At 36.1% G+C, this 72,089-nt stretch overlaps 2 protein-coding genes across 2 annotated transcripts; one reads left to right on the top strand and one right to left on the bottom strand.

The window, feature by feature from the left end:
• Positions 1–19,939: 19,939 nt before the first annotated feature.
• LOC137390615 (uncharacterized) lies at positions 19,940–47,493 on the top strand. The gene is made up of 14 exons (XM_068076941.1): positions 19,940–20,041; positions 21,451–21,528; positions 23,319–23,390; positions 25,493–25,573; positions 26,142–26,254; positions 26,811–26,912; positions 32,233–32,455; positions 35,847–36,038; positions 40,353–40,484; positions 40,616–40,837; positions 41,558–41,650; positions 44,028–44,113; positions 45,442–45,511; positions 47,230–47,493. Exons 1-14 carry the CDS (start codon positions 19,940–19,942, stop codon positions 47,476–47,478), a joined length of 1,815 nt encoding a protein of 604 aa, XP_067933042.1. The 3' UTR covers positions 47,479–47,493.
• Positions 47,494–47,591: 98 nt separating this feature from the next.
• On the bottom strand, positions 47,592–69,423 carry LOC137391564 (ATP-binding cassette sub-family D member 3-like). The gene is made up of 16 exons (XM_068078076.1): positions 69,239–69,423; positions 68,226–68,280; positions 65,607–65,702; positions 64,657–64,815; positions 62,600–62,697; positions 60,170–60,293; positions 59,104–59,303; positions 58,689–58,828; positions 58,479–58,576; positions 56,205–56,296; positions 54,516–54,677; positions 54,250–54,391; positions 53,199–53,264; positions 51,921–52,130; positions 48,333–48,494; positions 47,592–48,052 (listed from the first exon to the last, which is right to left on the bottom strand). The coding sequence occupies exons 1-16, from the start codon at positions 69,385–69,387 to the stop codon at positions 47,975–47,977; spliced, it is 2,031 nt and encodes a 676-aa protein (XP_067934177.1). The 5' UTR covers positions 69,388–69,423; the 3' UTR covers positions 47,592–47,974.
• Positions 69,424–72,089: the final 2,666 nt, after the last annotated feature.

Genomic DNA, 72,089 nt, shown 5'->3' with positions numbered 1-72,089 from the left:
AATATCAGTTGTTTGTATTATACTAAGTTATTTAGTTATAAAAACAATATTTTTGATTCCTCGATTGTAGTACTGAAATGAATGGCTTTTATTTCAGGTGTACCTGCCAATAGTCAACAGGGCCAATGTGCATCAAAAGTGCCTTCACACTTCTGATATTCGAAACCCAAAACCAGTATTTCCTCACTGGTGCTTTGGCTGCAGACTTGAGCATGGTCTCCCTAACCATGGCCAGAATCCTCTCAATGAGTAAGTAAAAACACATTACAAAAATAATGTTATTATTTTTTTTGTCCAGCTTAATAGATATTTTCTCAAATATTTTTAGGCCTAAAACAACTTTTAGTAGCATTTTTCGTTTCTGATTTTAAAGATTTTAAAGCAAGAGCTTTGGTACTAAAGCTAAAATCAAGCCAGAAAAGGTTAGTACTGTTCCAAACCACATTAACACTTTAAATTCCGGGCCCAAAGTAATTCAAGCTGTTGTTCTCATCAGGTGATGCACCTGAGAGAACTCAGCCGCATAGCTTTACATCGTTTGCTGCCACTCTCGGTTTATATACGGATACAAAATATTGTACGATTTGTACCTGATAGGTTTTCTATTTAATTTCGCAGTTCAAGTCAAATCAACTAGACAACTAATTCTCAAGATATAATTCTGAGGGCTGATTTAAAACTGATCGTGATGAAGAAAATGGCTGCTGATAGGATGTTAGTCTCTAATGAAATACTGATTAACATTTTTGGTAATTAAAGCTCATAAATAAAAAAAACTAAAAAGACTTATCATTATCAAAAAGAAATAGAGATGAAAACTAGTTGTTCATAAAGACATATACGTGTCAGATTAGGTCTACCGCAATAATTATGTTTCTACCCTTAGCTCTAAAACATGAACTTTTGGGACAGTGTGAAATAAGAACTACCGGTATTCATTTGATGTGGCTTTCACATCTTTTATTGTTTTCTACAAGCCTATAGCTTCAAAGTGGCAATCAGTTAACAAAAAATTGCTGTGTTCTAAGTACTCTCGCAGTCAATTAAAAGTTATTAATCCATTCCATAGTCAGGGGACCCGTATGTATGTACTAGGACAGGCTGCAAAATGGTCATCCGATTTTGGACATTTTAGGAGTATGTCTAACTAACAACTAAAACCGATTTTTTCAAAATATGAAGCTTGTATGATGCTGCGGTCTGATGAATAAATAACATCGCATAGCCACTTTGTATGCAAGATTTATATTGAGCATCCTTTGTGTTGCATAGCCTGTACTTCTGTCAGAATGAGCACTGCCGGTTCGCTCGATGGCAGGGATTACCAGTGCTCTTTGGGTAAGGTACTCGTTGTTGCTGCAGACGAGGTGGTGACCCAATATCTAGAAATATCGAGCGTGACATTGAAAGAAAATCTTATTGATGCTAAATAAAGCTACTATCTAAACATCTGTCTGTATTGACAGGAAGCTGTAGTTTCGTTAAATCGAAACAGAACAAACGAGAATCGAGATGCTTGATCTAGATAAGGGTTACCATCTAACAACCTTGTTTAACCATATTATGTAACTTGTGTTCCTATTGATTTGACACACGACTCAGAGCCTCATCTGTCTTGATTACTGCTCAGTTTGGAGCATACTCTATTTGTTGCAATGCCATAACAACTTCTTCTATTCACCCGCTTGCCCGTGAACAAGTTTGCATAAAGTATTATTTTCAAAGCGAATATTTGTAAACTATTTTTTCGTGTCAAGTAATTAATTATTTGAGTTTGAGCTGAGTATATTTGTTTTTGCCTTTTCTCCGTGTCATCCACATCAATTGACACATTCCGTGAAAGCGGATACGTATTAACTTCCAAAAACAAACTTCTCCGATGTGCCTTAAAAACTAATTGCATTTAGACATAAAACCAGTCAGAGCTGTTTTCCTAGAATTCTATATCTAAAAAAAGAAGTCCTAATTAACAATGAACCAGGAATGACAATAATATCATTCATTCATTTAAACAGTTACTAAATAAAACCTAAGATTCTGAGAAAAGATTATACTAGTGAGTTAATCTCAAAAGTTTTTTTGCATAGAAAATTGCAAAGGTTTTTTTATTTATAACTTTTATTTTTTATTGTATGAGCCGACCTGTTAAAACACTAAAATGGTAAAAGAGCTTTACTTACATTGACTCCCTATGCAGCAATGGTTGTCTAATAAAAATGAAAATATTCACGTTGGCCGTTAACACTAAACATGATAGATTCATAAAATATCAACTAGTAGATCTTGCCCAGTTGATTTCCATAATTTTTAATATGGGTCAGGTCAATATTATATTAATTAAATTAATATAGGTCAGGTCAATATTATATTAATTAAATTAATATAGGTCAGGTCAATGTTATATTAATTAAATTAATATAAGTCAGGTCAGTGTTATACTAATTAAATTAATATAGGTCAGGTCAATGCTATATTAATTAAATTAATATAGGTCAGGTCAATGCTAGATGTATAAGCATAACATATTATGCTTATGAGTGATAGAATAACGGAAGAACTTGTCTTTTATTTGTTTAATCGTATAAATATCTTTTGATCTTGAAGGAAACAAGATTTAGATTGTTATTCAATTTTTTGAATTCATTAAAGGTGGTATTAATTTAACTGAACAGACTTGTATAAAGTATGTTAAACAAGCTAAAGGAACAAACATGACGTCAAGTAATACTAAACCTCTGCCTACCCAGTTGAATACTAAACCTCTGCCTACCCAGTTGAATACTAAACAACAGCATACGAATACGAGCAACAGCATACGAATACGTACTATCTAACCATAACCAGACATATATAAGCAGCTCACATAACAGGTCTCAGCGTTGCTGCCTTTGTACCGCAATTATATATATTCATGTACCATATTGTTGACCCATGACTTTTGGTAACCGACTACAACTCTTTTCTACTACTAGTTAATTGCTGCTATAGTGTTGACATTTGCTGGCAGTGAGTAAATCAATTATAAGGCGCAGCTTGAGCAAGATAAACTGGGTATTCATGTTTGCTTGAAGAGGCTGGAGGCAGGCAGCATATTGATCCTGAAAGCTGTATTTAAATCATGTCATTTGGTTAACTCTGTTAACCCGGTGATAAAAGTATTAATTTCATATTTGATGGCTGTCTGTCAGCAGTGTGCATATATATAGTTAACTTCTCTTCATATCCTTGTAATCAATCACAGTTGGTGTGCCAATGAAGTGATATTCTGCTCCGCTGCTGTGCCTAGCTATTAATAAACTCTGGTATTCTGATTGATGTTTACTTTTTCATGTACGTGATAAGAAATGAACAAAATTATTAAATATCTCATCTGTTGTCAACATTCTCGTGGGCTCTGACACTGGAGATATTGAAACGCATTGTTTATCCCAGTAATTAGAATGATAAAATTTATATATATATATATAAATTTTATCATATATATAAAATTATATATATATATGTATGTATATCTTTTTATGTCAAGCACAAATCCATCATTAGATTTTATGAACTGTATCGAGCATAGCCCCAGATGAGGGGTACACATATAGAACATCAAAAACAATGAGTTAATATATTTATGAAAATGAAGCGATCTTCGTCTAGATGCAAAAACAATTTTATTTGAGCATCGATTTTCTTCATGGCACCTATTACCTGCTCAGTCGACCGTTTTGTTTTATATCTCACCACCTAATCTCAATATCTTTTCCTGCATGCTATCTTCTTCACCATGATTTTCTGTTCCAGCATACTTGTACAAATATATCCAGCTTGCATGCGCTTTGTTTGGACACTGTCTTGTTGTGTGTTTGGTTCATGATCGCTTGCTGTTTGCTGCATATTTGACTCAAGTACACAGAGTGAGAGTGGTTAAAATATTGATTACGATATTACTTGTCTATACATTGAATGTTCTTGTACGCATTTTTAACTGTTTTAAACGTTACTTGTAGCTACACAAAGCCTAAATTATCTATGAGTATTACTAAGTATTGCTCTGTCACAACCAGATTTCAATTTTATTCATAAATCAAATGACAGTAATCCAAGGATCTCACACTATTTATAGACCTTTCAAAGATAAATCAGCTAGAGTTGGAGTGAGGGGAGGATTTGCTCATGTCAACTGGCAGCATTTGGAGACTGACTTGATGAGATCCAGAGCTGCACAGAATGGTGAAGAGTCAAACCATCTGTACGGGGTACAAGACATCCATCAATCTGGTGAGATTAACTATTGTGAGCAATTTTTTTTATTGCTCACAGCAAGTGTACACATGGACTGTATATGAAATGTCGCTGTCACTCTAAAATACACTGTCACCTATTTGGTCAAGCAGAAATCTTTTGCTGCCAGCAGACACTCCATGTTATGTTCTGTGGTCTGATTGTGAAAGGTTTTCATTATACATATTAGTGAAAGTAAAAAGCCTACTTTCTCAATAACAAACAAGTTTTCAAGTTGCTTTTATGTATGGACTTTTTTATCTCTTTTCTACTACTATCTTCGCTTCTGTACAATTTAAGACTGTTTGAAAAGATTTTAAAATAAGTCAGTGTAAAAACCATGAGTATGAAATTTGACAAAAGTTGAACCCTTTTTACGAATTGCTAACTTATTTGTCCAAAGCTGTGACGTGTCAAGTGTCTTGTACAGACTCCAGTATTAGATGCTAAAACAGCTGCAACTAAATTCTATTCTTGCTTGGCAAGTCACACAAAAGAAGAAGAGATTATCGATGACCATTTTTTCTATTTTGCAAGAGCTTTTGTCGATAAGCTCAGTTCTGTTACAGGCTTTAGAGTTTAGACAGATACACAACTAAAACGATTTTCAACCTAATATCCTTACATTGAAATCTGCATAGCCCTAAACCATCGTTAAGTAGTCACATGTGTCAAACTCACGCCCGCGGGCCACATCTGGCCTACCTTGTAATCAGATCTAGCCCCCAAGATCATTTTACATTGTTATTCGAGGCCCATCGATATGAATCACTGATGACATAATACTGCACAGAACTACAGATCCCATAATGCAATGCTTCAGCTGCCTTGCTGCGCACTTCTCGGGTCAATTTAATCTGAAGTTTGGTTCATAATGCTATTCCTGTCTGTTTTTATCCATATTTATGTTCCAAAAACATTTAGCTTTGGTGTGTTTAATAAATGTTTATCTTATTCAGCCCGACACCTAGATTGTGTTTTGAATTTTTGCACCTTGTACAATTGAGTTTGACATCTCTGTAATCCTCAAACTAGCTATTCTAGCAGACGGTATTCTACCGTTACTTCAGCTAGTTTGAGGAATAATATTTAACAGAATTGTTAGGTTCTAGAGAATTATGTTCCCGAAATGGAGGCACCCTCACTTATGTTGAATCGGGTTGCTGAGAGAATTACAACTAAATAGATAAAGCTGGCTTTTGCAGGAAACTTGCCTCGGATGTACAGATCAGGTTTCTCACCATTAAAGCCAAAGGTTCAAGATAAAGAAAATCTAAACTCGAGAATGTTGCCAAAGATTGCTGAAGTTGAGAGCCCTGTAGACAAGATGGACTTTGGTAAGGAGAGTCACAATAATAGCATCTCGCTAAAAAGGTCAAGACATTGACCTAAACTACCATATTGGCTAACTTATACCCAAGGCACCAAATAATTATGGCAATATTATGTTATTGCTCAGATCCAAGGGTGCTGCTAGAAAGAAGAGAACAGCCAAGGCTAGCCGAGCTCCACCAAATAAATGTGGATGTTCAGCGCAATAGATTACAGAGAGAGCAACTCCGAATACTACATGACTCACATTTTTCCAGGATGCAGGTAAGTTGTATGACAAAATAAATGCTTCGGTAAAGGTGTCTCTAAAAATGTAAGCTTTTCATGACAAGAAATGTACAGTTCTATTGAATAACTCATATTAGAACTCCGACTGTTTGTACTTTGTGTCATTTATTTTGCTCTTTATAAATCTACAAAATCTTTAGACAGGATTCTTAAAAATGCAGCAACTAATTTTGATGATGAAACTTTCTCAAACTTCTTACTGTACAACTGTACAACTGTACGACTGTACAACTGTGCGACTGTAAGACTCACAACTGTAAGACCCACAACTGTACAACTGTGCGACTGTAAGACTCACAACTGTACAACTGTGCGACTGTAAGACTCACAACTGTACAACTCACAACTGCACAACTCACAACTGTACAACTCACAACTGTACAACTCACAACTGTACAACTCACAACTGTACAACTCACAACTGTACAACTCACAACTGTACAACTCACAACTTGACAAATGTGCGACTGTAAGACTCACAACTGTACAACTCACAACTGTACAACTCACAACTGTACAACTCACAAATGTACAACTCACAAATGTACAACTCACAACTGTACAACTCACAAATGTACAACTCACAACTGTACAACTCACAACTGTACAACTCACAACTGTACAACTCACAACTGTACAGCTCACAACTGTACAACTCACAACTTACAGCTGTACAACTCACAACTCACAACTGTACAACTCACAACAACTGTACAACTGTACAACTATACAGCCCTGCCATCATTCAACCATATAGTTGCACAAATCTATAACTGTACAAGTCAACAATTTTACGATGTATGAGAAATATTCTTTGAACATGCAACTAATATACACATAATATCAAATATTTGATAAAAATCAACATCTAGTTAAGTTGAGGAATGGAGCTCAAGTTGAGGAGAAATAACTCCAAAAAAGTGTTGTATTTCATCTGGAATCATCTAAACCATGAACTAGTTTGAAGGTTTGAGTAAAGGTTTTGCGTTTAACACACGCTAGCTTGCTTATAGCACTACTGCAAAACTTTAGAATAAATGTTTAGCATTCAAAGAATTTTATAAACAAGCTTGCAAAGTGTCTGTAGCCTAAAGGTTTTTGATTACAGCAGGGTTAGATAATTCTCGACACCGGTAGTCCTATCATAAGTGATTCCTTCTCTAAATAATCCATCTCATTAGTAAGCCAAAAAGCGATGTAATAGAAGTTTAGTGCGTTGTCAGTTTTTTAGAATAGATTGGGTTGGCATAAATTAAAATTTTGCTCATTTTGCGCCTCTCACAGAGTCTGACTGAAAAGGTTTTAATTGCATTCGACTTGTTTTCTAAAAGTCATTGCGCTGGCAGTATGCCAAATGAAACCAGTATGTGCTGATTGATCTCAATCATGCTTCACAAATTCTTCCAAGTTGTTGTGTGCAGCCCACCTGCCTTTGTTTTGTGATAAGTCTGCTAGTATTGTAATATTCGGTAACATAAAAATGTACTTGAGTGAGTTAAAATATGACCACCCTAGTAGATAGACATCAAGATCTGGTCAATTGTTGTATGCATTTGTAAAGCATAGCTCTGAAAAAACTTTCCTAAGCTCGGTTCAAAAGGGTCAAAGTTCATGTAGACTACATACAGAAACTTGATCAAACATTTCTATTTTCATTAAAGGTATCTTACACATAATTTCTAACTAATCTAATTTAATTTAAAAAAAACATGATTTTAATAAATTTTATTTGGTTTACTGTTTTATTATTAATTCATTAAAATTTAAAAAAATTACTTATACTCATAAAACTTTTTTCCTTTTGTTGTTATCATGGGCTCTCGTTGGTCAACCGGTGTCAACCAGACGTAACGTCTGCTTGACATTCCACCGATAGGAACGCCAGTGATCCGAAGTTTGTAATCATAAGTCATAATGTTCCGCTTTAATTTAGCAATCGATTGAATCGTCAAGAGAGGATGAGCTAGAAACCAGTAGTGAGAGCTGTCTGTCAACTTCAACGGTCTCACCAAATGTCAGCCTCGCTTCTAGCTCTGAGCTGTCGCTTTCGGAAACTTATCAAAATGAGCAGAGCTGTGTCAAGTCCGAAAAGGAAGAAAAACAAGTAGACATAAAAATGAACAAGGCGTCTGCAGGACCTAGTTGGCTCCCTACTGCCAATGATCCACTCACCAGCTCTCTACAGCAATCGGTTCATTTAACATCCTATGCTAAGGTATGTAGCTGTAACAGTGGTTAGCAGTTTCAAGTCTATCGTGAATACTATAGGAACAGGTAACTCATTCATGCCTACTGAAGTAATAGGTAATATTAATTGATTCTACTGCAATATAGCAGTCATTTTTTTGTAAAGCTGTCTAATCCCTTAACCTTTCGAAAATAGACTGATGCACACAAATTACACATTTTTTGTTTTTCAAAGCTTCGATCAAAGATTGCAGACCTAATTTCTTCCTTTGTCAGGAACTACCTTCCTCGTCTACTATGGACATCAAAATAGGAGCAATTCATGTTTCGAGAGCTACCCAAGTCTCTCGGTCCAACTCTTTCCATAGTTTATCTTTACACTCGCCTATATCTTTATCTTCTGATTCCCAAACCTCTACTCCAACACCTCAATTTTTTAATTTAACACCAACAACTACTACCAATGCCAGCCATACCAACCAGGCAACTCAAATAAAATTACGGCTCCAGTTCGAACCTTTCTCGGAGGGCCAATCTTTGTCTGAGGTACTGAGTGCTGTTGTTGCTGTTTGCACCCAACGACCTTAACACTGAGCTTATTTTTGCACTAAACAGCAGCTTTCTTTACATCATTCTGCGGAAACTTGCTCATGTTTTGTCACACTGTTGTGTTCATCCACAAAGTCTCTCTATTGTATAATCGTTTCACGCATAAGTTATGTATAATTTGTTTCATTACATTTTGTTTCTTCTACACTTATCAGAAATACCATATAATACCATATACTTACCACTCCATATTACCATATAATACCATATACTTACCACTCCATATTACCATATACCATATTACCGATCTCAGATCTCAATCCCGGTTAATTTGTGACTACTAACTAATCATAGGTTTGGCTGAAAGACAATCTAGTCAGCAATTTAACCTACAGCAATACCTCACACTAATTTCAGAATTGTCAGAAAACATTGCACCTTCAAACCCCTTGTTATAGCATTCAAAAAACTTGTAATAAAGAGTTCAAACTTTGATCTTCTTTGTTTTTACTGAGGATGGCAAATAATTTAGTTGAGTTTGTAGTCTTGTGGCTTATACACAATAGGTTTTGTTTAAGCACTTTCTCACTACTGATTCTATGATTCTATGCGAAATAGCCAAGGAAAAGTCAGTTGTTTAAAGTAATGGAGTTTTACTTTGAATGACAGGTGACTGCAGAAAAGGAAGAATTACAATATAACCCGAGTGCGACTGAAGATTCAGGAGCAAACGACTCAACTTTGGCAATTGATGTAAGGGTCTTAAGTGTGCTGGTATGCAATAAGTTTTCGAAATAACTTCTGCAGATAAAAGCAGTATTTAGTGGCAAGCGAATTACCAAATTTTCTGTCGAGTTACTGTTAGTACGCAAAGTACAACGTGAAACATATTGTATATCACTGAACTCCTGGTGTTTTACGAGTAATACAAAAGGTTTTTGCACAGAAAATCAACATTTATTTGCCATCTAACATTTAAACGAAAATGTTTATTCATTTCTCCGTACGCTAAAAGTTTAATTAAGTTTATGCTATGTACACATAAATTTTTAGCATTTTGGAGAAAGTCTGGGCAAATATTTTTCTTTTAATAAATTTGTTCATGTGCGAAGCTTAGGTATTGTCACTAATCACCATTAACGTTTGGCAGGTGTAATAACTATGAGCACAAATACTTCATTGTGTTGCAAGTAGGCCGTATGGCATCATTGGTAGAATGTCTGCCTGAGTTTAAATCAACTGCAAGCCAACTTTTTTGTAAGTGTATAACTATCGCTATAACTAAAAAGTATTTTATATAGACTGATGAAATTAGCAATGTCATTTCAAACTCATTAGCTTTTTATGTGCAATAGAAATGGAGTTATGAGCATCGATTCATTGTAAGCCGTGCTGAAATAGCCGCAAAATGCTATTAGCTAACATGCTATAAATCTACATATTTATAAGTTATACAACAATAATCTATCAAATGATACAAATATCTATTCTTGAACAAGTGCCATGAACGAACCACGCTTATATTACATGCAGAAACAAAATTAACGTTTTTACAACAACAAAAAATTTCCATCGTTTGCTCGAATAGCTGCGTTCCGATTGAAATAAAAAAAATGAAAAAAAAAACAAAAAAAATGAAAAGCTTTGGAATTGGACAACTGAAAATTAACTATTATTGATATAAATGATTGTTTATTTTATTAATATGATTGTGCGGACAATTTTCTACTGATCAGTTGATAATATGGGCTCGAAAAGATCAAATAATGTTAAAGTGATGGTCAAATGGAGGTGGCGTTCAGTTGGAGCGACAGTCTATTTTTCAACCTTTTTCTTAGGATGGCGGTCAATTGAAGGTGGCATTCAAATAGAGGTGGTGTTCAATTAGAGGTTTTACGGTATATTTAGAATGAACTAACTACTGAACAGAAGATGTCCAATCTCACCACTGAACATGAGTTGTCCAATCTCACCACTGAACAGGAGTTGTCCAATCTCACCACTGAACAGGAGTTGTCCAATCTCACCACTGAACAGGAGTTGTTTAGATTAGAGAAAGACTGTGAGCCGTACTCGGTGTTATTTCCTAAAGCAGTGTCCCCTTCAACATGGTTAGTTAGATATTACTATACACTGTTTAATTGTTCAAAACATGAACTCTTTGAAACAAAGCCTTATGTGGAGGTTTTATATCTGATTCTGTTTGCGATTCGGTCAAACAATTGCGGCTATTAGTATTTCTGGCAACGACAAAACTTTCTTGCAATTGAAACATGATTTTATTTTGCATAATTTATTCAGAACATCTATAACCAAAAACCACTTTTGCTTTAAAGTAATCTCTAATCTTTGTAATATATTAATTGCTTGATACTTTGAAAGTTTGTAAACTTAATTTCTTTATAAACAGGAAATAATTATTAAAAATTAGATCGGTTCTTCCAGCTTTGAGCCTCATTGAGAATTTATTCATTGATATTTTAAACTGCAGAATTAATAACAAAACCGATTGGGTGCAGGAAACTAAGCTCTCTGCATTTTTCTTGTGTTTCTATTTACAGTGAAGCAGTTGATGGACTTGAAGTTGTCAGCACCACCCCTGGTCCAGATGAAGTTGCTGGTAAACATATTGATTTGCTTCCAGCTGAACTAAATGCCTGCCCGACAAAAATACAGATTTTTTATACCAAATTCTTGGAGAAATCTCATGTAGGGAAGAAATATTGGTCGCTGAGCAAGCAGATCAGTAAAATAAAAAATATTAAAAAAGTTAATTGTTAATACAAATAACTTGAAAATATTAATGTATGTTAATAACTTGAGAATGCCACAGCAACTGTACTATTAGTATTAGCTGGTAGTCACAATATTACAGCTGTATTAGTATTAGCTGCTAGTCACAATATTACAGCTGTACTAGTAGTATTAGCTGGTAGTCACAATATTACAGCTGTACTAGTATTATTAGCTGCTAGTCACAATATTACAGCTGTACTAGTAGTATTAGCTGATAGTCACAATATTACAGCTGTACTAGTAGTATTAGCTGATAGTCACAATATTACAGCTGTACTAGTAGTATTAGCTGGTAGTCACAATATTACAACTGTACTAGTAGTATTAGCTGGTAGTCACAATATTACAGCTGTACTAGTATTATTAGCTGGTAGTCACAATATTACAGCTGTACTAGTAGTATTAGCTGATAGTCACAATATTACAGCTGTACTAGTAGTATTAGCTGGTAGTCACAATATTACAACTGTACTAGTAGTATTAGCTGGTAGTCACAATATTACAGCTGTACTAGTATTATTAGCTGGTAGTCACAATATTACAGCTGTACTAGTATTATTAGCTGGTAGTCACAATATTACAGCTGTACTAGTATTATTAGCTGCTAGTCACAATATTACAGCTGTACTAGTATTATTAGCTGGTAGTCACAATATTACAGCTGTACTAGTATTATTAGCTGGTAGTCACAATATTACAGCTGTACTAGTATTATTAGCTGGTAGTCACAATATTACAGCTGTGCTAGTATTATTAGCTGCTAGTCACGATATTACAGCTGTACTAGTACTATTAGCTGGTAGTCACAATATTACAGCTGTATTAGTAGTATTAGCTGGTAGTCACCATATTACAACTGTACTAGTATTATTAGCTGGTAGTCACAATATTACAGCTGTACTAGTATTATTAGCTGGTAGTCACAATATTACAGCTGTACTAGTATTATTAGCTGGTAGTGACAATATTACAGCTGTACTAGTATTATTAGCTGCTAGTCACAATATTACAGCTGTACTAGTATTATTAGCTGGTAGTCACAATATTACAGCTGTACTAGTAGTATTAGCTGGTAGTCGCAATATTACAGCTGTATTAATAGTATTAGCTGGTAGTCACAATACTACAACTGTACTAGTATTATTAGCTGGTAGTCACAATATTACAGCTGTACTAGTAGTATTAGCTGGTAGTCACAATATTACAGCTGTACTAGTATTATTAGCTGGTAGTGACAATATTACAGCTGTACTAGTAGTATTAGCTGGTAGTCACAATATTACAGCTGTACATTACTAATATTATTAGCTGGTAGTCACAATATTACAGCTGTACTAGTATTATTAGCTGGTAGTCACAATATTACAGCTGTACGAGTATTTGCTTCAAAATTTATATAGTATTTATTAAAGGCTGTTTACCATCCATCCATTCGTTTTTTTTGTTGAAAGAAAACTTAGCTCTCCTATTGGCGCAGCTTTGCTGAGGTTTCGAAGGTTGCCCGATTTGCTCAGTTGGTTAGTTGGTTAGTTAATTTGTTAATTGATATAATTAAATAGTTAATTCTGTCTGTCTAATTTTGATTAATTTTGTAACAATTTTAAAAGGTTGACAGGTTTTTAGGGTTCATTTTCAAACTCATCTCGTTAACCAAAACTGTTTTAAAAAAGTTAACTGTAAGTGTATATGCAGTTGCGTACATAAAATAGGCTAAGCACAAAACTTATAAAATACAAATAATTAACATAGTAGGCTAGAGAAAGCACGTTTGAAGTCTACCTATTCTTCAAAGAATATTAAACTGGAAAAGCTAGCCTTAAATATTCTAAACTAAACCTTTAAACCTTTAAAACTTAATTTAATGAAATTATCATGCGTAAAGTTAACCTAGCTGTGGTTATCAATTTTGTTAACTCGCTTTTCAATTCTATAGTTGCTATGATGGTTGTCTGTGATTCTTCTCATTTGCAAGGCTTGTCTTTTAGCAAAGATAATCAATGTTAGTAGTAGCTAGTGAATTAACCTTAGCAGTGCTTCTTCTTTGTACATGTGCGCACAATTCCTACTCATGTGGGTGTGTGTTTGATGCATGCCGTCTTCCCCTCAATGCTAGAAGTAATGTATGTTCAGTGCGTCTTATATTTTCGTAGTTGTGCACTCCCCGCTGTTAGGTGCTAGACCAGAGTTGCGCTGGGTGGTAGAGCCGCTTGCAGTGCTGACACACGAGGACACTTTTGTCTCGGCAGACTTCCTGTTGCCACCAGCTGAACATATTGCACTGCCCTCTGTTTATTCAGATGAAGTCCTAGCTGGTTTGTATTATTACCCCATACCTCTGGCCCCCATAAGAACATTCATCTTTGTTATACATGCAGCTCCATTATTTTTTGACGTTACTAAAATATAACCCTTTGCTATTCCTCAACCCTCCTAATCATAATCATTCTATGCTTGACCCTATCGAAATATGCTTCCTTGCAATGCCTCCAACTCTACACTTCATGAGCCTATAGAGATATGCCTTCTTTATACACTTCCAAATTGCAGTTTATTACATTTTTTCTAAAACCAGCAATCTTGATTTGCTTGCATTTACTCAATTCTAATTGTTGTGATGGCTAAGTTATTTCTAACTTATTAAAGGATCAGTGGTTGGTAGTTTAGCCTACATTGTTGGTTTTATATTTATTTTTCAAATTATAAAGTTTTTCATATTAGTCTAACCTATGCATCTGCGTATTGTGAGATTTTTTCAATTTTAAGTTCAGGAAAATGATAAAGACATTGCCTTAACTTATTTTATAAAGTTAATTTCAAATATTTAAAATGTTTGCTTTTGTCTTGATTTCTTGCTTTAATGTGCATATTTAATGACTTTTCCATAGCGTTGAAAGACAATCAAGTTATAAGCTCCGTAGTGCCATCTAAGGAATATGTGCCCATCTGGACCATTACCAAAGGAATTCTGCATGAGGTCATAGAAAATGTACTCAAACAAATAGCCAAAAAGAAAGCTCCACCAAAGAAGACCAAAAGAGATTTTGTGCGGAAGCCGGCTAAAAAAACAAAACCAGGTGAAATAGCATAATTTTTTAATTATATTAAAATGATTTCTACTATCACAGCTTTCTTAGGCAAAAAAAACCTGTACAAACGGTACATTTTCTAAAATGGCAAAGTATTGAAACTTGTTAGGATGTGAATTTTAAAACTCTGTTTGACTTTAAAAGGCTTGGATGAACCGCATTTGCTGCGCAAAACTACACTTTTAAATAAATGTAAAGACTACTTAATTGTAAACATTCTATAATGACATCACACATTACAAGTGTTCAAAACAAGCAACTTGTGACTTTCAGATAGAGGGAAAAGTAATTTGTGATTTTAGTCTTACAGTGGAGTTACAAAAGATTCACAAAAGATTACAAGTTGAGAACTTAGGCATTTAGTTTAAATTGTTAAGGTGATTTAGTTTACAGAGTAGAATATGAGTTTGCTAAAAGATTATCAAATTTATTCTGCTATGAAATAAGTAAATTTAAATTAGGAACACAATAATTAGTTTGTCAGTAAAACAGACAAAGACAGTGAAGTGTATTCTTTTGTTTTTCTTTGCTTGCATGCTTAATCTAACAGCGTTTACGAAGCTCAGTATTAAATAGAATAGATTGGTTTACAAGGTTTACAAGTTAATTCTAACATGTATCTAATAAGCTATCTACAGTGTATGTCGATATAGTGATATTAATGAATGATTAAACTGATGCAAAGTGAATGAACCTGTTGCATCTGCCAAGTTGTCGATACTTTTATAACTGACTAGCTGCATTACCCGCCTACAGGAATAGATTCACGTGTAGCATAAGGTCTATTGAGAGTTGTCTTTCATACTGTATAACAACTCCAAATGTGCAGTCTACTGAAATTGTTGCCCTGATGTATTATTATGTCAATTGTCTACTGAAATTGTTGCCCTGCATATGCATACACATATACATATCAATAATGTTGGGGAAAACAATAGAAATCTGCAATGTTTTTTACAGCTAGATGCGTGTAAAATCTAGTAAATATTTTTGGTTCATGTGTCTAGATTCATGCATCCGCTCATACCCGTCTATATTTGCAATTGACGATCGCGCACTTCTGCCGCCGAGCTCCTGCCTTGGCTGACCAGTCTTTGACCGTCGAGCAGTTGACCATTGCGCTCTTGCACTCACCTCGCAATCAATCGCCTCGCAATCAATCGGCCCGCCTCACAATCAATCGCCTCGCACTTGCTTCGCACTCGCAATCAATCGCCTCACACTCGCAATCAATCGCCTCGAACTCGCAATCAATCGCCTCGTACTCGCAATCAATCGCCTCGCACTCGCAATCAATCGCACTCGCAATCAATCGCACTCGCAATCAATCGCACTCGCAATCAATCGCCTCGCACTCGCAATCAATCGCCTCGCACTCGCAATCAATCGCCTCGCACTCACAATCAATCACCTCGCAATCAATCGCCTAACACTCAATCGCCTAACACTCAACACTTCGCAATCAATCGCCTCGCACTCGTCAACTCATTCATCCGGAAAGCCGCGCCTGGATACTCTCGCTACACTCGGGGCGAAAAGGTCTTTTCCACGCATCCCCGAGTGATGCCACGGTCCCAAACCACTAGCTGCATTACTCGTCCACGGGAACAGATTTATGTACAGCAAGAGGTTTATCGAGAGTTGTCTTTCATACCGTAAAACAACTCCAAATATGCAGTCTACTAAAATCTTTTGCTTGCCCTGATCACACTATGCATACACATATGTAGTCATATATGTCAATAATGTTGGGAGAACAATGAAAATCTGCAATACATTTTACGGCTAGTCTACAATGCATGTCTCAAACCACTCAAATCGGCATTGCCCTATTTGTGTACAGAGAACTGATAATGAAATTGACATTGCTAAGCAAACTGAAGTTCTTCAAACTGGCAGTATTGAAAAGTTTTGCATCTTTTAAAAATTATACAAAATATTTTGCTACCGCCAGCATTTATTGAATGGAGACTTCTACATTCATAAAACACTAATCATAGCTCACCAGTTTTTCGTCTATAGCCTGTGTTTTGACATGGTATATACAAACAGTAATGAGGTTGTGTCGATAAAATTTATATGTATAACAGCCCAGACAGGATGATGTCAAGGCAGATACAGCATTAGCACCTTACAATAATAAAACATAGCGCCAACATGATAGCCTTTGTATGAGATACAATAAGGAAAACAAATGCATGAAAATATATATATACTGAAAAATATGTTAGAAAATGCTGCATGTGGTATAGCAGAACATAAAGAACATAACATTAACACAATGTTAGTTCAACGCAACACTTGCAGATAGACAACATTTTTGGTTTTTCTGTCGGGTGTATGAACAAACAGTTTTCGGCTTGTGCCTACTTTTGAGCAGGCGACGTACAGCTGGTCATGGCTAAATCAGGGTGACAGTAAGTCGATAGCAGCTGCTCTCTTGCTTTTTACCGTCGCCTATCGCAACCCTCGGAGTACTCGTGCAAGTTCTGTAGTAGCTGTAGTTCTGGGTACTCGTAGCTGGAAAAAAAAAGTAAAAGTAACTCGGCTGCGGAAGGAAATGAACATGTTTACTATCACTAACAGTGGCAAATCCAACGTTTTCAACCCTTTCACTGAAGTAGACTCATTTATGCGTTCTCTATGGTCGACTGCAAAGACGCATTTTTTGCGATTTTAGCAGCAGTTGCTAGTAACTGAAGTTTCTTATTCGTTGACAACATAACCAACGGTCTTTAGGACTTTTATGGTAGTGACAGTGTTGTCCTAAGATTTCTTTATAAAATTAGCCTAAAGTTTAATACTTTAATCTTTGTTTGGGGATTTCCAACTTAAAAACAAACATTTTTCTGTAAGTTCATGAAAGGCATCCAAGTTAGAAAACAAATAACTACTTATGTTGATGACATTATAACCGATTCAGATTTTTGTGATTACAGTTAATTAAAATAGCAATAGCAGCACTGACTCTGATGATGGTGAAAGTAATGGTTTTGTAAGAATAAGGAACATTGTAGAGGATCGTTTTAGCTTTGTAGCTTCACATCGCTTTATCAATGCACAAAGCATAGATAAATGAATTTTTTGCATAGCAGTACTTGTTAACATGTTGGCAAAATGAAATATATAACCAAAGCAAACGTTCTAGAAGGAGTTTGAAATTGAAAAAAATATTGTATACATATTAAGCATTATCGGCAAAATGGCTGGCAGTAGGCCGATAGCTAAATTTGAACATGAACGCAAGTGAAAGGGTTATGTATTGAAAGTGTGGCGGTTCATAGACAACATTGTATAAGAAGTACTTACTTTTTTGATGTGTAAATTTAGTAGGTGAGAACTGCGTTTTTCCGACGTTTACGTGACTTTCGTGGTACATGTTGGCAGTAAATATTATTGGCACGTAAATCACTACTCGTTAATTTATTTTATTTAATGAGTAGTACATTTGTATAGCTGTATAGACACCTTTGTATAGGCCGCTGAACTCAGGACGGTGCTTTTTAACACGGCAGCAACTTGGATGTTTTAAAAGCGTGCTAACCGGAGATTTCGCTTAATGCGCTCTAGCGGTGAAAGTATAACAGCAGAATCACTGCACTTCTATATAAGCCGCTTGGCGCAAATCGTCAGACAAAAGTAACGGCTAATAGTCCGAAATTATGATATTTACTACTCATATTTATTAAGTTGGCTTCGTACGACCAAATGGAAAAAGAAAGACCGCTCTCATAAGTTATTTACTGTCAATACTCAATTACTCATACCTTATTAAATCAGTTCGCTTCGTACGACCGAAATTGGAACGACGAAAAAAGGAGAGACCGCTCTATAAGGCGGACAGACAGACAACGATTGCCGTTTATATAGTAGATAATGGTGTAGAAGGTGTAGAAGATGTAAAAAGTAGATCCAAGATAGATGGATTGTTGCGTGCCCCAGTTTCATCCACTTAGTGATCATTCTCTACCCACAATAAAACTTTCATAGCAGAAAATTAGGCAAAGTTTGTACAACTGGGTAGTACAACTAGGAGGTGTACCAGTGAGAATGAACTGTAATGCATGTTTTATGTTTAATCTGGCTGTAAGTGTATACTGATTATTGCTGTAAATTTTTGCAGAAAAACCTCAAATACTCGCAGTATCACCTGTAGAACTCCCTAAAAGTTCGCCTTCACCACCACCAAAACTGCCTAGCCCTAAACCTGCATCACCTCCTGCAACAAAAACAGGAACTTCCCCCAATTTGGATGATTCGCCCAAAGCTCCAACACTGCTGAAACCAGCTACACCGCCTGAGCTGATAACTCCTAGCCTAAAAACTCCACCTGAGCTGATAACTCCTTCTAGATTAAAAACTCCAACTAAGCCAGTTGCAACGCCTCCAAGATTACCAACTCCTCCCAGACCTGTTTTACAACTTCCTCCTCTTCCTGAAGTTAACAACTGTAAGCCATGCTAGATCTTCGCGTATCACTTGATTATCAGCTTGAACTGAGAAAGTAGCCGAGCAACCCTTTTTCGTATCTGCTAAAAACAAAATAATTTAAAAAAATTTATTTTAGCTCAACAGTTGAGGTGTCTACGGCTGTGCATTCCTATGACAATATAAGCTCTGATACATAATGCTGTTGCAAATAAATTATTGCCTTTGAAAAAGCTTGTCTATAAACTAAAATTGATTTGTAGAGTGTTTTAATCAAATGTGCGTTAATGATTTCAAGAAAATGATCCAATAAATAGAATATAAACCATAATTGTGATTTGCAGTCTATTGACAAACCTACGTACTACTATGCTATCTGGCTTGCTGATCATCAATATGTTAATATAAAAGGAATAATGATTAAATTGAGTTTGATTTAAATCATTAAATTTGTTAGAAAAGAAACTAAAGTTGGATTCAATGTGCTATGTTAAGATTTTTGTAAAAGAAGACAGACTGACCTGAAAATGCTATAAATCGTATATTTGCAGTCCTATGTCTAACCTTGATTTTTATTTTGAAGGAATTTATTTTGGGGAAAAAACTAAAGATCAATTGTGAGCATAGACACGCATTTTAAGCAATAGTTTGAGACGACCATTTTACATAACGCAAAATTCATTAAAAAAAATACTATATTTAGAGGTGCAAACCATTATAAGTACTTGTATTTGTTTATACAAACGTAAATGCTACGAAACAAACATGATACCATTTTTAACCTTTAGGCCTTGGGTTTTTGAAATTTCACCATGAGCAATTGGTAAAGCTACAACTGAGTTGTAAAATTTCATTTTTGAGATTCTGATCCGAATTTTTTCTGATGCGGTAGATCATTACTTTTACTATACAAATAACAATGATAGACTTACAGGAAAGTACGAATTTTGAGACTAGCTATAACTCATTTTATGTGTACCAAAATACTTAGTATACTTAGTATGGATGTTGTAGTGATGGTACCTAAAGTTAAACCACAGCCCAAGTCTCGAATGCAGTCCCAACAGTTTGGAACTTCTCTGATTTCTCATTCAAGCCCCTCGGTAAGTAGACTCCCCGTAAAAGCTGAGCTTATTGATTTTCTGTATTGGCTTTCAAATACTATATGCATCTAAGCAAATTCTAAAATAGGAAGACAAAATTCGGAAGACAAGTAAGACAAAATTCTGAACCTCTTTTTGTAAAAACATTTCTACAGTTAATATTTATCAGTAAAGCCAAAGTTTGTGGCTTGTAGGAACCTTGGTGCTGCAAGTAATAGAACAATCTTGATATTGTCATAATCTATTATCCATCCCACCTGAACATTATTTTTGAAATGCTTGAAACTGGTAATGTACACATGTAGATGCTTTTTAAAGTTTATAACTTGCTGTGCATCAACATATTGCAGTAATAACAAGTTGTACAAGTCACTATTTAAGCAAGCAATATTTTTGATGGCAACTTTGTTGTTCTAAGGACAACCTGGTGCTTCTCAAATGCCTACTATTTTTTATAGTTGTTCATGTTGTTAATATTGATTCTGACATTCCATATCAATAATTCAGAAATAATACATAAATAAAGAGAAGCTAAGAAGCCTTGACCTCTTTTGTAGCACGTGAAAAGATATTGCAAGGTATTTGAATATCTCAAAACATTTTGATGTAGAAAAAAGCATTTGTAAATATGCACAACTCTGCACTTATCTAAAATATGCACTTTGCTTAATGCGCACTGGAAGATCTCTGCTGATTTAAAAAAATACCAAATCTCTTAAAAATAACCATATAATAGCTATGTAATAGCCATGTAATAACTATAATATAACTATAGAAAAACCATATAATATCTATATGATAACAATATAATAACCATATAATAAATATATGAAAACCACATAACAATTATATAATAACTATACAATAAATATATAATAACTATATAATAACTATATAATAACTATATAATAGCTATATAATAACCATATAATAAATATATAATAACGATATAATAACGATATAATAGCTATATAATAACTATATAATAACTATATAATAACTATATAATAACTGTATAATAACTGTATAATAACGGTATAATAACTGTATAATAACTATTTAATAACTATGTAATAACTATGTAATAACTATAAATGTACTAACGAATGTAGTAATAAAACCAGTGCTTATGTATTGTATTAATGCTTGTGCTAATAAAACCAATGCTACATATTGTATTAATGGTTGCACTGATAAAACCAGTGCTATAGTAGCATGTTACATAAAAGGATAACAACAGATCACTTAATAAAATCAAAAATCTTTAATCAACTCATGCATTAGCCAAAAATGTTGGCTTTGCTTGCAATTTTTTCTTGTCAATACACAGTATTAAAGGAATAGAATGATTTTCATATATTAGTCATGCCAGATTGTGTTAACCGTGTTTGTGTTATGTTATTATTTAGCGTGGCAGTTCACCAAGCTCTTTTGTGTCACCCACTCCACCCACTCGTCACTCCCCAGATTATGACTTTAATATTGTGGTAAATACTTTTTATTTTATAATTTGAACTTGACTCTGTGTGCTCTTCAGTTTCTTAAATGACAAGATATGACCTTCAACCTTCGCTTACTTAGCTAAATGTTTTTTCTGTGTTACTCTATTGTAAGTTTACATGGGTCATAGAGTTATCTTTCCCTAGAGTGATAACAGTGCCTTCAACAACACAAGCGTTTCCGGTGCCAACAAGGAGCATTTAAGCCACGCCCCTTTTTTGTGCTAGTCAATCGTAGTGATTGACTAGATCAATACCATCAGCCATAAGAATGGCTAAACAATGATCATGAATTTTCACAGTTGAGATAGTAATTATTGCTCAGATTAAAGAAATGATGATTATAGTTTATTACTCTAATATATGCTTATTATTTAAAGCAATTCAAAACCTACCAGGGATTGCTAAACATATTATGGAAATGTTTACTTTAAAGCAATTTAAAGCAATTCAAAACCTACATGACTTGCAAAGGCACTGAATGGATAGTGTTAAGTAAGTGAGTTAATGCAATCAGTTACTCATAGATAAGATAGATAGTCATACTGGGGTTGTATTACATTGGTGTGATGGAAAGCTAATCGACTGCCATCAACTGAAAGTTTTGACATTGTATAGTGATTGAGTGATTCATTGACACCACAGTCCACAAACAACCCTTGCATGTAATATTAGATTCCAATACATATCAATCAAATACATAGACTAGCTTGAAGCAAAGATGTCCACTAGTTAGTGGACATCCTTGCTTGATGTAAGCAAGCAAAAGGTTTGAAAGTTAAAGTGGCAAATGTTGTTATATGTTAAATAAAAATAAATTATACTTAATTATACTAAATTATAATTATATAAAAATAAAATAGACTTTTATATTACCTTATTTATTAAATAATTTTTCATTGTAATCATAGCTAAACAGATTATATTTAGCCATTATTTGCTAATTATTTTACATTTAAATGCATTTACAGTTTTATTTTTCTTCCTAATTTATTTCAACAAAACACTTCTTTCATGATATGAAATTTAAAAGTTGTAGTTGTTTGAAAAAGCTTGAGAACCTTTACAGTTGTTTTCTTTTTCCTCTTAATGCATTTGAACTGCTTAAAAATATTTTCTCATGATATGAAGTTTGAAAGTTAGAATGGTAAATGTTATATAAAAATAAGTTGTCTGTCTAAAGACTTTTTTATTACTCAGGCAACACCGGGTAGTACAGCTCATAGTTGATGGCAGTTGATTAGCTTCCCATCACACTAATGCAATACAACCCCAGTATGACTCTCTATCTTATCTATGAGTAACTGATTGCATTAACTCACCTACTTAACTCACCTACTTACCTTTGCAAGTCATGTAGGTATGGATTTGCTTCAAATAATAAGCATATTTAGAGTAATAAACTATAATCATCATTTCTTTAATATGATCATTAATTACTTTCTTAACTGTGAAAATTCATGGTCCTTGTTTAACCATTCACATGGCTGATGTTATTGATCTAGTCAATCACTACGATTGACTAGCACAAAAAAGGGGCGTGGTCTAAACGTTCCTTGTTGGCACCGGAAACGCTCATGTTGTTATTACTCTAGGGGGAGATAACTCTATGACATGGGTTAAGTGTATCTCAGCAAAAAAATTAAATCATTGATGTATTTCAACATTGATGCATTTTTATTCCAATTGTGAATTGTCAAATCATGATTCTTGTCTATATGTATCAATGCTTTCCCTGTGCGTGTTGGTGCACTAGCTGTCTCCTTGTGGTGTTGTAGCCTCGATCTCCTTCTCCTAATACAAAACATGAATCTTCTAAGACAAGCGGGCGAGTTCTGGATAGCAAAGTAGTAAGTCTAGGAGCTCCTAACTGCCTGTCTTATGCTAACTGGTTTACTTCTCGCATTCCATGTATGGATCATCTGTCTCAAGGCTCTAAAATGTATCGGATCCACTTATTTTTGGTTTTAGTTGCAAGTTTTTTGTAATTTCGTAGCATAATGTTTTTATATTACATTTCATTTTGAAATTTTTTGCTACCGTCAATGGCATTCGTTCCTACCGTAAACAGTATTATTTTTAATATTACACTTATTTACTTATTAATTAGCTTATTTAAACATCAATAGAAACTTTTTTCTATTTTATAATCAGAATGATTTGAAATTGTTGTCAAATGACTTTGAAAGGGGAAAGTATGTACACTTAAAACTTGTAAAAGTGAGGCTCAAAAAAGCCGTGTTTGCGAGGCTTAGCATGAGGTCCTGTTCTTTATACTCATCAAAATAGTACGGTAAATAAGTTCCAGAAACAGTTGATGCTATAGTAAATTCATATCATTGATTATAAGACATTTCCTAATCAGTACTATAGACAAAATATAGTATAACATTAATTTCCTAAGTTACTAACAAAATGGAAAACAAGACAACAGAAGGCAACTCCTAGAAATGTTTTACGCTACAACAGTAATGCTATAAGATACAATATGAGCGGAGGTAACAGGCTCCTGTTTTAATGATACTAAAGTTATATTATGATTTGAATATGCCAATCTTTGTTATTAAACTGTTCTTCTCTTGTATATAGGACATGAATATAGACGCAGAACAGGTGAATAATTGTTGCTTATTTTATTCTATTTTGACACACAAATGAGTGAAATACTTACCTGCTGTAACCACCCAGCTGAAACTAGCACTTGCCTAGTTGTTAGCACTAACAACTAACCTGAGTTGCTTTGCCACATAACCAGCATGGTGTATGGACAGTGTTGGATTCACTAAACCTCACAATTAGGCACCTCACCTCATGTCATGTCAATTAGGCACCTCCTGTCATGTCAATTAGGCACCTCCTGCATGTCATTAGAAAGATTGACCTCTTTTTTGCTCTATGCTTAATCACAATTCGTCCTAGCAATATATTTATGTCATCTTTTTAGTCTTTTTACCACTGATATTATCTACATTACTGGTAGTACTCAAGACACACATAAAAATATTCCCAAGTTTTTAAAAAGAATTTTTATTTTTACTTTCTAAAGAGTTCTAAGATTTTATTAAATAACTTAGTCCTTGCTAGTAACATCTTTAAATTTTGATATGCCAGAGTTCTAATCGATTTCAATACAGATTTGTCCAACTTGCATTGTTAACAATTTTTATTTTGTTTTCTCACGATGAGCCGTAAAAATGAGTGATGAGAGCAGAAAAAGTATTCTGGTGGTACTTGAAGGTTGTTCTTATAATACCTAAGCTAGTTATCAATCATTACCAAAACTGCCAACTCTATTCTAACGTGGTTTTGTCATATAGTTACAAAAACAATGTTTGATCAGTGCATTTTCATCACATTGCTACAGGTCTTTCATCACATTGCTACAGGTCTTTCATCACGTTGCTACAGGTCTTTCATCACGTTGCTACAGGTCTTTCATCACATTGCTACAGGTCTTTTATCACATTGCTACAGGTCTTTCATCACACTGCTACAGGTCTTTCATCACATTGCTACAGGTTTTTCATCACATTGCTACAGGTCTTTTTAAGCAGTACTCTGCAAAAAGAGACTTCCAAGCTGTACACCTACTATGCTCTGCCATGGCAGAGTAGAACGATTGATATGCACTCTTATGTTAAGAACTCAATTATCTGTGACTATTCAAGGAAGCTTGGAGTTTTACTTGCTGAACTGATTGAAATCCAGTGACCTTTATGAGCAATGAATCTGCTTAAGAACCAATGTAATGCTTGTGAAAACATTTCCAATGAATTCGCTAGGTGGATAAAAGTTTCATTTTTACAGAGCGACGCATAATTTCTGAACTACAATGTTTTTGTCTCTCAAGTAAAACTCAATAATTAGTGGCAGAACAATAACAAATCTATTGTAGAAATCTTCTGTTGGTCTCTTATTGAGTTTGTAAATCTTTATTACCAAACTTCTTCAGGGAAACGACTGGACGTTTCGGCAGCGACTAGCAATACCTGTTGTTGCAGAAAAGACAAAAGAGCCTCCAGTTGTTGAAAAGGTTTGTCTCTGGTCCCTGTGTTGTCTCAATATGACTTCTCATTCAGATGGTAGAATATAATGACTTGTAGTTGTTTAGGTTTGTTCTAGGTAATTGATTAGCTAGCTTGAGGTAATCCCTTAATATCAATCCAATGCTGATCACTTAGCAAATAAAAACAATAGCATTTTGATTACATAGATAACATTTCAGTTTTTTGGTGCATGGCATGAAGTGAACAGCAAAATTTTTAAGTTGGCTCTGACGAAATATATTTGCAGCAATCCTGAATGTTTGCCGATGAACTGAAATGTGTGGTTAGGGAGCATCTACTTTGGTAACCTTAAATCTACTAGAGTCAGTGTAGTATGGCAGGTAGCTAACACTGACAATACTTAAATTTTGCTATATATAGTGTAATGGTGCATAGCTTTCTAGGTTTCTTAAAAGTAATCTGTTAGCTAAAGATACATCTCGATCTCAAAGGTTTTTTTTCAGCAAAAAAAGGTAATCTGATTGCCAATAGAAAATAATCCAAATAATAGCGTTCAAGATGACTTATTGTTAGAAATTACTGTTTATTAATTAGCCTCAGCTTCCTGATGTCCCTGAAAAACCGGTGACAGTTGAACCAGAACCCCAACTAGACGCGCCGCTAATTAAACGGAGAATCAGAAGGATTCCTAAAAACCTAGCAAAAGTGTGAGTACAAAAACACGTATAGTTAATTATATTGCTATTTGTTTTTTCTATGATTTTTAGGTTTTAGGAAAAACAGGTTTTCATGTTGTGGTTCATAACTAGTAATTTAAATTTGAAAGATAAGTGCTCGCTGAAAATTTGCTGCAGGTCAAAACCTTTATTGTTTGAAATATATGTTGCATCATCTTGTTTGATTGGTGGTCAGAAGGCAATTCAATCCTGTTAATCTTTTACTGTTAAATTTTTTAGTTAAATCTTCAGCAATTATGAGAATGGGCCTATAATCAAAGTGTGAGAAATTTCATATTGGGGCTCTTTGTACTTTTTAAAATATGACATGATGCTTTGCTAAAGATTTTTATCAAAGTTTGACAAAAATTTGAAAATTTTATCATTAACTCAAAAAGCATCAAAATCTACTTACAACTTAAAAATAATTGTTGAAAGTTAGAAATAAGTTAAAACTCTTAAAATGGCTTTTTGAATATTCTTAGCAAATTTGATAGTTACAGTTGTTGATAAACACAAAGCAGTTCAGGGCTGTGTCTGATTGTAGTACTAAAGCTTTCAGGAAGAAGTCTGGCCCAATGCTGACTAAAAAGGAGTTGAAGAGTGTCTCAGATCCACTCGACTATCTGGCAAAATATTGTTTAATTCAGTAAGTAAGAGAATCATCACCTTATAATAGTGAAACTATAGCCCCATGGTCGCATATAGTGAAACTATAGTCACATGGTAACATATAGTGAAACTATAGCCACATGGTCACATATCTCAAAGCTAAAGTCACATGGTTACAGTGCATCTCAAAGCTAAAGTCACATTGTCACATATCTCAAAGCTAAAGTCACATGGTTACAGTGCACCTCAACCAAACTTTTCATGTTGAAAGCTTTAGTTGGTGTAGGCAGCTGAATAACTCACAAACAGAAGCTTATATAAGTACGAAAGAGAGCAATTTTATCAATTCAACTTTGATAAGCACCAATTGATCTGCATACATAAAGATAGAATGGTTGATCGCTTCAGAGCCTATAGTTTCACAGAGTCCCGCGACCAACAGAAGCGTATCCGGGAGCTCGCTCGATTCCAAACAAACCGGCCACGCCCACTATTTTTGTATAAGTTATAGTGGAGGAGCCGCAACATTAACCACAAAAAATCACTCCCATGGGCAGTCGCTCTAAAATTGATGGTTGCATTATACACCATTTGAAAGAAGACAAAATTCCCTACAAGAAGCTACCGATAATTTTTTTCTATTTAAGAAACTAACCCTTTCAAGGCTTAAATTAAAAAACATGTTACCTAAATTTATTTATTGCTCGAGTTCTGATAGTTTTTGTATCGGCAACCAGTTTCTGTTTGGGTTTCTAAAGGAATTACGTTTTAATTTTTGTGTAAAAACCATAGATGCCACAACTAATCAGATATGACATAGTGGCTGGCAGCAATATTCATTTGAATATTGCTTGTGGATACATTTCCTTCAATTCTCCGACTCACAAGCACACCAAGGTACTATCAGCTGAAGATCAATTAAGCAAAACATATATGCAAAATATATTGTATATACATGTAGTATCGCAATACATATGCAAAAACCAAGCTCAGGCAAGGGAGTTACAGATATTAAGATCATCTGCTTGCGACTAAATAAAAATATAATTTATGTAGCAGTGACAAACCACAAAAACAAAATAATAGTGCAGTAAAATTTGGAATTCTGTTAAAAAGCATTCGCAACACTCATTTCAGGCGAGCAGTTGAATACTACTAATATTTTGACAATATATTAAGCTGAAAAATATTAAGCATAAAATAAAAACAGAGTGAGTAATGAAAAGAAAATTTGGCTTAGAAGACACTTTTCGGCTCTACCTCTCAACAGACACTTTAAGCTAAAAGTTAACAAATGACGCCAACTCTTTGCACAAGATCTCGCATTGCCATTGAAGCACTCCCAAAGCTCACAGCCGATCCATTTTTCAGCGCTTCAGTGGCTTTTTTACACATGAAGTGCAGACATACCGTTACGAACTTCTTCGCCAGATGATGCCCTAGCTGATGCTGGCAGCTTATTAATGTCAGTGCACAGCAGCCGGTGCCGAGTTCTAAGCAATGGTTGGTCAATGCTTCAGCTATTTTTGGCAGATGAATATTTTCCTCATGGGCACGTACAGCAACCTCCCATTTCATAAGCTCGGCAAAGAACTCATCGCTCACCTCAAAAAGGGCATCATCTTTAAAATTATCTTAATATACGTATATACATCTTTGGACTTAGTAAAAATGATCGCTGAAAACTGGGTACATTTTAAAAAACATGAAATAGGAGTGAACGCCAACAGTTTCATATTTTCACAATAAACAAAACTTTTGCAACTTATTTATGATAAGAATTTTTTGCTAGGCCAAGACTTGTCTAGAAAACGTACCATATATACATGTATATACCTTTGGGCTCAAATATTCAAACACTGAGCGCAGCACACCGGGAGAAAGGTTTACATGTTGCACACGCTGTTGTAGAGTTCGTATGGAAGGAAGAAGAAATGCCATGGTTAACAATTTTGTGTAGCCCGTTGTTCTACATGCAAAGCGTAGCTTTAAAGACTTTTAACAGTCTCCAGCTCCCAAGCAAGACCGCAAGTGTTTCGTCGAGATAATGCCGATAGCTGGTCCTTGTTAAATAACATGCACATCTTTATCTTGTGCTGTCTAAGCTTGGCTTCACCTGCCCTTTTCTCTTTCTGTGCTTAAAACAACAACATTATGAACACAATCCAAGCAAACAGAAGTATTTTAAGACACATATTACAGAAATACATGAATGATTCAATGTGCAAAAACACCACCCACTGTAACAATTGGACAAAGATGTTATTCTTTACAGAAAAATGGCAGTATGTATATATAGTATATTTAATTACCTGATTGGGTTTTTTTGAAGGTCAATAACCTAGCGTTTGAGTTGGTCAACTTCCGAATTACCTCATGGAGTGAACCTAAAAAGAAAAATGAACATTGTGGAATAGACATTAATTAAGCTTCTTTAGAGCAACTTAAAATATTCAATTACTCAGCTTTCACGCTGTCCTGTGCTTCTCACCCTCGTGTCTAAGGGTGATGTTTAAAGTAGATGAAAGGTTGAATGACAAAAATGTCACAGCTGTTAGTATTTTGTTAGCATCATTCTGTTAGTATTTCTTCAACCAGACGCGCAATAGTAAAAATGTTAGCTGTTTGGTGATATGTTAGCCATATCATGCATTTCAGGATGCAGCAAGGCACAACACATACTATAGTGTTAATTGTGATGATAGCAGACATCTATTACTGAAACAGATGAATCATGTGCAATACTACAGTAGCAATACCATATGCTGCTATCTACCACACGCACACAGCAGTTACGCACTTAAAATACGTACCACTTTGCTGAATTGGCTGCATGTGAAAAAATAGAGCATGGCAATAAATTGTAGTCAATATGAGGAGACATTTGTTACAGGTTAAAATGTAACATGAAATTTGATTAAAATTCTACCAAGTCTCACCAAACTGTCCAACACTGCCAGACTCATGAAAATCAAGGCAGATAGTCGTGGGTGAAGCAACTGCATGAAATCCATGGCTGCTACTGCTCTGGTGTCGGCCTTCTATTGCCTTGGGCCTCTTGGCTCTCTCTGTCTTAGGGTGTGGTCTTTTGTGAGCAAATACAGTAGCGATAGCTCCGGGTTTCAAACGTTTCTTCTCAGTCTTAGTCAGGCTAAACCAATGCTTTTCAAAATAGTTCTGTTATATATTTATCAAACATGTATCATACATAATATATCATATATTTTTTGGTACACAAATAAAATCAGGCCAGTAAATACATGTGCATGTAGAAGCAGTATGATTGCAGGCCTAAGGCTGCTGCTTGATTTTCTTTTTGAAACATATATTGATGTGATCCATGTCATGGTCATAGTGATGGTGGTGATAAAGACTTGTGTTTAATCTACAATTCACCCAAATCAATGATACTTAACTCATTTCTTTCTTCAATTTCCCTCTAGTCTAAAACAACAACTAGCTAAATGTCATTACTGTTCCAGAAAAAAATTAGTAGAAAAAAACCCGCATTATTATTTTTTTTATTATTACGAAAAAGGGGACTCACCTCACAGAGTACAGCTACGTTGCCTGGCTCTAGATGTTTAGGAGCTCTTGGGTTGCTGCTTGCGTCCAACCTACTGACATTTTCAACCCGTATTTTTCTTAATGAACTGTCTCGAGGGAACCAAAAAAACTGCAAACCAGCTTCAGATCGGTTTGTGCACTTAACTGCCCAGCAATTTACCATTTTAATATACAAACCGCAATCGCGTATACAAGACAAATGATCGAATGAGCCTTGCAAATTATTTTGGCCCCTGTTCTTGTTTAGACAGGCATTAATCAGATTAATTAAAAATAGTTGGAAACCACACTTCTTGTATATGGTTAGAAAGTAAAATTATTGCTTATTTAAATAATATTGTACAGGTCTAAGTTCACGATCTTTTTCTTTGCAAAAAAGTGAGGTATTAAGAGCGAGGTATAAATATTTCATTAGAGATCAGTATGCCAATTGGGTTTGTTTGGAAACGAGCGTTTTTGTTTCCAGTTTTTGGTCACGGGACTCTGTGAAACTATACAACACTGGATCGATTTATTCTCAAAGTATGCTTCCAGCTACTTGTCACTAGAATACTTTTCATGCAAGCACAAAAATATATCAGATGTAAGTACTCAAGGATATAGCACACATAAGTGCATAAGCGTATTAGGTTCAAGTACATACACATGGGTATATCAATGTAGATACTTCAAACAGCCAATTTCCTCGTTTTATTAGCCAAATATCAAAAAGTCAATATAATCTTAGCAAATCTTAAAAACTAGAAAAGTGTCAACATTAATTAGAACAACAATATCACCTGGTAAGACAATAGGCAGCGTACTTACTCTCTGTTGATTCCTGAGTGCCTAAGCTCCTGCCCAGTAAACATTAAATTTCAACAGCAACCCTACGCAACACGAGGAAATAGAGATGATTTAGCCAGCTAAGTCGCTATATGGTTTAAAACTTGTGCACGTAAATTTGCAGGCAATCGATTTTCAAAATGCTCAAATTGTCTCACTTAGGATTAACATTTGGATTACTATCTCTTAATGATCTTTATAAACACTACTTTGAATGGAACAAATGGAGTTCAACAACCATAAAACAGAAAATGAGATAAAAAGTTATTCTGTTCCTTAGACGGAGATCTGTCAGTTTGAATGGCCTAGTAACTGGTTAGCAACGTGCTACGTATTGATAAACCTGCGCTTGGCTTATCAATTAAAATATATATTGTATCGCGTATGATATTTTCCAATTAACAGTTATAACACTTATATTTGACTAGCATAACTAGGTATTAATACAACAGGTGTTCAGTACAATTTTGCTCAGTAACTATTTTTTGCTAAAGACAGCAAATATTTGTTAGCAAATGCTTTCTGTGGATGAAGATGGTCTAACAAAAAATATGAAATAAGATAATCCTGTTGATTCAAGCAAAATAGCATTACTATTGAATGCACATTCTGTGATCAGGAGCTCATGAATTCCAGATTTGTCTGTTCTACAACCACAAACTTTTACTATCATGTTAAGGTTTAAACTTCACATCAATTGATGGAAAAGTTTGCTGTAAGCTTTATTGTCAATTTTAGTGTTCCTTGATCTATGTTGTTTTCTTCAGTCTGCATAGATTGTTAAATACTCTCCCCAACTTCCTTCCTCTGGCCTATTACCATTGAATTACTTTTAAAATTCAATGCAAAAAGTATCCAAGCCTATTATTCCAACTTGATTCATACCATCAAAGATGGCATAGACTGCTGGTACTGCCAGGGTACTAATACTAATAACATCACACAGCCTTTTTTACATTTTACAGTCCAGAGCGACTTCCTGTTTATGAGCGAATTTTCAAGGAAGCTGTTGCTAAGCAATCACCAAGATTCTCTGATGTATATTGCGTACTTGATAAAAGTAGTGAAGAGAGGCCCTTTCCAATACGACATGTAGAGGAGCCAGGCCCTCCTCATTCCAGCCTTAGTGATGAAAAGAAAAAGCACCTCCGATATGTTGCAACCATGACAGATGGCTCTGATAAAGTTGTAAGCATATGACCTTGAACCTTCTTACCACTCAGGTCAGAAACCTTTCTTTGAGAGAAGTATTTATTGCTCCATATAACGTGCAGACGACAGCAGTGTTATCAACATTTCAAATGCAGTAACAGAGCAATAATTTAGGAGTGTTAAAAGGGGTGAGGAGGTAAGTTAGCCTCGGAGAAGTTTCATCATATTTATTCTTTTAAAACAGCAGTCCATTTATTGCTCTTTTTGAAAATAAATTTCCTTTAGATTTTTTCATTGCACACACAGTCGCATGAGGAATGCAATTCATGTCAAAAATTTGTATATCAAAGTGTGATCCGCTGCTGTGCTGACTTCTAATTGGCTGCCTAGTACTAGCAGGACAACTAGGATTGGTAGTATTCTATATACATATATAATCCATGACAGCTCATATAGTGAAGACTGTCTGCTACAAAAGCAAAATAATGATATGAGATCGTTGCAATGGCAATGAAACTTTTCAAATAACAGCTATAAAAACAACCTTGAAAAGACCAGCTGTAAAAGGAACTATATATATATATATATATATATATATATATATATATATATATATATATTTATATATATATATATATATATATATATATATATATATATATATATATATAGTCAAACATGGATAACTCGAACTTCAAGGGACCGAGCAAAAGTGTTCGAATTATCAGAGCGTTCAAGTTATCAGAGCACCGTCACAAGTCCATATATTTACTTATTTATTAGTAGATACATGTATATATACAAACTATAATATAAATCAAAAGCACAAATGGCTTGTTTCAAATTAAATGCTTCTAATGTAAAGTTTAAAACGTTTTTATGAAAAAGTATAGAGATTTTTCTATCACTTGAGATTGGTTTGTTGTTTGAGGTGATGTTATTGCCAGGACGTTTTTCAGATTGACATTGGCAAAACTTGATCGTTGTTGAAATGCTCAAAAGAAAAGACATTTTTTTCTTTTGGGGTTTTACCCACGATCAATTTTGCCGTTTTTTCTTGAAGTTTATGCAGATTACCTTACTTTACCTGGGATTCGTTAAGAGCAACACTCCGAGGCAGTTCAATTAGAAGTTTTACGAGGTTTTACGGTACATTCTATATCACTCACACTTTTTTAATAGATACTTAGTGAATGTACACAGGTATCCTGTGTTTAGGTCAAACGATGAATAGTTTTTTGTTGCTCAGACAACGTATACGTTTAATTACAACATTTTTTAAGACGTTTTAAACATTCAACATTCCGACGTTGATTCAACACGGAATCACCCCCGGAAAACAAAGGTCACGGGCGAAAATCCTTGCGCCCGTGACCCGGCTAGCCCGTGCTATTCATCGTATCGCAGTATAAATCAAATTTCACCAAACTTTTAGAAAAGTCGTTGACAAAAATATTTTGCCGATGGTGGTAATAACGACGCTTATGAATTACGAAAAGATGAAGTTTACCTCTATGGCTTTGAATAAAGTGATTTTTTAAAACGATAACAACCGTTTCGGTAGCCGTTGGGCAAAAAAACAGTTCGAATTAACAGTGTTGAGTTCGAGTTATCTATAGCAATTTATCATTACGTGGGAACGGACCAAAAGAAATGTTCGAATTAACCATGTGTTCGAGCTATTCGTGGACGAGTTATCCATGTTTGACTGATATATATACAGTCAAACATGGATAACTCGTCCACGGATAGCTCGAACACATGGTTAATTCGAACATTTCCTTTGGTCCGTTCCCACGTAATGATAAATTGCTATAGATAACTCGAACTCAACACTGTTAATTCGAACTGTTTTTTTGCCCAACGGCTACCGAAACGGTTGTTATCGCTTTAGAAAATCACTTTATTCAAAGCCATAGAGGTAAACTTCATCTTTTCGTAATTCATAAGCGTCGTTATTACCACTATCGGCAAAATATTTTTGTCAACGACTTTTCTAAAAGTTTGGTGAAATTTGATTTATATTGCGATACGATGAATAGCACGGGCTAGCCGAGGCACGCGTGCAAGTATTTTCGCCACGCACATACAAAACAAAAATCGCACGTTGTTTTTGTTTTGTATGTGCGTGGCAAAAATCCTTGAGTGCGTGGCGTAACCCAGCTAGCCCGTGATGAATAGTTTTCCGACGTTGATTCTGTGTTGAATCAACGTCGGAATGTTGAATGTTTAAATCGTTTTAAAAATTCTTGTAATTAAACGTATACGTTGTCTGAGCTACAAAAAAACTATTCATCGTTTGACCTAAACACAGAATACGTGTGTACATTCAATAAGTATCTATTAAAAAAGCGTGAGTGATATAGAATGTACCGTAAAACCTCGTAAAACTTCTAATTGAACTGCCTCGGAGTGTTGCTCTTAACGAATCCCAGGTAAAGTAAGGTAATCTGCATAAACTTCAAGAAAAAACGGCAAAATTGATCGTGGGTAAAACCCCAAAAGAAAAAAAATGTCTTTTCTTTTAAGCATTTCAACAACGATCAAGTTTTGCCAATGTCAATCTGAAAAACGTCCTGGCAATAACATCACCTCAAACAACAAACCAATCTCAAGTGATAGAAAAATCTCTATACTTTTTCATGAAAACATTTTAAACTTTACATTAGAAGCATTTAATTTGAAACAAGCCATTTGTGCTTTTGATTTCTATTATAGTTTGTATATGTAGATGTATCTACTAATAAATAAGTAAATATATGGACTTGTGACAGTGCTCTGATAACTTGAACGCTCTGATAATTCGAACACTTTTGCTCGGTCCCTTGAAGTTCGAGTTATCCATGTTTGACTGTATATATATATATATATTAGTTTTAGTGGGTGTACTAGTATAATTATCTCATAAAACCACAACGTATTACCTTATTTTAAAGTCCAATGTAAGGCCAACAATAGCCGACTCGAATTATTCGAGTAGCATCACCGTGTGGTACGCGCGATAATAGTTTAGGAGGCTGCTCATTATCAAATGACGATATGTACATTTTGGTGTGAACAGTGATTAAAGTTAATATCTCCAGGAAACATTCAGCTAACCTTTTAAAATCAGTCTAACTGAAAAAAACGCAAAACGTTGAAAGCCCACTTTTGGCTTGATTTTTAGCATAAGACATAACATTTAAAGTTATGTCTTATGAAGTCTTAAAATACTATGTTGAGTTTGAAGCATATACTTTTGTTTCAAGATTATATTTGATCTAAAAATATAGGCATGCATTATGACATATGTAAACTTACTGCTTGAGGTTTGCGATATTTTATGTTAAAGTTCTGTCTGAATAATATCCCTTGACAACAACTTGTGTTAGTAAGAATCACTCCACAGATAATATGGTAATAGTGAGATGCATCCTCTCGTTCCAAGGCTATGAACAATGCTGAGTATCAAGTATCTAAACTAACATTCACTCTGGAGCAGCTCTACACCAAATACAATCAACTCCTTGATGAGTATGATCAAATGGAAAAAACAAAGATGCAAAAAATGTCAGCCCTCGCAAAAAGAATCTTTCCTCATGTCTTGGATTCAGATTATGTTGCTCCTACTAAGTCCAAGGTTGGTGGCGTTTCAATTGATCCCTAAATTAATTCGTGTATCAGGATTGTAGAAACATTGTTTGCTGCTGGACAAATGAGAACTACTAAGTATGTTGAGCCAATGTTTCCAAACACGCTTGACGTACGTAACTTTACTAGAGCGAGACATGCATACAATGTAAAACGAATAACTGCTGCACAAATATTGACATATCCGAATATATTTGATGAATGAAATACATCACTTTAAGCTGGCATTTTACAGCAGACTACCAAATATAGCAGAACTAGGTGAATGCCCTGCGTTGCATGGGTAATAGCGAACAGCTTATAAACATTACATCACCTACTACATTTTCTTAAACTACACTGCCTGCAACTGTTTATAAGCTGCTTTTATTACTCGCGCCACACCTTGCACCGGGCATAAACCTCATGAGGCCAACTGCTAAGCTTTACATCATGAATATTGTCACCATAAGTGATTGCTATGCTGAGTTGAATGCCATAGTGTAGTGAATAAGCTTGACGCCTCCGGAACTGGAGGTTCTTTATTTGATCTCAGAACTGGTGGTTCTGAGATCAAATCCTTGCTGAAGCGGATTTTTCATTGCTAGATTTTAATTGCTATAACTGGACAGACAAACGCTGAGATCTATATATGTTTCAGTCAATTTGTAACATGCTTGAAATTCTTACTCAATTCACAAATTGCATGATCACTCAGTCACTTTATAAAATGACTGAAACCTTCAAGCATTTCACAGATTGACTTAAAATAAGTCAAAATACTTGAAAGACTGCCTGAAACATTGATATGAAATGAGACAAGTCATTTACGTCGAGTAGAGCATCAACTATCACATACGAAATGTATATGCATTCTCATATGGGTTAACTTCCTACCACCATTTCATATTTGAAAAAACAAGTTTTTAATAAGAGCACCATAGTCATGTGTAATATTTATTGAGAACGCGAAGATTATAAACAGTTAAACAGATGTTAAACACTGAGGATACTAGTGTTATATACAGTTGAACAGATGTTAAACACGGGGTTATCATGCTTCAAATGAATTCAGAGTTCCTTTCACATTGAATCATAAAAATTGTAAAATCCAAAGTGAGTCGACACCATTTTGCTTTGCTAAATTTGAGGAAGAGTGGTCTGATGAATCAAACAAACTTATTTCAATATTATACTCTATCTCCAAATGCACAAGCTCTTTACTAGATTACACCGCTTCATCTAGATTTGGATATTATTCTGCAGCAATAGCTCTCATGGTTCTCTGTTATTCTCCAGCTATAGCTCTCATGGTTGTCTGTTTTTCTGCAGCATAAGCTCTCATGGTTGTCTGTTATTCTGTTGCAATAGCTCTCATGGTTCTCTGTTATTCTCCAGCTATAGCCCTCATGGTTGTCTGTTATTCTGCAGCAATAGTTCTCATGGTTGTCTGTTATACTGTAGCAATAGCTCTCATGGTTGTCTGTTATTCTGCAGCAATAGCTCTGATGGTTGTCTGTTATTCTGTAGCAATAGCTCTCATGGTTGTCTGTTTTTCTGCAGCTATAGCTCTCACGATTGTCTGTTATTCTGCAGCAATAGTTCTCATGGTTGTCTGTTATACTGTAGCAATAGCTCTCATGGTTGTCTGTTATTCTGCAGCAATAGCTCTGATGGTTGTCTGTTATTCTGTAGCAATAGCTCTCATGGTTGTCTGTTTTTCTGCAGCTATAGCTCTCACGATTGTCTGTTATTCTGTAGCAATAGCTCTCATGGTTGTCTGTTTTTCTGTAGCAATAGCTCTCATGGTTGTCTGTTATTCTGTAGCAATAGCTCTCATGGTTGTCTGTTATTCTGCAGCAATAGCTCTCATGGTTGTCTGTTATACTGCAGCAATAGCTCTCATGGTTGTCTGTTATTCTGCAGCAATAGCTCTCATGGTTGTCAGTTATTCTGTAGCAATAGCTCTCATGGTTGTCTGTTATTCTGCAGCAATAGCTCTCATGGTTGTCTGTTTTTCTGCTGCAATAGCTCTCATGGTTGTCTGTTTTTCTGCTGCAATAGTTCTCATGGTTGTCTGTTATTCTGTAGCAATAGCCCTCATGGTTGTCTGTTTTTCTGCAGCTATAGCTCTCACGATTGTCTGTTATTCTGCAGCAATAGTTCTCATGGTTGTCTGTTTCTTCGCAGCAATAGCTCTCATGGATGTCTGTTATTCTGCAGCAATAGTTCTCATGGTTGTCTGTTTCTCCGCAGCAATAGCTCTCATGGTTGTCTGTTTTTCTGCTGCAATAGCTCTCATGGTTGTCTGTTTTTCTGCTGCAATAGCTCTCATGGTTGTCTGTTATTCTGTAGCAATAGCCCTCATGGTTGTCTGTTTTTCTGCAGCTATAGCTCTCACGATTGTCTGTTATTATGCAGCAATAGTTCTCATGGTTGTCTGTTTCTCTGCAGCAATAGCTCTCATGGATGTCTGTTATTCTGCAGCAATAGTTCTCATGGTTGTCTGTTTCTCCGCAGCAATAGTTCCCATGGTTGTCTGTTATTCTGTAGCAATAGCTCTCATGGATGTCTGTCATTCTGCAGCAATAGCCCTCATGGTTGTCTGTTTTTCTGCAGCTATAGCTCTCATGGTTGTCTGTTATTCTGTAGCAATAGCCCTCATGGTTGTCTGTTTTTCTGCAGCTATAGCTCTCACGATTGTCTGTTATTCTGCAGCAATAGCTCTCATGGTTGTCTGTCATTCTGCAGCAATAGCTCTCATGGTTGTCTGTTATTCTGTAGCAATAGCTCTCATGGTTGTCTGTTATTCTGTAGCAATAGCTCTCACGATTGTCTATTATTCTGCAGCAATAGTTCTCATGGTTGTCTGTTTCTACGCAGCCATAGCTCTCATGGATGTCTGTTATTCTGCAGCAATAGCTCTCATGGTTGTCTTTTATTCTGTAGCAATAGTTCTTATGGTTGTCTGTTATTCTGCAGCAATAGCTCTCATGGTTGTCTGTTATTCTGTAGCTATAGCTCTCATGGTTGTCTGCTATTCTGTAGCAATAGCTCCCATGGTTGTCTGTTATACTGCAGCAATAGCTCTCATGGTTGTCTGTTATTCTGCAGCAATAGTTCTCACGGTTGTCTGTTATTCTGTAGCAATAGCTCTCATGGTTGTCTGTTATTCTGTAGCAATAGCTCTCATGGTTGTCTGTTATTCTGTAGCAATAGTTCTCACGTTTGTCTGTTATTCTGTAGCAATAGCTCTCATGGTTGTCTGTTATTCTGTAGCAGTAGCTCTCATGGTTCTCTGTTATTCTCCAGCAATAGCTCTCATGGTTGTCTGTTATTCTGTAGCAATAACTCTCATGGTTGTCTGTTATTCTGCAGCAATAGTTCTCACGGTTGTCTGTTATTCTGTAGCAACAGTTCTCATGGTTGTCTGTTATTCTGTAGCAATAGCTCTCATGGTTCTCTGTTATTCCGTAGCAATAGCTCTCATGGTTGTCTGTTATACTGTAGCAATAGCTCTCATGGTTGTCTGTTATACTGCAGCAATAGCTCTCATGGTTGTCTGTTATACTGTAGCAATAGCTCTCATGGTTGTCTGTTATTCTGCAGCAATAGTTCTCACGGTTGTCTGTTATTCTGTAGCAACAGTTCTCATGGTTGTCTGTTATTCTGTAGCAATAGCTCTCATGGTTCTCTGTTATTCTGTAGCAATAGCTCTCATTGTTGTCTGTTATTGTGCAGCAACAGCTCTCATTGTTGTCTGTTATTCTGTAGCATTAGCTCTCATGGTTGTCTGTTATTCTGTAGCTATAGTTTTCATGGTTGTCTGTTATACTGCAGCAACAGCTTTCATGGTTGTCTGTTATTCTGTAGCAATAGCTTTCATGGTTGTCTGTTATTCTGTAGCAATAGCTCTTATGGTTGTCTGTTATTCTGCAGCAATAGCTCTCATGGTTGTTTGTTATTCTGCAGCAATAGCTCTCATGGTTCTCTGTTATTCTGTAGCAATAGCTGTCATGGTTGTCTGTAATTCTGCAGCAATAGTTCCCATGGTTGTCTGTTATTCTGCAGCAATAGTTCTCACGGTTGTCTGTTATTCTGTAGCAATAGCTCTCATGGTTGTCTGTAATTCTGCAGCAATAGTTCTCATGGTTGTCTGTTATTCTGCAGCAATAGTTCTCACGGTTGTCTGTTATTCTGTAGCAATAGCTCTCATGGTTATCTGTTATTCTGCAGCAATAGCTCTCATGGTTGTCTGTTATTCTGTAGCAATAGCTCTCATGGTTATCTGTTATTCTGCAGCAATAGCTGGTTGTCTGTTTAGAAAAAGAGAAATGGTAAATTGAAGAGCAGCCATGTGACTGAACTGCCTCACATCGCTTCAACAGGAAGCACAACGTCGAAACTAAGTGATACAGTTATAGTGTCAAGGCTGAACAGTGCTGAGAGAAAAAAGGTGAGATTTCAACCTTAATGAAGGCCATTATACAGTAAAAGTTCTCTTTAAAACTGTTTCAAATTTCTAAAATGTAATTGAAATATTGAGCGGGAAAGAAAAGTCTATTCCGTGTTAATGAAATTCTGCAGATAAACCTTGATGACGAAGTGTATAGATTACAACTGAAACTCAGCAGACTGGAAGTAAAGGTGCACTCTGCAGAAGTGAGAATGGATGAGCTGGAAGCGGAGAAACAAGAAATGCAAGTCTGGTCTCAAGAGTTGTACCTCAAAGAGTGCGCCCAGTCATTCCAAGAACCTGAGTTCAGAAAGAAACAAAGCACTCTCTTTAACAAGTTTCACCCTGACATGGTAAGTACGATATGTAGATATTGTGCCGAGTCATACTTCATGCATTTAGCAGTTATTGTATATTTACTAATTTTTTGAAGCGAAGCCAACTCATAGGTTCAAGCTAATAAATGATTCAATGAATTGCCAAATAATCGTAAGGTTAATGAATATGAAGCCATGTGATTATTACAGCCTTTGCAGAAGCGTTTAATTTTGAAATAGTGTGCAAATTCAACTATGAGCCATAGAAATAGAACCTTGGACATCAGGAAACTAATTTTATGTTTTAAAATGGGATGTAGGTCTTCGTAATATATCAAGCGCTTGAAGCTGATCTGAAAATAATGTTTTCTCAAAAATGTAAATAGTTTTTTTTTGAAATAAGCTTTTGAAAAATGAACGAACTCATGGTTATAATTAATGATATGTTAGCTCTGTCAATAATTATCTTGTCACCTAAAACCTAACTTAGTAATGAAATTCATATGATTTATCAAAACCTTGTGATGTCATTGTTAATGATTAGCAAGTAATGACATGACCAGATTATGATGTTAATTTTAGATTTCTGTAATCGCTTTACAGAATTAATGTATGACTCAATCTGAATATCATCACTTAGGGGAAAATAAACGTTGTCCTTCAGATCTTTGAGACCTAATATGATGACAGGAAAATGTTAATATCTGCTATCATGCTATTGATTTTTGCGGAATTGCCAGCTATGACAATTTTCAGGATGAACAAATGAACATTGATGAGGTGGAGGAAGCCCTTAGAACCATCAATGGACATCTCCTCACCGACAAAGAGCTCCAGTTCATCTACCACGTATGTTTCCTATGTAATGTCTCAGCTTACTCGCATATTGCAGGTTACTGCTGATCGACTACACTTCAGTACATACATACATGTAAAAGAATCATCAAGTCTTCTTTAACATGCTTCATACGATAAGTCAAATAGCGATAAAGTACATCCTGTTCTTAAATGGATGCTCGATCAAGTCAGTATATACTTCTGTATCTGAACCTTCTTAGTATTCACCCTTGGTAGGTTGGTGTCGGGCAACAGCATTGATAAGAAATACAAGTCTAAGAGGAGGTTGACTGAAGAGACAAAGGTTTTTTTATGAAAACAAATTTCACACCGTAGCCTACACTGTCGTCTAAAACCAATACAAACCAAATGAAACATTTGACTTCTTAAAATTATATTACAAGCTAAAATGGTACCCGTATCAAAGTGTCAGTAATACAATACACAAATCAGGGTGCACTGCATATGAAGAAATCAGTGAAGAGTTGAATATGTATAATAGTTTTAATGAATAATTAATAAGAGTTGTTGTCATTAGTCTGAGCTAAGATATTCAACATGAATGCTTCTAGTTATGACTTTCTCCAAGTATAACTTCTACCAATCACAATGCGTAAAACGAGTGACTGACTGCTTTGATATATTTAGAACAAAATAACAAGAAATTGAGAAAGAGCCAACCTTAAATAATCAATTATTATCAATATCTCTACCGTCAGTGCTACATTATTTGGGCTGTCTTGAATTCTTTTGGGCGCAAAGCCTGAACTGAATTATTATGGAACAAAATTTTGGCATGTTGTTTTGAGCCCACAATAATCTACTATCAGATATCTACATTGTATTTCACTAATCATAGGTAGGATTTGCTTGTGCCATCAATGCTTCAATGTTCAAAATAATTGTAAGACCTCAATTGCCTCATGAGGTAAATAAGCTCATTTCATTGAGCTTATTTTAACTATAGTCCACCTAATTAGGCAGCTGATTTTTATTGCTTACATAATAGTTTCTGTGACTATGTGTCTGCAAGTTTTACTGTCCGCTTCTTTTTTTTGGTTTTTTGTGCTTTGTCTAGTCGTACTTTTGAGCCGTGCATCATTGTGGGCTCTTTTTCAACTGTTGCAATTGCTGTTTTAACTGTTATATTCCTTTCTTGCTGGCTACAGCCAAGTTAGTTCAGTTTCGGTAACAAACCAGTCAAGTCCAGCTATCAACTTCAACAATTTTGAGAAACATATTCTGATTTGTTAATAAGTAAAATTTGTAAATCTAATACCAGCTCAAGGCTTTGGGCTAAAATATACAAAATACAATCAATTACATGTTTGTATTTATAAGGAGCCTACCAAAGAGAATGCTTAATATAGAACTTAGAGAGTTGCCTATCAAATATATAAGAATTTATTTACCCTAAGCTTTATACTGTTGTTTCTGTATTGGTATGCATCAATTATAATTACCACGCAGGAAGCAAGTTGTAAACTAAAATTGCATCCATTTTAGCTTGTATCTATTCAAATATGTTGAATCATACAAAATTGTAATAACAATTCAGATCAATATTTTATGAAAATAGTTACAACTTAATGATAAATATCCACATGGCTTCTAATGAATGCAGTTAGGTGATGCAAGCTTTAGGGTTACCTAGCAACCTTAGTTCGACGGCTCTATGCTTCAATTAAAATTTTTTCTAAACATGTGAAATGAGATTCTTCATTGTTGATTCAACAGCATGCCTGAAGTATTCAGATGAAGTTGCACACTTTAACATGGACTCTATTTGCATTAATAACAAAAAATTATTCGAATAATACACAAGGTAGCATGTATGTGAACACACAGGATGTGCTAGCTCTGACTAATAGCAGACAGAGTCTAAGGACTAATATGGCCTCCAAAGGTGTATGCAGTCAGAGCTAAGCTCAGCGCAACACCTACATGTACATATATAGGCAACATAGCGCATGCTTGACAAACTATGGTGGGCACCATCATGGCTTAGAAGTGTTTGGCTATAGTGACTGGGCTATAGTGACTGGACTGACCTGGGCTATAGTGACTGGGCTAGATTTAATTGCATCAACCAATGATAGAAACCCCCCACATAGGCTTTTTTTACATCATTGCATCAACTTAGTTCTGTCCCAGTCATAAGAACATACTGCGAGCATTGACAAACTATCAAGTCTGTAATAAAAACATGTTGGAAAAACAAAATCTTTCAGGTTGTGCTTACAATAATCTAGGATATTCCTCTAGTACTACAGGATATCAGTATACTTTAATTATAAAGGTTTCCGAAATTGAAATCATGAAATACAATAGGAAATGAGCTGACCGCGTACCGAGTGTGTTCAACTGTACTAGACTGATTTGATTTTAGATTTTAAAGATACCTGGCAGGAAGGTTTTGAACCTCAAAACATTTGGATGCGTCGCAGCCTTGTCTGAAAAGGTGCAGCAATTACAGTGAGTATAGCGGTTCTCATCAGAGGCAGAAGGATACTGCATTTAACACTTTGCAGTTTAGTCTTGTATATACAAGCATGCCATGCCCACGATCCTAGACTGTATTACAAATTTTCCATCGACTGTGAAGGCACTTAGAATAGAGCAATTTTTTTTAAACTGACTGTCGTTTTTAAGCTCGAATTATGTGCAAAATGATTAAAAAAACAGAAGTCGAATCGAGCGAATAGTTCTTATTTCACAATTTCTCAAGAAGTGATGATTTAGACGTGACTGGAGAAACATAATGATTGCGGTAGACTGAATCTGACAGAGTGTGTATATTTATTATGAATAGAAAAATAGTTTTAATATGAAGCTTTTGTTGCTGATGAGAACCTTTTTAAACTTGTCAATTTCTAAGCTTTCATTACCAAGAACTTCAAGCTGTACGTTGTTAGAAACTAATAGCCTGTCAGCAGCCGTTTCTCATTTCTTGGCCAGTTTGAAATGCATTCAATATTTTGGTAATATCTCAAAATTTAGTAGTCCAATAGACTTGAAACGGCAAAAATATAGTCAAAACCTGTGGGCAAAGTGCCCAAAATCTCCTAATCCTGCCATCTAAACCGGAAGCGGGAGAATAAAGCGAAATAATGTAGCCAAGGGTCTAAGGATCTGGCGATCAAAGGATCTTGGGCAAAGGATCTGGTGAGAAAAAACTCCCCAAATGATCATGGGTCCCGGTTTCAAGGTGTTAATGTGATGGCTTGATCAAATCACTGCTTCATTATGCCCAAAATAACTGTATAAGATCAGTTTCGCTGCTGGGCGTGATTATAAGGAATAAGCATGCCGGACTAAACTCGCCTTAAATTGACTACTTTAACATTACTTCCATAGAAGTAAACCGAATGATAAAAGGCTATTTCAAGTCTTTTTTAAATTCGTCTAACATCACCAAACTAAATATGTATAGGAAATTGGGACTGTAAATGCACAAAGTGTAAGATTTCATACATAACTTCCAGGATAATCTTCTTTTAAGGTGACATGATCAGTGGCTCCATGAGCTGCGATTGCCTTGCTGAAAATGCATGACCAACCTATAATCTTTTTCAACCCTGATACTCTTCAAGAACATAATTATTTCACAATTACTATTGATAGCTCAACTCATGTTGCATCGCTAGATCAGTCACTAATGAAGATATCATATGAGTAGATATGTTAAATTATAAATTGTGTGCGGGTAGACAAATCTCATGTGCTCAATGCAGCGTGGCAGGCAAACCTTTCAGATGACGTGTGCTGTGCGGTTAAATATACCATCTATGCTATTGTTGCAGTCCTGTTATTAGAAAGTTGATCAACAAGTTTGACTTTGAAGCTCTTGATGTGAAGATGGAGAAATGCAAGGTAAGTAGAGTTACTGAAGTAGCGATGTAACAACATGGAGGCAGACATGACCTATTAAAAGGCTGTGAGGGACAATTTTATCAATTGAACTAATTGTGTTGCAAACATAAGGCTAGAGTACTTATTTGTCATTTTCTGAATAATTGGTTATAGCTAGTTGACATTTTAAAAATTTGAAAAGTACATGTGTATATCATGTGTGAATAAAGTAAATACACAAGGTCACATCACATGCAAGCGCATAAGTATATCGAGTGCAAGTACTTACATGGGGATATCAGTATAGGCACTGTAGATAGCAAGGTTCCAAACTTTACTAGCTAAATGTCAAGAAATCAGCATGATCCTATGAAATCTTGAAAAACATCAACATTATTGATGTAGAGCAACAGCAGAAATGTGCAAATATACCGTAGTTGCCAGTACAAGGTAATATTGGTCGATTTCCAAGTAATATTGTTGTAAAACAACAATATTACCTGGAAATTGTAATATTGTTGTAAAAAGTAATATTGTTGCAGAGCAACAATATTATCTGGTAAGACAATAGCCAAATTGCTTATTCTGTTATCTTCTAAGTGCCTAAACTGCTGCCCATCAAGTATAAAAGTTTCCTAGCAACGTTACACGGTATGCAGCAATGCATTATTTAGCTAGCTAAATAATAATCTGGTTTAGAATTTTCTCAAGCACAATTTACACAAAGATTGGGGAACAGTAGAAGGGAAGTAGGGTCACAAACACAATAAGTACTGAAAAGGTGAACAAAAATGTATGTTTGTTTTTACATCATTCCATCTCTGTAATTTTATACCCATCACAAATTTGACACAGGAATAAGAGGCTTCAAATTTGATAGACAAGGTTCTCAGTTTAAATATGACACCACAACCAAATACTGATGTAAATGGCCACATTATTATTTCAAATATTTACTCTATACACCAACAGCAAATAATTCTTTATACATGTAAATAAATATCTATTGGCATAGAGAAATCATGCCGCCAACAGTTAAAGCACTATCAGTGATCTTACAAAGGGAGACAATTTCCATGATTGAAAGAATTTTGATCTATATTTGGCCTTGTTTTTATAGATACAAGTAGCACCAATGCAGACAGTTTGAGGCCACACCATTTGAGATACAACAACCTGCTACCAATAAGTTTCCAAGTGGCAGGTCAAGGATTCAGTTTGTGGATGTATGAAAATTAGTCAGTGAGCATAAGAACTGCGTTAGATAGTTCTTAGACTAAAGTTCGTAATCTTGCCGCTTTGAATTTTCCAACTTTTTTATGCAGTAAGAAAACATGTCAGGCAAAAATTATAACCATAATATTGACAATCTTTACCTCAAAGCAAACACCATTACACCTCTTCTGTCCTCTGACCACCATTTGTAAATAAATGAGGTCGCTGCATCAGTCAATGTAATGATCAAACCTTTGACCTTACTATAATGTGTAGTGCAAGTTCTAATCTAATAACGCTTGCATCAGTCAATGCAATGATCAAACCTTTGACCTTACTATAATGTGTAGTGCAAGTTCTAATCTAATAACACTTGCAACAGTCAATGCAATGATCAAACCTTTGACCTTACTATAATGTGTAGTGCAAGTTCTAATCTAATAACGTAAAAAAGAATGTGGCTTGAGTCAGTCTAACCTCCAACCTTTACAACCCTACATATTTCAATGGCTTGTTGATTACAGGAGCTGTACGAGCTGCTACAGGAAGGAACATCAGACAAACCATACGGTACGATTCCCCTCCGCTCCCTCCATGTTGAACTGCAGGCAGGTGGCCTGAGCGATGAGCATTTAAACTTTGTAACAAGCAAGTTCAATGTGACTGAGAAGGGCTATGTTGAGTATCTGGACTTCCTGACATACGTTCCACTATTCGTGGAACTACATGATCGCATATGCAGCAATCCGTTGGCGACAGAGAGAGTCGGTTAGTGGCGATGTTACAGTGGGTAACTAGTAAAAAACTGCTCAGTGACACAGTGTCTGGTGACAGTCTCTATTATACTGTTTATTCGATATTCTTTGCTCAAAATGACGACTGGCAATCGCTTGGTATATGCTGTATTGCTCATTTGTATGACGTTAACTATCACAGTACAACAATAATCATGCATATTTGTATAAACTGTTACAAGGCAATATAAATTGCTGCGAATATGTTCCTAATAGTTACACACAGCGAGTAAAGCTAATTTGTGTGCCAATAATCTAATTACGTAAATCTCTGAAGTGGAATCAATAGATAAAATCGGAGAGAACGTGATAATCTTCTACATATGTGTATGTGGATTGAACTATCCCCAGTTTCATCAAATATAAAGGAAAGGTATAAAAAGTAAGTTCCTAACATCTGCTGGGAATGAGCAAGATTGCCTGAAATCACTCTCCAGCTGCATAAATAATTCCTAAACAATACTCCTAGGGAATCCTATGATCCAAACTCTTGAGTTTCCTCTGTGATGGGGGCGTACTCGTACTTCCCCCTCCCGTCCATGTGTAGATAATACTGCAGAGATAAAGAATGACGCAATCAACATGTGAAATAAGCTTTTCACAAAACTTATAAAGTTCCCATAACACACTGATGCGCAACGCCATCAACATATATTTGGGCAAAAAGGGCCATAAAACGAAAAATAGCTGATACAGCGCATTGCTACTATAAACAAACAAGATGCAAGTTAAGTGCATCCACAGGTACACTCTGTACCAAACCTAACCACTCAGCAGCGGTTTGATGCAATGAGAGATTAGGAAATAAACATGGAGTGAACAAATGGACTGACCTCATGGTGAGTCCAGAGTGATTTCCGATGAGATACGGTAAACAGGGAGATGCCAGTCTCCTTGCAGTACTCGTACATGGCTCCCTCTACATCCATACTAACTGCACTTGTACACTCATCAAGGATGGCAAACTGCGGCTTGTGGTAGAACAACCTAGCCATCTGTAAAAAATTAAACCTCAGAATTAGACTAGAGTTCAACAGTATTTCTAGAGTTAAGAGAAGCTAATCGTAAACAAAATAAGTAATAAATGAAATGCTCACAAATAAGCGAGGAACTCCTTCCGGAGTAAATAACAATGCTCATCAAATATTAAACGTCTGCAGATTTAAAAGGTTACTGTTACAAGCCGACTTGATGAAAAAGACTGAATTATGATTTTGGAGTAGTGTTCCCATGATATAAAAAGCTTTGTCTACAACGGGAAGCTGCCTCTCAGTCTTCGATAAAGATATACTAATAGTATGATAGAGCAATAGAGGCTGTATTGTTACACGCTTACCGAGTTATACGATTGTGAAATACAACAGCATATCTTTGGTCTTGAGCGGATGCGGGTTATCATTGACATAATTGTGCACACAGGAAAGCTAAGTATGAGTACCATGCACAAGGATGGGGAGAATAATTCCCCTCAATATATCACCACCGCTAGTCAATGAACATTACTGTGCTCAATTACTGATTAATCCGGGATGAACTTTGCTAAGGTCATGTGAATGGAGGATTACACTCATAACGGCATGTCGAGTAAAATGTGGAATTGAAATGCTTCTCAGTTTTAGTTTAGTAACTCAATAGTGATAGTAAGTTGCTTCGTTAAATTTTTAGGTACACAGGCTAAAATTAAACAGAGACTAGTAGGTATGTCAATGATAACTATCTGTTTGATAGACTAATCAGCCAAAGAGGGTTAAACAAAGAGCAGTGCTAATATGTCCTTCATTCAAAATTCAAAAGATAAAATCAGTTGCATTTCAATTTCTCTCTCACAATTCAACAATGATCGATTGAAGCCCTTGTCAATATCGAGAAAATTGTTAAACGCCCTCTTTGGTTTCCTCCAATATATGAAATTATGTCCATATATTTTATTGAGGACACGGTACAACAAGATGATTATTAAACATCGAATAACAATGTGAAGAATTAATTTTTTTCAAAACATAGGTATAACAATATAGGTAAAACAATTGTCATAAACATAGTACAAAAACTTGCTACCTCGAGCACACTAGCAGGTCAGTTAAACACTGACCTGCTAGTGTGCTCGCGAAAATGGACCAATTACAAGGAAGCACAATTACTATAATTTGCATACAAATAGTAGGCTAGCTGATTAAGTTTGATCTGAACTTTTATGCTCTTCTAAATATCCAGTTTTTATAAATGTATCTCGAAAACATTCAGAAAGACTACCCACGGACATACCTCTATAGAAAGACTACCCATGGACATACCTCTATAGAAAGACTACCCATGGACATACCTCTATAGAAGGACTACCTGTGGACAGGCCCTTATAGAAGGATTACCTATGGACAGGCCCTTATAGAAGGATTACCTATGGACAGGCCTCTATAACAGGATTACCTATGGACAGGCCTCTATAACAGGATTACCTATGGACAGGCCTCTATAACAGGATTACCTATGGACAGGCCTCTATAACAGGATTACCTATAGACAGGCCTCTATAGAAGGACTACCTGTGGAGAGGACTCTATAGAAAGACTACCCGAGGACAGGCCTCTACAAAAGGATTACCTATGGACAGCCTCTATAACAGGACTACCTATGGACAGGCCTCTATAGAAGGATTACCTGTGGAAAGGCTTCTATAGAAAGACTACCTGTGGACAGGCCTCTATAGAATAATTACCTGTGGACAGGCCTCTATAGGATTACATGTGAACAGGCCTCTATAGAAGGATTACCCGTGGACAGGCCTCTATAGAAGGATTACCTGTGGACAGGCCTCTATAGAAAGACTACCTGTGGACAAGCCTCTATAGAAGGATTACCTGTGGAAAGGCCTCTATAGAAAGACTACCTGTGGACAGGCCTCTATAGAAGGATTACCTATGGACAGGCCTCTATAAAACAATATCTGTTGTGTTACTATAGTTTCAAGGGTAATTTCCATGTGTGCTTCTTTATCGCATGCTGACAATGAAATAGAACTAAGCATTGTAAAAATGACTTATACTCAAACCATCTACTAGCCACAATTGAAGATCACTGGCGCCATTCAATGAATTTGGTAGGAAATTTGATAGCCAGAGATAGAAAATGACGTAAATATTCAAATAAATGACAAAATGGAACTAATACTAAGCGACTAACTACCAAGTGCTCAGATAAATAACATAAATAGCCACTGGTAATAAGAAGGAACAAGAACAAGTCTATATTGGCTACTTACTGAGCAAAGAGTCATTTTTCCAATCATACAGTGCACCTCATGATATGAATTTAATTTGCTTCAGGGTTGGCATCGTATGGTGAAAAAGTTGTATAGAGTCGTATAGAAACCATTGAAAATTTTGTAGTTATATAATGCAAACATCTATTGGTAAAAATCATCCAAATTTTATATAAGTACTGTCCATATTGAAAATTAGTAACAAAATAATATGTTAACCTACAGTAACTATAGTTACCTACAGTAACTTTAGTATATTTAGTGTGTTTATTGGTTATGATCTGCAATGAAATGTAATGCTACAATGTGCTATGTGCCATACGTACCGTAGAGAGTTCTTACCTTCAAGACAGACGTAAATATAACAAACTTTGAATTCACTTTAAATGAGTTTAGATTACTAATCACACACGCACGCACTAAAAGCTAAGTTTTAGTATGTAGCGTTAATTATTTTACTGAACTTCAACTTTTATCACTAAAATGTTATCACCCATCAGTTGTCGGCTTCGTATTCGCTTTAACATTTAGCCAACCTTATTGAAACCTTTTTCAACTTAATTTGCCAAGAAAGGCCTAGCGACGCTGTCCTTAAAAATGTTCTGTTTAATACTTAGAGAAGTGGATTTCTGTCAGCAGGTTAAAAGAAGTTGTCTGACCCTGACCTTTTGTGAAAGAGATCGCAACTCCAACTTTGCTCCTGGTTTTAGATAAGTCTTACCATTTATCCACACCAGAAATGCTGAATTGAGAGAAGGCGGTCATCGTGTCTCTTTCAAGCGTTGTGAAAATGTTTTCGGCCAACAGCATTTTGTTGTCTTTTTTATTTGGATGTTCATAATAAGCACACCGACTACCAAATTTGAACTCAAGCAAAAAATTTGTTGAATTTGTGTGGTAAAATAAAAATTCATATGGCGAAGTGGAAAAATAACCATGCTCCACTCCGTAAGGCGTAAAAATTGAATAGCAAGATAATCATACCCTCAGGGTGCACTGTATTTTTATTGTTATTTAATGCTAGCCTGTAATGAGCAGGTGAGAGGAGAAAAACTCACAAACAAGTCTATATCTACAGTAGTCACGGAGTTGAGAGACATGATCTCCAGTCATATACATGTAGATGTAAAATGTATCGAGTCAACAGGAAATAAAGACTCACAGCAATTCTCTGTTTCTCCCCTCCGCTCAGCACGTCCATCCAGTCCTGGACGCTATCCCATCCTCCTTCTCTCTCTAGAATGTTCTCCAGCTGCACTTTGTTTAGGTAGGTGACTAGCTGTGAGTCTGAAATCCTTTTTCTCCTCATGTCATCCTTTGTGTCTGGGTATATGACCTGGTCTCTGAGTGTGCCCAGTGTCATATATGGTCTCTGAAGAAATGCAATCATATACAACGGTGAAACATGGCGAAAGACACTGTGCCATATACACCATTATGAAACTAGCTAACCTACCAACATAATGGCTAATCTCTGCCAGTTAGCATAACCAAAGTTCATCAGACAGAACTATTGCCATTTGTTCATATGATGTATTCTATGAAAGCTTTCGATAATGCTATCAAACATCAATTATATCGACACAGAGCATAAGTATTGATGCAAGAAATGACGCATGGAGAGACTTTTTTTTACAAATCAATCAACTGCTGCTTATGTTGGAGAATCACAATGTTGCCCATACTGATTTAGATTTTGCTATCCTGACCACTACCAACTCTTCAGCATGTTCGCCTCTGTTCATCAAAGATTTAATGAAAAGATCATCATTAGATGAGAGTGGAACATTTTGGGGAACATAGTTGGGTACCCGTCACCCACCATACTTTATAACTATGACAACAGACAGAGGATCTCTTCAAGGCGTTCTACTCCTGATGCGTTACAAATGGTAAACCCAACTGCAGAAAATGAGCTTTGAGCCAAGAGACATCGTATTGTGCTACCAGCCGGGTTATTCAACATCATTCACAGCAACTGTCCATTCACAGTTGTCTAAACTACCCCGACTAGATGGGCACTTAGCATTCTATGCATCAAGAGGGGACAACTTTTACCGGTGATCACCCGCAGGTCTTTCCCAACCTGAACATTTACACTTGCAAACTATTAATATTCACAGTTTAGACATTAGTGAGCCATATTCATTTAATGATCACCACTATGTGAGTCATTGCTATGCGAAATTGAAAAATAAAGAATGACGCAGAGTCCTAGCAAGCATATGGTTTTGCTGTAACTGTACAGCATAAAACAGCTCAAGTCATAAACAGTCTCTGAATTAGCCCATGGGAGAGAAGATCAGGAACACATAGCCTTGGTGTGATGACTATGAGCCCTAGAAATGGACTTCAGTTCCCTTATATAACCTCGATTGTAGCATATTATAGCAGCGATGCTCTTTATCGGAGGCAACAGCACATATTAGTGTATGCTTACCTGAGGAACGTAAAACAGTTTTCCTTTGTCAGGCTTAGTGAGAGTGCCTCCAAACAATGGCCAGAGCTACAAGACAATATAATAGTCGTTCAAGATAAAGACTACAGAAATGCTTTCTGCACATCACTGGATATATCTGACACATCTACAATGCTTAAACAACCTCAAAATGTTTGAGGTTGTTTGACCTCACAACCAACAGACTAAATGCATTGATCCCAAGGGATGCGCTTAAAAGCCTTATCTGGAAAACTCCTTGCTGTACACTTCAAAAGATTGTGCTTCACTTTTTACTTTTCGTTTAGCTTCCAAAAAGGCCATATAATGTGAAATGTGGTTCCCAAATCAGCTGCGAGACGTTGGCGGTAAACTCATGCAGCAAAGCGCTTGCGGTGCTAAGCTCGGCGGCTCATGTTCACATAAAGCTCCATTGCTGGTGATCGCATATAAATGGCCACTCGCCATGCGGTTACGAAAGTGCTGCCCTTCACCTGTATAATGCATTTTGAAAAGGTTTTGCCGGTGGCTTCTTGCAAAAATTAAACAGCGCTGAACTCTTGCCTTGACCGCCGACGTACCGGTTCCAATTTCACTGCCGACAGCCCTGCGATCCGACCACAGGTGCTTGCGGCATATATGGAAAGTAGGCTTAAATCACGCATAATCACCATGACCACTAGCTGTCATCTCCTACAGAAGAATTTTGACTACCAGACTAAAGAGCAGATATTTGCTGGTTCATGAAGTATAAACTCAATGTAACAATTTAATGAGGTGTATAATTCTGTACTGAAAGTCTAGATTCTACAAGTGCAACCTTTTTACTAAGATACTTAGTGTAAGTACAGACCGATGCTTTGAAAACATGAGGTTGTAGGTAGTCAATGAAAGTAATTATCTACACCACCACTGACTCCGCTATTGCTCAATAAGACCACAGTGGCAGGTGATTCCATCCATGAATGTATTAATTATCCAATATCCCTTGCAAACAGCACAGAAGCATGACACCTTAACAGACAGACCAAGGTTAAACTAGTGCTAGTCTCACCTCCCCAAGGACTCTGAACAGTGAGGATTTTCCACAGCCGTTAGGACCACACACGAGGACATTAACTCCTGACTTGACTTCAAAGGACATCTCATCCACAAGTACATCACCATTGGGTGTCACGAGGGGTACCTTATCAAACCTGTCAAACATGTGTTAGCGAATAAGTGACACAGTACTATGCTAAGTATTTCTGGCTGGTAGAAGTCCAAGCTACAAAGATAATCGGATAGCCACTACAGTGACCTTGACACTAGACTTTTTACCTGATAATGTAGTCTTGGTGTCTGACTTTGCCGCTGCCAGGTTTAAGGTTGGCCATTTTAGAGTGAGAATCTCTGCTAGAATCTGTAACCATAGTTCTCTGATATCTTCCTCTGTTCAAGTCATCCAACACTTGCATCAGTTCAGTTATTCGAGCAGTAAACCTGAAACGATGAAGAGGTCAACACCATATGTAGTCATCTTGAAATTGCCTGTAGGTACAAATAGATGAATATTGCTGAACTATAGCAAACACCAGTGTTTTTGAAGAACCAGTCAAAATGGGATTTGATCCTGAAATAAGGGTGAATATGCAGCTGGTCAATGCTGATTCATCACACTTTCCAGAGCGTACAACCTTAAGGGGTGTTAGCCTCTGTATAAAAATATTGAGATAAATGCAACCAAGTATATATAACCAAAGCTATGAGATATAATCACTGCATGCTTATATTATGACTATAATTTTCTAAGTAAAGACGAGTTACTTAGAGAAAAAAAATTGAAAAACCTCACTCAGTTGCTCCAGCTTCACAGCATTTACCTGAGTAACCATGCATTTACCTGAGTAACCATGCATTTACCTGAGTAACCATGCATTTACCTGAGTAACTATGCATTTACCTGAGTAACCATGCATTTACCTGAGTAACCATGCATTTACCTGAGTAACCATGCATTTACCTGAGTAACCATGCATTTACCTGAGTAACCATGCATTTACCTGAGTAACCATGCATTTACCTGAGTAACTATGCATTTACCTGAGTAACCATGCATTTACCTAAGTAACCATGCATTTACCTGAGTAACTATGCATTTACCTAAGTAACCATGCATTTATTTGCAAAAAGATTTTTAGTCTTACTGATTGAAAAAATCACCTGCTCATTCCCTTGCATCACATAATATTTGCTAGTCGAAAATAGTGTCAATATAGTTTTACAGGGGAAACTGCCTTCTTTCTTTGGAAAACTAAGGTACACATTTACAATAATTGATAACTTACGCATCTAAAGATGAGAATATTCTATGTGACTCGATGCATACACACTGAACTTACATAGCATATCGAATGTGCAGGAATGTATGTGTAAAACAGAGAAGTTTTTACACCATATCAATAAAATTTAATAGAAACCAATATAATAAGTTGAGTGATAATTGATAACCTGTGCATTTGAGGATGTGCTAGCAGGAGTGCCATGTTATATACGGTATATGTGAAATTATCCAAATGCGTGGCGAAGCCAGGACTGTTCATGCAAGTCAGTTGCATTGGTGGCTTTTCATGTTCTCACTATATGCAGTCAGCAACTGATGGCATTTACTAATACATTGGAATGCAGAACGTCCTGTTACCAAGTCAATTTTAACGCCATAACTGATTATCTTAGCATGTTTATAACTTCTATGAGAAAGGCCTAGCTTAACTTTGAAATGCATGGCAAAAACATAGTGCTTGAACAGTGCTGTTGGTTACCATGACAGAATTGGCCATTATTATCGCTACTTCATAGATGCAACAATGAAACTACTGCAAACCTACATGTATTTGTATAAGCTTGTTGTTAGTTATTATTCCTAGGTCTACCACAATTCCTTTCTCAGCCAACCGAATGGTACCTTTTATATTAGGATGGTGCGCTGAGGTAGCGCTACTGTATTTGTTACCATAGAACAACACTTACCCTGCCAGTCTTGTCATCTCCCTGCCAGCTAAAACAATTCTGCCAATAGCTTCAGCCATCTTCACCAGCATCCTTCCACTCTGATAGTAGTCCTGTTCGTAGAGTAGTGTAGCTATATCAGTGTGTAACAGTATGTAATCTCTGATAGTAGTCCTGTTTGTAGAGTAACATAGCTATATCAGTGTGTAACAGTATGTAATCTCTGATAGTAGTCCTGTTCGTAGAGTAACATAGCTATATCAGTGTGTAACAGTATGTAATCTCTGATAGTCCTGTTTGTAGAGTAACATAGCTATATCAGTGTGTAGCAGTATGTAATCTCTGATAGTAGTCCTGTTCGTAGAGTAACATAGCTATATCAGTGTGTAACAGTATGTAATCTCTGATAGTAGTCCTGTTTGTAGAGTAACATAGCTATATCAGTGTGTAACAGTATGTAATCTCTGATAGTAGTCCTGTTCGTAGAGTAACATAGCTATATCAGTGTGTAACAGTATGTAATCTCTGATAGTAGTCCTGTTTGTAGAGTAGCATAGCTATATCAGTGTGTAACAGTATGTAATCTCTGATAGTAGTCCTGTTCGTAGAGTAACATAGCTATATCAGTGTGTCACAGTATGTAATCTCTGATAGTAGTCCTGTTTGTAGAGTAACATAGCTATATCAGTGTGTAACAGTATGTAATCTCTGATAGTAGTCCTGTTCGTAGAGTAGCATAGCTATATCATTGTGTAACAGTGTGTAATCTCTGATAGTAGTCCTGTTCGTAGAGTAACATAGCTATATCAGTGTGTAACAGTATGTAATCTCTGATAGTAGTCCTGTTTGTAGAGTAACATAGCTATATCAGTGTGTAACAGTATGTAATCTCTGATAGTAGTCCTGTTTGTAGAGTAGCATAGCTATATCAGTGTGTAACAGTATGTAATCTCTGATAGTAGTCCTGTTCGTAGAGTAACATAGCTATATCAGTGTGTAACAGTATGTAATCTCTGATAGTAGTCCTGTTTGTAGAGTAGCGCAGCTATATCAGTGTGTAACAGTATGTAATTATTTCAGTGTATACCACGTATTGCCTTACCCTATGAACAACTTTATGAGTTACTAGCAACATCATGTAATGCTTCAGGCCGTGATTGCTAGAGATCCACAATGGAGTATTAACAATGACAGCACGGCAGTATGATTTCCTATTTGCATTAAACAGCTATAGATCGTTTGTGAAGACTGTTACAGTTACAGATAAGTAAAACATTTGTGAAAGAAGAGAGCTGTTGTTGAGAGCAAAACAGTCACACTTTTAACTCGGCAGATGCGGTCAAGGATTTCACTAAGTTAGTCTACTAAAGATCGATACGTGAGACAGCCAGGGTCAGGTGGCTACAAATGATCAAAACTTGACAACCAGAGTCAGGTAGGTATCAATGACCAAAACTTGACAGCAAAAGTCAGGTAGCTATTAATGACCAAAACTTAGACATAAGTTTTAGTCATTGAGAGCAAGAGTAAACTGACAGCAAGAGCAAACTGACAGCAAGAGTAAACTGACAGCAAGAGCAAACTGACAGCAAGAGTAAACTGACAGCAAGAGCAAACTGACAGCAAGAGTAAACTGACAGCAAGAGCAAACTGACAGCAAGAGTAAACTGACAGCAAGAGCAAACTGACAGCAAGAGTAAACTGACAGCAAGAGTAAACTGGCAGCAAGAGTAAACTGGCTACATAGAACAAGTGCTGGAAGTAATCTAAGCAAAATAAAATTACACCCAGCATTATAGGTAGAGATGCACTAAATGTATATCGGTAGAACAGTATTAGCAGTGACAAAGAATATTTTATATATGTCATGTGACCAGCTGCTGCAGTTGGCCAGCCGAATTCTATGAACCTGCAGCTAAAAGGCTGTAGTTACCAGTCTACTTATGCAAAGCATTGCTGAGTGAGAATTTGGAGTGAACTTCTTTCATGTTATTTTCTGCATAGTCCAAGATAAGTAGTCAATAGAAAAGCCTTTGCCAGAAACCTATGCTGTGCATTCAATCATAGAGTGCACAAAAGACTAGGAAACACAGCCAACTTTGAGCCTTTACAACATGATCTAGTAGCAGTCTATCAATACAGAAGAGGATATGTCTCTTGATGACCTAGAATCGCAAGGAATGCAATTGCAAGGCAAGTAGCCACTTAACCAGTAGTCTACAGCTGTATTGTATTATTATGCTAACAGCAACAACCCAAACAATCTGATCTAAAACCATATGAAGCGTAGTGTACCTCTAATCTCTGACCATGTGATGAGTTGAGGTACTTCGGGTTGGAAAGGTCAAGGAAAGGCCGGCTAACTACTGTATAGCCCACCAAGGTCGCTACATCTACAATATACATTTACACTAATATACATTTAGCAATGATGTTGTCGATGAGTTCCATATAAAATGGAAATGCTTGAACAGCAACAGGGCAATACTCTAGGCATACACATACATTTAGCAATGATGTTGTCGATGAGTCCCATATAAAATCGGAATTGAATAAAGCCTCTGACGTGATCGACCAGCCTTCCAAATGTGCTTAAAAGAATTGTCTGCTCCTTCTTGTTGCCATTATAAAATGCCACCTCTTCACTACAACACCAGTAAGACAACAATAATGACGGAAATGATATCAATTCATCTATCACAAAACGGTGCATGGTAGAGTAACCAAATAAACACGAGAAAAATCTAACAAATGTTTTAATAGAAGCGATACATTCTCAGACAGGAATAATCCATTTATCAACAAAAACACTCAGTTTGTAAGTTTTTTGTATCGAACACAGGAAAGGCTCGCGGTTCAACTGTGATCCAACTGTGTTCCTCAAATCAATGTTGTAAAACACCAAAGAATGTCGACAGACCTGTTTGTGATGAGACGACTGTTTACATATCGGAACTCTCCTTCCAACTTCTGTTCATCAGCAGTGAGTCTCCCGACTGGCTGCCGCAGTCGTGTCAGCAGAAGCCCGGAGAAGACTAGGTAAGCAAACATCTTGCTGGGACCCTGAGCTCCTATCTGTGAGGTGAGCTTGACCGCATATATGAAGATGTCAAGAAGGGGCTGCAACATAGGAGGGAAAACGTGAAATATGGAGGGTAATCGAAGAATTTTACAAAAAATTGAACAAAAAACTATTTTCGCTGCATCATAAAGCGTGTATTAGCATCACTTGACCTAAGAAGGCAAAAATGTCTACAAGACTGATAATAATTTAACATGAAAAAACCAACAATCCGCTATAACTAATTGTTCATAAGCTAGCACCAATACATTAAAGATTAAACTTTCGTCTTGACCGTTTGCCTGTCAGCAATGAGTTGCTAACTAGCTTCTGATAGTAGCAGCAGTAGATATGTTAAATCTTTTGATACCAAATAACTGCAATGTGAACTTTGTTGCAAGTCAACCTTTAATTCTATCTCAACAGGCAGTGCGAAGTGGTGCTCTTAATGCTACCTCAACAAGCACTACCTAGTGGTGCTCTTAATGCTACCTCAACAGGCACTACCTAGTGGTGCTCTTAATGCTACCTCAACAGGCACTACCTAGTGGTGCTCCTAATGCTACCTCAACAAGCACTACATAGTGGTGCTCCTAATGCTACCTCAACAGGCACTACATAGTGGTGCTCCTAATGCTGCCTCAACAAGCACTACATAGTGGTGCTCCTAATGCTACCTCAACAGGCATTACCTAGTAGTACATCTTGTGTTGCACTTTAGGATGATGTAGTTGCCTTATCAATATCATGTTAAATTTTATCTACCAGCATTTTTAGGAGATTTAGACCAATGAAATCCATTCAACCATGTGTAAATGGTGAACAACGAACAGCCAATTGTTTCCAAGATGGCTGCTATAATCAAAGTTGTCATCACTCTCACAATCCAAGGGTTCTACTCCAGATTATGACAGAGACCACCCACCTTGCTAAGATTAGAATACAGTTCAGCAACACTGTCACAAAACTTCTCGGTATCTTGGGTGAGGAGTTGATCTGGGTTGGATATCCTGTTGTCAAGGTTACTCATCTGGTAGTAGGTGTATCCCCTAGCAACCATCAGTGCCATAACAACATGAGATAGATGCTTAACAAATGAACACAAGTGGAAATAAAAAAAACAATGAAGATGGTGATTGGCTAGTTATATTATAGTTGACTGCACTCAGTTGATTGGCTAGTTATATAGTTGACTGCACTCAGTTGATTGGCTAGTTATATAGTTGACTGCACTCAGTTGATTGGCTAGTTATATAGTTGACTCACTCAGTTGACTGGCTAGTTATATAGTTGACTCACTCAGTTGACTGGCTAGTTATATAGTTGACTCACTCAGTTGACTGGCTAGTTATATAGTTGACTGCACTCAGTTGATTGGCTAGTTATATAGTTGACTGCACTCAGTTGATTGGCTAGTTATATAGTTGACTGCACTCAGTTGATTGGCTAGTTATATAGTTGACTGCACTCAGTTGATTGGCTAGTTATATAGTTGACTGCACTCAGTTGATTGGCTAGTTATATAGTTGACTGCACTCAGTTGATTGGCTAGTTATATAGTTGACTGCACTCAGTTGATTGGCCAAAGTTAAAGACCTGATATACCCTAGGACACTTAACTTTGCTGCAACTTAATTTCGCGGATCTGATGAGTGCGAAAATATAGTCATGTGAAAATAAATGCAGTAGAACAAACATAATTAGATTTCTCAGGTCCAGTTCACTAGTAAAAAATTTTTTCAACTTGGGACTAGTTTGTATTTGTGAACCGCGGGTAGAAATGTGTGGGCGAGATCGACAATGCAACTTGATCGCTTGCTGCAATTTGTTTCTTGGACTATCAATGACGTCTAGGTCCTTGCCACCTTGACTGATGTGGCACCAATATCAGATCTCAGGCATTTATAGCATGCGGTGGCCATGGCTCAAGGTTGTTATTGTTTTTGGTTGGTAATAAAATTCATCGCTACAATAATTATTATTCAATTTTATGACTTTCCCAACCAGACTTTCATCCTCATCAGTTACAAATTCAATGACTAAACTAATATCATCATCTTCCTCATTTGTCTTGGCTTTTCCACACTTTTTGGCAGCTAAGTATAGTCAAACTCGGAGAACTCGCCCTCGGATAAAATGTAAAATTTTATCACGAACACATGGTTAACTCGAACGTATTTGTTTGGTCCATTCCCACGCAATGATAAACTGCTTTAGATAACTCGACCTCAACATCATTAACTCGAACATTTATTTGCCCAACGGCTATGGGAACGGTTTTTATCGCTGTAGAATATCACTTTACTCCAAGCCATAAAAATAAACGTTAACTTTTAATAGTTCTTGGGCGTCATTATTATCATGATCGGCAAAAATCTTTGTTAACGACTTTTATAAAGGTTTGCAAGAGGTCAAGTTTTACCAAACATCCGTTTGGCAATGGCCCAACGAAAGCGTAAAAACCTTCGGATGAACTTAAAATAAAATCAGCAAAATTGATCTTTGTTGAAACGCTCAAAAGAAAAAAGATGTCTTTTTTTAGCGTTTCAACTGCGGTCAAGTTTAGCCTATTTTAATCTGAAAACGTCCTGGCAGTCACATCACCTAAAACAAACAAATCTCAAATAATAGAAAAACTGTTTATACTTTCTGATAAAATCTTTTAAAACTTTACGTGAGATGCCCAGTTGAGGCCCTGCATAAAAGAAACCTGTTGAGGGGGCTGATACCGCCCCTCCAAACCCCAAGATGCTCATAACTAGTCGCCTAACATTAGCCGCCCCAATTTGCAACCAAGGAATACAGGCCTGCTTTTCCAAAAGAACTTGTTATCTCAATTTGCTTTGCCACGCTGCTCAGTCGGCGTATTAGCTATGAGTTTAGCAGAATTGCCCAATGAGCCCAACCACACACAAAGGTTACCTGCATTTCTAATATGACAATTTTATTGTGGATATCAATGAACAAAGCTATTTAATTTCGCGTTTTTGCTCGTTTGTTATGATAGTTTAGTTTCGCTCATGAAATTTTCGCAAGAAGATGACTCCGCGAAAATTAGATGACGCGAATATATGTGTCCTAGGGTAGTTTAACAAGGGTGGAAGCAAAAACCCTTCATATGTGATATAACATTGGCTTATTTAAATAGCCTAGATAATAGGATAGGTTTGTATATGGGCTATTTGATAAACATTACAAACTAGAAGCTGCTGACAAAATAACCTTGCAAGAAATTATACTTTTCTCATTGTAAAAAGGAGACAACTCCATATTGACAGAGGAAACGCGAGCGGATAACTGATTTGATGCACCAGAAACTGAGGAGATACTGAGTGCAAGGCTTATAACTGCCAACCTGAGATATTTGTCATAGAAATGTGTTGTCAGTCGCGTCCTGAACCTCAGCTTGACTTCATTTAGACCTATCTTCATCATGTTGTTTATAATTGATATCTGTAGGAGAATAAAATAACTGCATATGAGGGCGACATGCGTGAGATCAGTGCGCTCCATCAGAATGCTATTGGAGTTTATTTAAACAGTCTCTACAATAACATTCTTCAATCGCAGAAGGCCTTAGTCATTACTGGCAATGCGTCTGAAACTAACTGCCACAACACAAAAACTGCGCTTAGTTTTGGCTAGTAACTAGGGTACACGAGAAAGTGGACAACTCTTTAGCCTTAGCACTTCATTTAAAACCGTTCCTAATGACAGCTGACAGAAATGTGAAATGACCTATAGAGTGCCATGAACAGACATGACCATTTAGATCAATGTAATCCACTAGTGAAAAAGATCTGAAGTGTACTGTTTAAAAAGAGTGGTCGTGAAAAGGTCGAAGTTCGTCTGATTAACTGAACAAAGGCTAGTCTATTGTATCCAACGACAAAAACATAACATCAAGGACAAAATGCATTTAGTATACCCTAAATATAGATAAGCTGCTCACTCGAATGCCTGTAGTAAAACTTAAGTGAGTAATAATGATTCATGAATATAGCCTACTATATACAGTAGACGCTCCTATAACGCATACCTCCTATAACTTATATTTCCTATGATGTAAATTACAGATAACGTAACATATTTATTTGATGTTATTACTTCGTACTATGTAAAAAATTCCATATAACGTAGTGTCAAGTCAGGTGAACTCTTAAATTAAATTAGAATGGCAATCTATCTCGTTGCTCTTGCGATTGAAAAAAATTTGTCGTGATAGATCGTCAGATGTGTTGACAACACAGAGATTAGGGAGCTGCGAAAGTGTTCATAAATACTTAATGGTAGTCGGTTGGTGCAGGTGTTATAGCGTCCGTCTACCAGTTTGAATGTCACGAGTTGGAGCATCGTCAAAAGCTATCCTTTATTCTAACCTTGACCCCTAGATACAGATACACGACGAACAGGTAGTACCACTTTTTATGGCAAAAATATTTTGTTGCTTTGCTTTATTGCAGATGTATAAAATATTTTTTATTAGTTTTATTTTGCAGAATAGACTTTGCTGTTTGTAAAAATAGGCAAATCGTTGTAAATGAACATCGAAGATATGTGCTCCCCTCAACTTATTGTAAAATTACTGCAATCATAGTCTATAAAACCAGTAAGATTGATCAGAAAAAAGCGAAAAGTTGTCGAGGCAAACCAACATACTGCAGTTACAGTACAGCCGAAAAATTAAAAAGTCAAGTGTTTCTGTTTTTTATGGCCAACGGGGTGAGTTTGGAAAGATCCTGGAACGCATTAGGCATATTACTTGTATTTTATTGTTCTTATAACATAAAATCCCTATAGCGTAAACATTCCTGAAACGAATTATTTACATTGTAGGAGCGCCTACTGTATCTGCATGAAGATTCCTAATTTCTCCACATCCTGAATATGATATCACACGATTAAATAAGACAGGAAATGGGAACTATTGCATGTACAAAACACCCAAATCTGCGCTTCTTAGAAGGAAATTGGCTAACCTCGAGACCACCTTATCAAGCCGAAAAAAGAATGCCATAAGGACTATATATGCAAATCTCATCATGCATGAATATGAATAACGATACCACTAGTATGATAAGAAGAGCGCTTACAACTGGCTTGGCGTATACATATGACTTACCACTGACATGGCGTATACATATGACTTACCACTGACATGGCGTATACATATGACTTACCACTGACATGGCGTATACATATGACTTACCACTGACATGGCGTATACATATGACTTACCACTGACATGGCGTATACATATGACTTACCACTGACATGGCGTATACATATGACTTACCACTGACATGGCGTATACATATAACTTACCACTGACATGACGTATACATATGACCTACCACTGGCATAGCGTATACATATGACTTACCACTGGCATAGCGTATACATATGACTTACCACTGGCATAGCATATACATATGATATTAAATGCTTCATGAATAAAGTTTTGTTCCTTCCAATAATAGCAGCCTCTATAGCCGTTCCATTCTGGATCATCCATACATCGCAATAGGTTCTAGCCATTAGGGAAAGGGCGACGACCACTAGGTACCCAGTCTACCAATACATAATAGTAATAGAATAGTTTATATAATTATTATAAGAATGCAAGAGATTCGGTGATGAATCTTTGGTTGACTACATATTATGGTGGGAGCCAGTCGGCTATTTGCCGGGCCAGCTAAAATAGGTGGCACGACTAGAAGTCAAGCCAGCCCAGATATGAATCAGACTATGACCGACCGGACACCTGCCTGGAGTGTAAAGCTTAGGATGTCTGGAGACTCTATATAAAGGTCAAGGTCCACCAGAGAAGACCAGAAGCAGTTGGCCCCTTCCGTGTACAACACTTGTGCTATGAAAGAATACTTGTAACTATTTGAAAATTTATTCTTTATAAGCTTTCATGATCTTTATTCTGTACAGTTGGTGTGACAAGGAAAGAGTTGGTTGACATCCTTTACTATAAATAGTAATACCATATATGGTATTATCACAATCCGATAGAGAAATGACACAAAGAGAAATAATTTGAGCTGACCACTGCTGTATCTATGCGCCTCTTTAAAAGAAAAGTACACAGAATTTAACATGTATGTTTCAAATGAGAGAGATAGACAATGTTGTGTCTATGATAGCCGCATAAAGCCCATAATCTAAAAACCATTTTGACCACCGACAACAACTGTGCTCCATACAATAAAGTGAAATATCAAACAGCAAATAATAGTTTTACCAGGGTCGTGCAGACCATAACACTGCAATGAGTTCCAGATATATAATATTATGAAAGAGCACAATTAGACTTGAGGGAAGATCTCTGACTATGAACAAAAACTGATGGGTACCTCAGGAGTAAACCAGCCAGGTACAAGTATCTTAAGGATAGACATCATCCGCTTAAAGAACACCCCATCCACAGCTGCCTTGTCTCTCTTCGGTGTCTGCAAGTTCATGAACAGCAATAGCACACTTTCACAGAAACAAACAGGGTGCCGAGATAAACATACAGAATGTATGTAAAGACACTAAAGGCGTGGTCACACGAGCACTGAACCGAACTAAATGACGCAAAACGACGTCGCTCTCAGCTGTAAAAAGTTCGGCCGAAGACATTTCTGGCTGAAACGAACCATTTTGGTACTGCTCGAAAATTCGTGGCCGAACCCTTGCTCTTATTGGCTGGTTAAAATTCTAGAATTCGTCACATTTCTCCTCACGTGCGTGTAAAGTTAAAAAAGAAATGAGACGATACTTTTATTTCGTTGAATAAACAACATGAAGCAATTTACGACAAAGTTCACCCAGACTTGTGATTGTGTTGCATAAATGTAAGATGTTGCACTTGAGTTTTGCATAAATGTAAGATAATGGTTGTGAGTTTCTTTCGTGTAGAATATAAGTAATGTGTCATATTCATCCTGATGAAGTATCGTTGACTGATTTATTCATGTAAAACCACAGTACTATGATAAAGACCGTTTTTGTTTGTTATCTTGTATTTTTTTATATTTTAGAAAAAACTCAGCATAGAAAAACATTCAAATGTTAATTAAAAAAATATAATTATGTTGATGGGAAGGGTTGACAAAATCTTTGTATCGAGTGATTTATTTTGAGCAGGTGAACGATCTTCTGATAAATCTGCTGTGTAATTATAATTTGTAATTGTTCCTCAAAGTTTTTTGTGTACAATAGAAATATTTAACTCAAATACATAAAAACTACTAATGAAACCGTGTCCTGTCTCTATACGTAAGGTATCTAGGAAGCGAAGTGACTTCGGATGCCGTGTGACATGTGCCATGAACCGAACCAGCCTCCGAACCTACGCCGGTTCGGTGCTCGTGTGACCACACCTTAAGGCTACTGAAAACATCTCAAATCATACCTAATTATCTATATAAACAGACTTCCATGTGTATGACAACATAATTCACATTTGTATTATGACACAAATCTATTTATTGCTAACATGGTTAAATCGAGTACCTTTGTTAGAAAAAGACTCAAAACTTCGGTGGTTTGAACCACAAGCTGAAGTACATATTACTAAAAACACCATTTTTTCTACCATTTCTTTCACAACCAAGTTATAAAACTTCTTCCATAACATAGCCTACTTGGATGTCAAGTAACATCCAAGCATAAAACTTGCACAAAATAGAGTTATGCTAGAAATCAGGAAACATTAGGGAGTGAAATAAAGAAACGACATGCATCACACCTCACAAGAACGTGTTGATACATACCGGTGTAACCTCCTAAATCATGTAGTTATATGATACAAACATCATCAAAATACAACTAATAGCTGAGCCTCTACTTAAAATGACCGGACTTTAACCGAGCTTTCAAAATTAGTGTAAAACAAGAAAATATTTCACACTAAAACTGAAGTGATTTCCAACTTTGAAAAATTGTAGGTTTGTCGAAATGCTGCCATTTATAAACTGTAAAAGTAAGGAGGTTGGAAAATATTCAAAGATATTCCAGTCAGAATAATGTGAACTAAATTGACCTAGTCAATTTCAAAGTAGTAAGTTATATTATATATATTTTTGTTCTATATGTAATTATTTTTTATAACTATATATCTTTGTCACTGCTTCTATCACCAAACTTATACAAAGTCGAACCTACACTTCCCGGTACAAGGTAGGTTAGAAGGTTAGGTTACAATAACAATCTAATTTTATAAATTGACTATGTTTTTAGTGTTTGTGAATGTGAGTTTTTTTAAACAATTCATTTTATTTAAAGCAATTTGTAATTACCGATATTATTTATTAAAGAAATATTGCAGGTTTATGAGCCTTTGGAACAGAAAAAATGGATTTCAACAAATTCTATTGGAATAGTGGCTCCAACAGACTGGTTGTAGGGTACTAAAGAGTTCGCAGAATGAATTAACTCGCATGTAGCGACTTGACTACTTTAAAGCCTAAGAGACGGGATTGGTGGTTAAGGAACTATGGTGAATAACAAAAATTCGGTCAAAACCAAAGTATAGCAAGTAATGAACGCCCTTCACTTAAAAGGCATATATATACAAATATAACGGGCAATTTACAATGCTCCCTTACTACTGTTGCAATTTCCAAAGAGGCTGCAATTGACAGGCTTGCTGTTATGGCTACAAGTGATCTTGAATAGAATTCATGTCAGAAGCCACTAAAGGTCTGTTGCATAGCATTCTAGCAATATTGCACCAATAGCAACAACAATCAGGATAGGCGTACGGGTTGAGATAGTCTGGACATGTTCAAATACAGTGAGCGCGACAAAGAGCTTTAGAAAGTCAGAATCTACAATTTGACTTATAGTTGTTGCTTGTGCAGTTGAATAATTTTGCTTCAATAAATATTGGATGACTACCATCTGTCAAATCTACTAGTACAACATGTTTACCAGCTAGTACAAGTCTGCACTATGTTGTATACCGCCAAGTATATTAGCTGGCTTACCTTTGCAAGCTCATGTTGATGTTCAAGAACATCAGTTATATCATCACCAGCATTTCTATCAAAATAAAGGTTGTTTAATTTAATTTTGCCTGTTTAACTTCCTGTTAACAAACAAGTGCTCTCATTCATCCATTCTACCGATGATAGAGTTAGCTTTGCTTACTTTTTTGATGATGACCACAAAACTAAAAAAACTGCTAAATCAGTTCATAGATTTACTTCCATCTAAACTGATTCGACAGATACGGTAGAGGCTAATACTCCAAGGTTACTGTGAACTATTAATCAACATTACTTTACAGCCTTATGGTGTGTCAGAAACTTTAAGCTTCGCTGATCGATTGAACTATAATAATTTCAGATCCTGAATAACGATATTACCACGTGTATAGTCTCCACAGGAGGTACCAAATGTAAAATCATAGATGTGAAAATTGGTGTTGTGAACATACCTGCCAACTCTCACGCATTGGGGGTGAGACTCACGCAATCACCCCAAAGAAAAAATGAGAATGCGTGAGACATGCGTGAGATTTTTGCCCCAATTTCCACAATTTTATACATACTATCATTGATACATCAATTGCCCCAAAACCAAATCTCACGCATTGCCCCACTCTTGGGTTGGCAGGTCTGGTTGTGAAGGCCTAATGCTACTTTATTCTGGTGCATAAGTATACAATAGTTTACGCAATCCTCATGCCTTCGTATCCAATAAAACTTTAAAAAATAAAAGTGAAATGCACAAAAAATGGAATTAGGATCCAGAAACAAATTAACGAACATATGAGCCAAAGGCAAAAGGCATTAAATTCGAACATTATCTGTTTATCTCCAATTGATAAACTACTACGGTCGAATATTTGTGTCATTTTAAAAAAATGTCTACTAGAAATTAGCTACAGATATTAAAACGGCACATGCGCTGAACCGAATTTGAACAGCAAATGTAATATAAATTACAAACTAAGAAATTTACAACTTGCGTTACAAAAAACCAGTTAAAATACTACCTTCTACGTTTAGCAGCTGTTTTGGAGCGTAGTTTGAGCAATTTCCAAACTACAACGGTAGTTCCAGCGACAGCAAGAGCCGCTTGAGGGGTTACTCTGCCTGCAACTGCACCAGACAGGCTTTCCCTAAGCTTGCTGAAAGCTACCATTTTGCATCCGGTACAAAGTTGATAAATTCTTTTTCGATTTTCTCCAATCCTCAAAGCCTCAGTTCCAAACGGACTTCACTGCGCTTTAACAGAAGTAAAATGCTAAATCAGTCATCAAAATCAAACACGCGCATTTGTTTGTGTAAGGGGGATTGGTCCCTGTCCGATAATCTGGTAAGACAACTCTGGTCGACTTGCGAGATCTCGGCAAAATAGGTAGATACTGTAATGCGTTTGTTTGTAGATAATATTTATTGAGGTTAGCATGAGAAAATATAATTCATTTGATCTCACCAATAGTGGGAAAAACTAAATGGGACCTTAATGAGTATATAATATAACTAGAAATTCCCCTGTCATACAGCCCACGACCAAAGAGATATTGGAAAAAAGAAAGGGTACTGCTTGTTGAGAAATGCAATATTAGCAGTCAAATGGCACTGCAGTGCAATAGGATAACTGCAATAGTAGCTGCAATGGTAGCTGTAATGTACTGGGTGTTATTATGTACAACAAACAGCAATAATGAATGAAAAAGATTACCTACATGTATATGTTTATATCTGCAAGTAATGACAAGCTGCTGTGTAATATATACAGTTTGAAAATTGGTTGTGTTGAATGCAGAATGGTTTTGACAGCGATCTGTAATCAAAGTGAAGAAATGGGTCATGATCATAGAAACCATAGTTAAGTCGGGTGTGTGAGATTTAGAGTTATCTACACTAGCAAAAGGAAAAACTTCTAAGCTATTTTGCAAAAAGATTTGATTCCAGCTTAATTACAGCAGATTTTGTGGTCAATAAACTAAATGCATGTATACCCTTTTTTGCGAAATCATAGTTTTGAGAAAACTGGTGTTAAGGTTTGAGAAACGAAAACCAATGCACAATTTTGTTTACATTTCAAAATGTCATAGCAACAAATATCAAGGAATTGTGATATTTATTTAAATTTTTGTATTTATTTGCAAAAAATTATGCTGAATTTAAAAATCTAAAGACATTTTAGTTGGTTGTCACATAAATAGCTGTACATCTATAAGAAAGTGTAAGCCTATAACTTAATTTTGCAGATATTAAAAACGGCTTGGCAGTACCACGGTATTGGGCACAGCCGTAGCATCATCAACAAAATTTATAGAAAAATAATAACAGTAACATACTACCCAACATCGGTCACTATATACTTTGATCTTGTAAATTCGAATGATTATTTTTATAGTTAAATCTTATAATAATCTTATAAAATCGAATAACTATTCTTATAATTATAACACAGAGCCTCTCCCAAATAAAAGAGTCTCCGTGTTAGCTACTCTCTAAAATACACAAAGAGTGTTAGCTAAACATGCTTCTTGGGCTGCCACATATGAGAAACAATCTACTGGGAGTTCTGTTGAGATGGTGGGAGCAACCGATTGCTTTAGTAGCTGATATAAGGAAGATGTACAAAGGAGGAACAACATTGCCATCGGTTTCTGTGGAGAGGTATGAATACTGATTGGCCACCTGACATCTATGTAATCACGAGAGTAAATATGAGTAATAAACTGGCAGGGGCTATTAGTACAGAGGCTATATATTAAACAGCGGACATTTTCAAAACAGAAAGGCTTATAATAATCTTATAAGAATCGTTAAAAAAATATTATCGTCATTTCCTTTACTTTCACTGCTTTGGACATCAGTTGGAATACCAAAGTACTCATTATAAGTGTCCAAAATGTCAGCCACCTTTAAAATTGGCAAAAAAGAAATTATTACTTTTCTGTATTTTTACGTTAATTACAGAAACCTTCGGCAGTTGAACAATGCCATAGACTGGTGAAATGTGCACAGTTTTTTGTGAAATGCGCATGACTTAATGGTTCTACTCTCTGTCGAACGGCCTTATCGGCGTTTCGTTGGTCGATCTTAATTTTGATTAAAAAAGGCTTGTCAAGTTTTAATGACGATGTTAGGCCAGATTAATCTGTCTATTTATGTATAATCCGATCAGATGGGTAAGACTTAGGGTATTGTCTACAAATTTCAAAGACTTGGTAACATATTTAAATAGGTTTATATGGGTTTTGTATCGTTATTATACTTAAAAGACTCCATTGAAAAATGGTTAAATTTGTTGATGAAATTTTGGCACAAGGGTTTGCAACAGTGTTGATGAATAATTTTCGTGAGTTGTGTGCACATATATATTTATCATAAAGCTCCCAAACAATCGCTCCGCTTGTGTTTGCTCGTGGGATTAGTGAATAAAGTATGCTACGCATGTAATCAACTACATGTAAGTATAGGATGAAGTAAATACATATGGTGTACGTGTATTTTAAAGGTGTTTTATCAACCACAACACCTTGTGGTCAATTTTGGCATATAATGACAGCGCGGTTACGAAGTTGTACTAATAAAAACGAGATCGAAATAATGAATCAATCATATCAGTGATATCAGTTAGCATTACTGGAGCTGAGATTATGACATGATGACAGGACAGGAGCAAGACTGTTCATTCTATGACTTTTAAAATTTACAATGAAGTCTGAAAAAAATAACATGGAGTTTATCAAATAAATTAAATTGTCAATTTGACATTCCACATATCACAAAAACCATTATATGAAATTTCACAAGCAAATAGCCCTGCCAACTTTGTTGTACCACGTGTTAGTAGTAGTCCTGCAACAAAAATAGAGATGGCAC

This window comes from Watersipora subatra, chromosome 3 (genome assembly GCF_963576615.1).
Source record: "Watersipora subatra chromosome 3, tzWatSuba1.1, whole genome shotgun sequence".
NCBI classification, from domain to species: Eukaryota; Metazoa; Bryozoa; class Gymnolaemata; order Cheilostomatida; family Watersiporidae; genus Watersipora; species Watersipora subatra.
This window is presented reverse-complemented; position numbering and strand designations above follow the sequence as displayed.

Bases quoted from the DNA above. Each gene is read 5' to 3' on its own strand.
- LOC137391564 (XM_068078076.1), bottom strand. From the start codon at position 69,387: ATGGTAGCTTTCAGCAAGCTTAGGGAAAGCCTGTCTGGTGCAGTTGCA. The intron at 59,304-60,169 runs GTGGGTGGTCTC...CCTATGTTGCAG, and splicing joins TGTATTCTAATCTTAGCAAG to CCCCTTCTTGACATCTTCAT. The intron at 54,392-54,515 runs GTAAAAAGTCTA...CATGTTTGACAG, and splicing joins CACCAAGACTACATTATCAG to GTTTGATAAGGTACCCCTCG.
- LOC137390615 (XM_068076941.1), top strand. From the start codon at position 19,940: ATGGATGTTGTAGTGATGGTACCTAAAGTTAAACCACAGCCCAAGTCT. The intron at 21,529-23,318 runs GTAAATACTTTT...GTGGTGTTGTAG, and splicing joins ATTATGACTTTAATATTGTG to CCTCGATCTCCTTCTCCTAA. The intron at 36,039-40,352 runs GTTGGTGGCGTT...TTGTCTGTTTAG, and splicing joins TTGCTCCTACTAAGTCCAAG to AAAAAGAGAAATGGTAAATT.